Below are 72,089 nucleotides of genomic sequence, written 5' to 3' on the forward strand. Positions count from 1 at the left end.
TTTTTGTTGAGAATAGGATTATTTTACAGAATGATAAATTCACTTGGTTTTGGGCCTTCTTAGAACTTCTTGATAAATTTTTCTTGGTAGGATTAATTACCACTTTAGGCACAGGTAGAATGTTATCATTCTGAACAATATGTCAATTTCTGACTGCACAATTTTCCTCTCCGTTGATTTCAATACAAAGGAAGGTTGGGCGTTTCTATGATGACCATTGAAATCGCTAATTTAAAATTTAACCATCTTTCTCTTTGATTAAGAAGCAATTGTGAACAGTTCCCACAAACAAGCATTAAGTTTCTAAAGCTGATGAAGATCAATTCCGCATCCCTTTAATTGTAAAGACCAATACTCCTGTTAATTTATTTCATGTAGAAATTGATGGACAGTAATATTTCATAAAAGATATGTAGTAAGTGAAAGAAAAATAGTTTGCAAATGAAAATCATTGCATAATCTTGATAATATAACTGGCCTACTTCAGGAGGCTAGTTTCTTTTCTGTAGTGACTAATACTTTTCCTCGACTGAATTTCCATATCAGGAAGAACAAAAAGAGGATTATCAAAAAGTTATCAAATCAGGACAAATTTAAGGATAGGTGCAGCGGTCTGTCTGTGGTAGCCCAAACAAAACTGCCTTTTCAGAGCTTAGCGACTGGATCATATTTTGGTAGACAGTCATTGCATGTGAACCTTCCATCTCTGGAGGTAGATTGTAACAGCAGGTCTGATGGCAGATAGATGTGAAGAATTACTGTGCTGGATTGTTCTACAGAAGAGCCTCAGTCACAGCAGGTCATGCTTGACATGAAACCACATGGTGCGAGGTATGCCCAGATGATTATCAGCCAGCCAAGCCTGATCAGTTAATTCTGCCCAGATGCCTTTATCTGCAGGCTGGCAATGATTGTGGGGAAATGTTTTCACAGGGTTTGGATCAGCAGTGAAACAGATGCAGAACTGTGCTATCTAGCATAAGGACACCTGTTGTTAGTATGCATCATTTATTTGGCACAGCCAGTGACAGAATAGTCAACTGCAGCCTCATGACTGCACAAGGAGCTTTCTGTTGTGTCTGTCACCCTTAAACCCTCAAATTTAAGCCTAAAACCGAGGACTGGGACCCTCCCCTCAGTGTAAAAATCAGATGTGCACTTGCCTCTGATTAGATTGTTCCCCAGCTATTTTACAGTCGTCAAGCTCTGACTTGACTAGAGTTGTAATGAGTATTTGTAACAATAAACTGCAAAGTTCCTCACTAGTGTTAGGGTGGAGGTTCCACAGCTGAAAGCTGCCTGCCGCTTGATTGGTCGACAGATATACTGTCCCAGCAATGCTACTGGGGGGATTTTATATGAAGGGGAAGGACAATGAATTTTAGGAACTGAATTTCAGAGCTTACAGCTTATTAGTGGTGGAGTAATTAACAATAAACTTGCTTAAAAGGCTGAAGTTAGGGGAGTTAATGTCAAGTCATGGAAGGATTTAAAAACAAAGATGACTTTTTAAAAATTGAGACCAGGAGCCAAAGCAGATCAGCACGCAGAGGAATATTTGGCTAGGAATGTGGGAGGTCAGCTAGAACTGCGTTGGAATAGTCAAGTCGAAAGCTAACAGAGGCAAGAATAATTGTTACATTTGGTCAGAAGACTACCTAACAGTCAAAAATGAAGCTATGATCGTGAGCATTCTCGTTCAGCTCGGACTGTTCATTAGAAAAAGGATTGTGTTGGGGGTCAGGAACAAAGAGGTGATTCTTATGCAGAAGGTGAGCTCAGATAGAGCATAAAGTGAGCCAGGAGAGATAGTAGGGAAAGATGGGCCAAGGCCTCCAGTGCAGCATTGTAAACTCTTGGCATTCATTCTTTCAATGTTGTACCAATGTTGAATATTTTCCAGGTCAAAATCTTTTCTAAACTAACTTCTGTCATTAATTCCACATCGATACAATCTCCCTTACAAAAGATACAGGCTGCCTCTATGTTAAAAAGGCTAGCTTTATTTAGTGAAAGCTTCAGGCTCCTTGCTGAGGTGGACAGTCACTCAACGTGCAGTTCGTGCTAGCTACAAGTTGCAGGCTGCAATGAGGTTATATAACAGACAGCACATATGTGGAGAGATGCCTTCATTTTAAACAATGGATCTGGATTAATCTTACATCATGATCCTCCTCTTTAATATTTTTCAAGCTATTATGTTTCCAACTTGTTTTCTTGCTCAACGTATTTTCTGTTTATCATATGATGATACTATGGCTTGAAGAAGTGTACCTTGTCCTTTTTTTTAAGTGAAGAAAGGTTGAGACAGAGGTACCAAACAGTCTGCTCCAAAGCCAATAAAGTAAACAGCTTATGAGGCCTTGGGTTTTTTCAAGTTGGAACAGTAGAAACAGCCTGAATGGATGGGGGTCAAGCTCCCACAGAACCAGGATTTTTAGCTTTAGCCTTCAGTAGCAGTTGCTGGGTGTGGAAGCTCTTATTCCTCTCTGTGTTACAGCTAAAAGCTGGGGTTCTCTTCCTGTTGCATGTGAGACAATCTATTTTACTGAATTTGCCTTTGCCAAGATGTATGTTATGGAATGTTACTATATTGGAACATTTAATTTGTAGTATATATATATTATTTTGTTAAACATTTTGATAGTTGCAGTTAAGCCATTTCTTTTCTTTTTATTTTGTCTGTATTTTAAATATAGTGTATGAATAAAGTATAAAAATCAATTAGGTAAAAACAAGGACATGAATAAAGTCTGTTTGTTTCAAGCCTGGTACATTGACCAATATAATTGCATTTGGAACACAACACCTTACACTTACCTTTAAAATAAGAAAATGTTAGGATCTAGACTGCCTTCTTAATATATTTTAAGGTTTGGTCCATAATAGTTGAACTATGTCAAAGACACTGAAAATTGTATATCAAAGGTTTTTGAATTTTGGTCACATTTTTCCTTACAAATGAAATATAAACTTCTGTCTTAACCTGGATAACCTTATGATTGAAGATTATTTGTCGATTCCCATCATGACCAAGACAGATTCGAAACCCTGCAGAATTGTAATGATTTTCCTACAGGCAATCAATGCGTGCCATAGTTTGCCCAATTTGTTTGAAAGATTTAGGAGATTTCTTTATGATTTATCAAAATGAAGACCTGATGGTTTCTGTCAGTGCTCTTAGTCTATGTATCCTTAAAAGAGTCTTATTTTGTCTTAGCTGTCAGGGTCAGTAAAACCTTTTGTTATGGAAAAACTAATGGCTGTAACTTCACCTCTGGAAATGTGGAAAGCTAGTGTCCAAGCAAGGCAACACTGGAATAATCCAAATCCAATAAATCTCTCACTCTCCAAATCCAATTTTGAAACAGTTAAGGAAGATGAAAGGTCAAGGGCTGCAGCAGTAATAATTTGCCTGACCTAATATATATTTCTTTTTGATTCTACTGATGGTTTAGTTAACAAAATTTTAATTATTTTTGTCAAAAGGTGAACAACTAAAAATAGCTTGGATTTCTTAAAATCAACTGGTATCTCTTAAATAGGAGATGCATTCCAGCAGCAACATAGATTGGAACTAATTGCATGAGAAGGTATAAACAAGGAAAACATTGAATTGTGGCACAACATGGCATAGGGCAAATTCTAAGGCTTTTTTGGTGCTGCATGTACTGAAGCTTATTTTGTTCATCTTACAGAAGAGGTGAAATGGGATCTTGGCACAGGGGGCCAAGAGACTTGTCTAATGCAATGTGACCAAATAACTGTGGTGACTAATGTCACAATTCTAGCCCTGAGGACTGGATACACTGTTGCATTAGTTCAATTACCTTATATAATTGAGCAAGTTCAGTAAAGGACTCTTCAAATGCCATATCCTATTAACTGAACTGTTAGCCTCACAAAATGTCAATGTAACATACACCCATCACTTTGCAACCAACAATCTATTAACACAGCTATCTATCAATCAGAACACAAACTTAGCATTCATATGGCTCACCTCATTTTCACACATACCACTGGTGCTAGTCTCACTTCCACATCTCACAGTTGCACGCACTGTCAGCTATACAATATGACAACCACATCATTCAAATATATTGTAACATATTCCTTCTCACGTCCATCTCTCTGGCAGGAAAAGGTTGAATGAGAAGTGTAGAAGTGCTTGCTAGGAGTAGCCCCAGGCACATCTAATAGCAGGGTACCGGCCTGCTGATATTATAACACAGGACTACATGCATACCTGAACAAAAACAGAAAGTGCTAGAGAAACTCAGCAGGTCTGGCAGCATCTATGGAGAAAATGCAGAGTTAATATTTTTCAAGTCCAGTTGATCCTAGGCCATATGCCTCAACTTCTCCAGCAACTTTAGTTTTTATTTCAGATTTCCAGCATCCGCAGTTCTTTGTTTTATTTTACTGTTCAACTCATTGTTACGTTTCTTTGACGTATACCTCACTTGAAGAATTTCTGCTCGTCTCTCTGACGGGATTTCAATTCTAATATTTTTTCTTGTTCACCATCATTGCCTTCATTGTTGCACCTACCGTTTGACATAGTATTTGCCAAAACTTGCTTCCACAGCTGCTTCACATACCTCAGGCTGCCTCCAGCTCAGATACATCCCATATGCATTGCAGCTGAAGGAATGCAAGCTTCAACAACTGTGAGGGTCTCACACCCTGCTGGAACCCTCCTCCCTCCCCATCTCTGTGTCTCCATCCCTTCCCCCAACCCCACCTGCTGTCGTGTATTTACTATGCTGTCTGACCTTCTGCTCTCTCATGCTGAACATTCTGAACTCAGCAAAGATCTCAGTTTTATCCCTCTGCACCCCACCTCATTCGGACATGACATGATATTGAACTCTTCTTCTGTCACCTTGGCCTCTGTGCCCATGCCTTTGAACAGAGTCCTGTTCCTGATCTGCAGATCCTATTCTCCTGCCTCCAACACTCTCCCTCCACCTGGACCCTTCCCTCTAACCTTTACCTGTTCTTGACCTGTTCACCAAGAACTGTCATTGTGACATCGATTGCCCTAACCTCTCTGACCCCCTTACACATTCGAACCGATCTCCCAGTGAACCAGGCTGTCAGTTCCAATGCTGACTTTGTCATCAAGCCTGCCGACAAGGGTGGTGCTGTTGTTGTCTGGCATACTGACCTCTACATTGAGGATCATTCAGACACCTCCTCCTATCTCCTTCAGGACCATGACCACACCATTGACCATCAGGCTACTAATTTTATGATTGTCTGACTCTCCTCTTATCTTCCTGCTGCAGCTTTTATTCTCATAATCCCCCAACCCCATACCACCTGCTTCTATCTTCTGGGAGGGTCAGTGGACTTAAAACGTTAACTCTGCTTTGTCTCCACTGATGTTGTCAAACCTGCTGAGTTTCTCCAGCAATTCTGTCTATGTTACATCATACTTAGCAGGGAACTAGCATGCAATAGACAGGACTGAGCAATCCCATTACTAACAGACCAGATCAAACCTTTGCAGCCCTGCCACAGTCAGCTGTGAATGATACAAGTATGCAAACAAGTAAGCAACTAACAGGAGAAAGAGGCTGCACATATATCCCTATTTTCCATGATGAGGGACCCTAGCACATCAGTGCAAAAGATAAGGCTATAATGTTTGTAACGATTTTCAGCAAGAAGTGCTGAGTGGATGATTCATCTAAGCCTCCTCCTGTGGTCCCTAGCATCACAGGTGCCTGTTTTCAGCACAGACAATTCAATTCCAGTGAGATCAAGAACTGACCAAACATACAGATAAATCAATGACTGTATATCCCTATTAACCATTGACAACACAGGCAGTAGCACTGAAGACTTGTGCTTCAGAATTGCTACACCTCTATCCAAACTCTTCCAGTACAGCTTTTATAGCATGTGTCCAACAACGTAGAACATTTCTCAGGTCCATAAAAAGCAGAACAAATCCAGTTCAGTCAGCAATGCTTCTTTTAATCAACTCCCAATCATCAGCAAAGTGTCATTTATGCAGTAATAACTTGCTCACTTACACTCAGTGAGGGTTTTGCCAGGGTTAATCATTCTCTCCGTAGTCCAAACATGAGCAAAAATACTGAACTTGAGGTAATGGTAACCGTAAATTTCCTTAATATCAAAGCAGCCCTTTGAAGGAGTGTAGCATTAAGTAGTACTATCAAAATTGAAGACAATAGGAATCGGTGGAAAAAAATCTTCATTAGTTGGAGTTACATCCAGCACAAAGATATTGGGGTTGGGGGAAGGGATGGAGACACAGAGATGGGGAGGGAGGAGGGTTCCAGCAGGGTGTGAGACCCTCACAGTTGTTGAAGCTTGCATTCCTTCAGCTGGTTGGTGGAGGTCAATTATCTCAGCCATTTCTCTGAACATTATTGTAAGAATTCTCAGGATTACATTTGAGATCAGCCATCTTCAGTTGCTTCATTAATGGCTTTGCCTCTACCTTAACTTCAGATTTGTGTATATTGACTGATGATTGCAATTTTTATGACTCCTCAGATACTGAAGCAATCCTTGTCCATATGCAGCAAGATCTGGATAACAAATAGGTTTGGACTCGTAAGTGGCAAGCAATGTTCATGCCAGGCAATGTTCACTTCCAACGAAAACAAAATCCAACCAACTCTCCTTGAAATTCAGCATCAGTATCATTACAAGTTCACACTGGGCTTGTCATGTAAATACTATGGCAACCAAGAATAGATCAAAGGTCTATTGGCACCAATGAAGGGTGTTTTGGAATACTCTCCACTTGCTTGGATGAGTGCAGCTTCAACAAAATTCAAGAAGCTCTACCTCATGTTAGACAAAACAGCCTATTTTTTCAGCAATATCAGTGTCTGCCTAGCCTTAAATTTAGTAAATGGTGTAATATTTTGAGATTTTTGAAGTTGTGAATATTAGTTATTTTGTATAAAAACTTGAAGAGAAGTGGCCACAGGTAAGATTAAGTCCTAAGTCATAAATATTTTGAGACTTTTAGCTCTGTTTCCTATTTGCACCATGTCGTTCTAATTTAGCTGATGTAAGCCAAATTAAAATATATTGGGAGCAGGATGACATAAAATGGCATAATTCAACAGTCAAAAATCCTCTAACCTATTTGCCTTTCAAGTTTCAAGAATAACAAAAACAAATGACTTATATGTTAATTTTACCATAGGAAAAAAGATCCAAAGGAACTTCACAGGAGAGTTATCAAACATAAATTGACACCAAACCACATAAGACTTCATAAGATTTCTGAAAAGAGGAATGAGAGGTGGAGAGGCAAAAATGTTTAGGAACAGTATTCCACAGGTTAGGACCCAGGCAGCTGAATGCATTGCGATCAATGGTACGGACATTCTTAAAGATGTCTATTTTTACCCAACTCCGAAATCTTCAAAATTCCTGATTTTAGAGATCATTAAGAATTGTAGAGCTGGTGTAGGTTATAAAGATAGGGAGGGGCAAAACCTTAGTATGATTTGAAACAAAGGTAAGAATTCTTAAATTAAGAGCCATTGAAGGCCATTGGGCTAGGGCAATTATGAGTTAGGATATAGGCATATTTGGGGGTGGCATAGTGATCAGCATTGCTGCCTCACAGTGCCAGAGACGTGGTTCAATTCCACCTTGGGTGACTGCGTGGAGTTTTCACATTCTCCCCGTGTCTGTGTGGATTTCCTCCGCGTACTCTGGTTTCCTCCTACAGTCCAACAATGTGCAAATTAGGTGGATTGGCCTTGCTAAATTGCCCATAGTCCAGGGATGTGCAGACTAGGTGGATTAGCCATGATAAATGCAGAGTAACAGGGATGGGACAGGGTGTGGGATATTCTTCAGAGGGTCAGTGTGGACTTAATGGTCCGAATGGTTTGCGTCCACACTGTAGGGACTCTGTGATGCTGTGGAATCATGACCAGGGCCCAGTGTGTTGGATGAGTTCAAGCTTAGGAAGGTTGAAAGGTGGGAAACTAGTCAGGAGTACATTGGAACAGTTTCGTGGCTGGGGGTTTCAGCAACAGATGAGCTTGTTACATGACTGAAAGTCAGTTATTAATAGGCATGTAGCACCAAATTGGTGATAGTGATCCAGCCATCATTTTTCACTCCATGTCATTTTCTTTTCCATTGAAGTAAGTGCAAATGAGAGTATAATGGAGTATACAAACGACTACAACTTCATTTTGTACTGCAATTAATTCAAAGTCAAATTTTCACATGGAAAATACAAAACTAGAAAAGTAGAAAATAGGAGTGGATGTAGGCCATTCTGCCTTTTGAGCCTACTCTACCATTCAAAATGATCACAGTCAATCGTCCAAATCAATACCATGTTCCCACTTTCTCCCCATACCCTTTCATCCCTTTAGCCATCAGAATTATATCGAACTCCTTTTTGAAACCGTTCAATGTTTTAGCCCGCACCACATTTTGTAGCAAAGAATTCTGCAGGCTCATCACTTTTTGAGTGAAGAAATTCCTCCTCATCTCCATCCTAAAGGACATAATCTATATCCTTAGACTGTGACCCTGGGTTCTGGGCTCCTGGTCATAGGGAACATCTTTTCTATATTATCTTATCTCGTCCCTTTAGAAATTTATGTGTTTTTATGAGAACCCTATCATCCTTCTAAATCCAGTGAAAAAATCCTAAACAATCCAGTCTCTCTTCATATGTCAGTCCTGCCATCCCAAGATCAGTCTGGTATATTTTCATTGCACCACCTCCATAGTCAGAACATCTTTCCTCATAAGGAGACCAAAACTGCACATAATACTCCAGGTGTGGTCTCTCCAAGGCCCTGAACAATTATGCCAAGACATTCCTGCTCTTGTACTCAAATCCTGTCAATATAAAAGCCATTAAGACTCTCACCAACTTTTACAGATGCACCATAGAAAGCATTCTAGCCAGATGCATCGTGGCCTGGTACAGCAACTGCTCTGCCCACGACTGTAAGAAACAGAGAGTTATGGACACAATCCCAGTCCATCACACAAGCCAACCTTCCATGCATTGACTCCATCCACACTTCATGCTGCCTCAGAAAGGCAGCCAACATCATCAAAGACCCCTCCAACCCCAGTTATAATCTCTTCCAACCTCTTCCATCAGGCAGAAGATACAAAAGCTTAAAAATATATACCAACAGGTTCAAGGACAGCTGTTATTAGAATTCTGAATGGACCTCCCAAATTTCAAATCTAATTTTGCTCTTGTTTTTTGTGCACCTTCATTGCAGCCGTAACTTGGTATTCCTCACTCTGTTCAACCATATTTATGTGTTATGATCTGCCTGTACTGCATGCAGATCAAAACCCTTCACTATACCTAGATAAATGTGACAATAATAAATCAAATCAAATAATTTACCTTCTTCACTGCCTGCTGTACCTGCAAGCTTACTTTCAGCATCGGGTGTACAAGGATACAGGTGTCTTTGCACCTCCCCCTTTCCAAATTTATTATCATTCAGAGAATTGACCTGCCTTCCAGTTTTGATACCAAAGTAGATAACCTCACATTCACCCACATGATACTTTGTCCACCTTGCATTTGCCACTCACTCAACCTGTCCAAATCACACTGAATCATCTCTGCACCCTCCTCACAGTTCACCCTTCCAACTAGAGTGGTATCACCTGCACCTTTGGAGATATTATGGCTGTTTCTCATCTAATTAATATATATTGTGTATAGCTGGGGTTCAAGCACTTATTCCTGTGGTACCTGACTAGTCACTGTCTGCCACTTGGAAAAAAGATCTGTTTATTCCAACTCTTTGTTTCCTGTCAGCCAACCAGTTCTCTCTCCATGTCAGTACACTACCCCAATCACATGTGCTTTCAATTTACATGATAATTTTACACGTGGTCCTTATCGAAAGCCTTCTAAAGGTTCAAGTAAACAAACCAAATGACTTTCCCTTATCAACTCTATTGGCTAATATTTAAAGATTTCCAGCAGATTTGTCAAGCATCACTTCCCTTTCACAAATCCATGCTGACTGTACAATCCTGTCACTGTTTTCCAAGTGCTGTGCTATTAAATCTTTTATAATGCACAACCCCATTATAATTTCTCCTGTTTTCACTTCTGCTCCATTGCAGCTCTTCCTGTGACAGAAGTAGGATTTGTTACAATCTCTTTTATTCAGCTCAATCACATTTAGCAAAGCGACACCATCAAATCGCAAAGCATGAACATTGAAAATGATTTTGGATCAAGTTAAGTTTTAAACAGTACTGTTTTGATTTCTGTAAGATAAGTGCTCAAACTGTGACCTCTAACTTTCAAATGCACAAAATGTGATTAAAAGCACCAGTAAGCTGCCAAAATGTCAGGTTTAATAATACCTGTGTGCTTGACACAAGGCAGAAACCAAGGTCTATTGTCTCTAGAAAGCAACGACTAATCACAAAACAGTCTGAAAAACAGTACAAACAGTTCAAATAAATCAGACAATGTAGGAGATGCTATGGGTGGAATTTATATATATATTTGAAAATGATCAGCAGGAAAAGCATGAAATAGTGGGATGAGTGGTCCTGTTTGTTACAATGAGGCAGAATTTTTATGCGTTTTCCGTGTACTCAGAAATGACCTAATATCATAAAATTAATATTATGCAGGGTCGTAAAAATCAATGGTAATAGTATAAATGTAATTATTTATATGCAGTTAAAGTTTATGAAATATAGGCTATGTCCTATTTGAAGTTATTAGGATTGATTACAGGTTTACATAATTTCAGCTTTTAGTTCTTGTTGGCTAGATGGTAGCTCTAACTTAATTAATTCTTGATGTAAGGATCAGATATTTCCAGTCCAGCCAGCTCTTACAAAATTGCACAGAGAAATCTGGGCAGTCTGTTTACAGATTCATCACAAGCTTCCATAATGCTCACCATCTGGCTCTTTCAAACGTCCCTATACACTAAAATTCTTGCAGATATTTGCTCATATTTAAGGCCACGCTGAACACAATAATTTACAATATTTTGTCATCATGATCCTGATTGTGTTTTTTTTATATTTAAGTGCAATTATCCATCATCTGTTTGTTGTTGTGGTACATCTTCACCAACAGAACAAAATGTACCAGGATACTGCAGCTGACTAGCTGCTATTTTGACATGTACTTCATGGTGTGGGTCTATCTGGAGGAAGTTGTCGCATTCCATTACTCCTTCAGAAAACTAAAAATTGACTGTAATCAGTGTAAAAATAAAATTAAAAAGAAGTTGTACAATGTTCTCAGGCTCCTAAACAGAATCAGTATTCTAATAGAATAAGTGAGTGTCCTGTTGAATCTCTTTTATCACTGGAAGTCTATCTAGAGTTCAGATAGTTTTCTGCCAAATGACTTTCTTTTGTTCCTGTTTATAAAACACATCGTTTTGTATCTGAGGACTGGTTCAATCCTGTTGTGTTTTCAACCAATATACCTGGTGAGCTATTAAACTCCACCAGTTACACATCCGGAATGATAATTCAATCATGCCCCCAGGGGCGGTATGTGCACCTGTAATGCAATGAGCTGACCTCATGTTTCATTGTGGGGTCAGTTAATTTTGCAGAAACATGGGACTGCCAGCACATATTGCGTGACATGCTGAGAATGCACTGGGGTCACAAGTTAGATCTAGTAGGCCTAAAAACTAGGTTATTTTTGAGGAGGGAGGGAAATGATTGTACCATATGGATACAGCAGATGATTTTAATGAAACTTTTGGAGACACTATTGGTCAAAATCCTGCAAAGGATAACAGTCCACTTAAGGCCACCCTCCAGTTTGACTCTGGGTTGCAGCACAGGAAGGTATGGACGTAAGGATAACACTTTTTATGTGTTTTTCCAAAGTTACAGGAATGTAATGTTTTAGAAGAGCACTGTGTATTGTTGCCATTTTAAAATGTACATATCCAGTGGTCGACTATATGTAACAAGCAATAAATGTATAACATGCTGCAAACAAAAGATCTCTACATGCTGCTTGCATAAAGCACCTAGCTAGCAAATAGGTGGTGCCATGGCTTAGGTGGTTAAAGTACCTGCCTAGTAAACAGGAGATCCTGGGTTTAAGTCCCAGTAGTGCCTGCCTGCTGTATCCAAAATTTGCTGATTCCTCATGAAAGGCTTTTGCCTCAAACGTTGATTTTCCTGCTCCTCGGATGCTGCCTGACCTGCTGTGCTTTTCCAACACCACTCTGATCTAAACTAAGGTTGGTGTTGGCTTGAGCATTTGGGTGGTATATAACATTTTTCAGATTCTAGTTTGCAAACTGTGTTCCTTTTCAGCCTCTTTGCAGGGCTTGAGTTAGGATATGACTGCCCAGAATTTGATTCTAGAAAACATTGGGGTTAATGGCTGTCTTATGTACATAAGTCTACTAGCAGACGATGCCCCGTGAATTGCAAATTGCTGTAATTTGCTAGATGATTTGTGCTGTTTTGTCTTTAGCCTCATAAATGCAACAACTCACCTTCTATCACAGCATGACCTTCATGAGCTTTATGCAGGAGGGGAACAATTGAAACTGTGAATTTCATTCCTACAGGTGGGGAATGATGGCACAGAGCAGTGTTACATTAGTGGACTAATGCTCTGGAGATATAAGTTCAAAATACACCATGGAGGTCAGATGAAGCAAATTTAATCAATAGATTAATAGTCTATTAACTGGAATAAAATGCAAATCTCCTTAATAATGGCCACGAAATTACTGGATTGTCATAAAAACTCATCAGGTTCAGAAATGACCTTCAGGAGAGAAAATCTGGCATTCTGACATGCTGTGGTCTGCAAGTGACTCCAGGGACATAGCAATGTAGGTGACTCTTAACATCCCTCTGAAATGGTCTAGCAAGTCACTGACTGTGTCTGACTACCATCTGCTCAAGGGCAATTAGTGATGGGCAATGAATGATAGTCTTGTCAGTGATGTTCATATCCCAAGACCACTTCAAACAATGGAAATAGTAAGTACCATAGAAGCAAAATCTAATAGTGTGTACGATAGCTGACATGTTTAGAATACATGTGAGGACCAGATTCAATACAAAAAGTTCAAACAGGAAATGAGAAAGGAAATAAAAGAAGTAAAGGAAGGCTATGAGATGATACTGGTAGCTAACATAAAAATAATCCAAAAGTCTCCTATTGGCATATACATAGTAAAAAGCAAGAGGACGAATGAAATTGGTTGCACTGAAAAAGGGATTTATGCATGGAGGCTGAAGACATGGTTATGGACAAAGAGTCATACGCCTTGGAAACAAACCCTTTGGTTCAGCTTGTTCACCCCAAACTAACATCCCAATCTAACCTAGTCCAATTTACCAGAATTTGGCCCATATCACTGTAAACACTTCCTATTCATATATCCATCTACATTCCTTTTAAATATTGTAAATTTATCAGTCTCCACCACCTCCTCTGGCAGCTTGTTTGATACATGTAACACACTCTGTGTGAAAAACGTTCCACTTAGGTCCTTTTTAAATCTGCCCCCTCTTCTTGTAAAACTTTGCCCTCTAGTTGTGGAACTTGCACCCCCTGGTCTCCACCACCACCACCACCCAGGAAAGAGATCTTGGCTATTCACCCTATATATGGCCCCCATGATTTTATAATCCTCTATAAGGCCACCCTTCAGCCTCTGATGCCCTAGGCAATGAAGTCCCAAATTACTTAATCTCTCCCTCGACAGCTCAAGCCCTCTATTCCCAACAACATCCTTGTAAATCTTTTCTGCACCCTCTTAAGTTTAACAATGTCTTTCCTATGGAAGGATAGCCAGAATTGTACACAGTATTCTAAATGAATACTTTGTATCTCTCTATTAAGAAAAAGATGTTGCCATGATGAAATATGTAACTGTGGAGATACTGGATCCAGTACATATTGATAAGGATGCAATATTAGAAATTTTGGATATGCTTAAAGTTGCAAAGTCACCAGGAAGTCAGTCTTATGATACAGTGATAACATTCCTGTCTCTGAGCCAAAAGTTCCAGACTCAAGTCCCATGCTAGGACTCAATGGCCAAGAATGTGATTTCATGGGTCAGTCAAACAAATTGTGGGTTGACAAATGAAGATAGGTCAACATGGGTGACAACAGCAGGAGAGTTTCTTGTGATGGAAAGAAAATTGCACTATTCATAACTGCAGACTACAGCTATCTAATTGCACAAAAGAATATTCCACTCCTGGACCAATAGTTGTCTCTTAACAAGTCAACATTTCATCATTTATTTTGCAGTTGTTTGTGATGGTATTCTATCCACAAATTGGCTGTTACTTCAAAATTATTGAATTGTCTATAAAATATTTTAGGATGTCCTGAGATCATGAAAATCATCGCGTAAAACTAAGCCTTGATCTTCTTTTTCACTTGTGCGAGTTGGAAGTGAAATGACTCTCTGCTTCCTCCCTGTGAAGGTTTGCTGGTCCATCTGGAAGATCTCCATCAGGTATTAGGAATGTTGTAGCGACGGATATTCGAACCTTCTGATTCTTCAGGAGCGGTGCAGCTATGTAGCACAGCTGATGAGTTATCCTGTGAGGTAACTTCCTCATTCCTGCTGGTTCCTGTGATGCTGTTGCTGGAGGTGTGCTTCAATCCCTCTTTGTGAAGGACCAAGTGAAAATATTACAAAGTCCTGGCTCAAGGTGCAATCCAATCTGGAAAATGCAGTTGAAATGGATTCAGAGTGTGATTTTTAAAGCATCAGTTTTTGTGCTTCTGCCAAAGCCTAACTACTAGTATGAATAGAGGATTGGTTAACCAATAGAAAGCAGAGAGTTGGGATAAATGGATGTTTCTCTGGTTGGGGTGTCACAGTGGTCAGTGTTGGGCCTGCCGCTGTTCATGATATATATGAGACCGAATGTAATATATCCAAGTTCGCTGACTACACTAAATTGAGTGGAAAGGCAAACTGTGCAGAGGATGTGGATTGGTTGCCGAGAGATTTAGATAGGTTAAGAGAGTGGGCAGAGTCTGGCAGATGGAGTACAATGTTGGTAAATGTGAGGTTATCCACTTTGCAATTAAAAATAGTAGGTCAGAGTATTATTTAATAGTGATAGATTGCAGCATGCTGTTGGGCAGAGGGACTTGTACATGAATCGCTAAAAGTTGATTTGCAGGTGCAACGGTAATCAGGAAGGCAATTGGAATATAGGCTTTCATTGCTAGAGAGATTGAATTTAAGAGCAGTGAGGGTCTGATCTAATTGTTGATGAGGCTGTACCTGGAGAATTGTGTACAGTTCTGCTCTCCTTACTTTAGGAAGGATATACTGGCTTTGGTGTCAGTGCTGAGGAGGTTCACCAGGTTGGTTCTGGAGATGAAGGGTTTACTCAATGAGGAGAGGCTGAGCTGCCTGGGATTGTACTCGATAGAATTTCGAAGAATGAGAGGGGATCTCATAGAAACATATAAAATTATTAAAAGGATAGAAAAGGTGGAGGCAGGCAAGTTGTTTCCGCTGGTGAGGGAGACTAGGACTGGGGGACTCAGATTAGGGGGAATAGATTTAGGACAGAGATGAGGAGGAACTGCTTTCCCAGAGAGTAGTGAATCTATGGAGTTATCTGCCCAAAGAAGCAGTAGAGGCAGATTCATTAAATATATTCAAGACACAATCAGATGGGTTTTTGCAGGGTAGGGGAATTAAGGACTATGGGGATAGTGCAGGAAGGAGGAGATGAGATGATGGATAGATCAGCCATGATCTTGATGAATGCCTGAGCAGGCTAGGTGGGCCAAATGACCTACACCTGCTTCTATTACTTTCTATTATTATGATAAGAACTAGGTAGAGGACTGAGGTTAAGACATGAGAATCAAAACCAATGCTCCTGCCACCCTCTCCAAGAAGGATTGCAGTTCACCAGTAATGGTTTTCAGACTTTAAAGAAAAGTTGAATTTAGAGCAGTGAGAAAGAAGCTTCAACTTTTGATAGGTCCAGCTAAAACCAGTCCCAGAAGTTAGCAAAAACAGAAATTGCTGGAGAAACTCAACAGATCTGGTAGGTCTGTGGACAGAAAGCAGAATCTAGTGACCCTTCCTCTGACTGGAAGATAGCATTTGGTAATAGCTTAGGTCCTCTAGAGGTACAGCAGTAGTGACCCTCTCTCTGAGCCGGGTAGACCTGTGTTCAAGTCCCACCTGCTTCAGAGATGGGCTGATGAGAGAATATCTGGCAGGGGCTTGTAATCCAGCTTGCAGTCTTCTTCCTCCTGCTTCACTGCTGCCAACTTGATTTGTTTCACCTCACTCAAGCTGTCCTCATTCTCTCCTCCCAAATTTGAAATCCAGGGATAAATATTTCTGATGCTGACGTCTGCAACAGGTGAAATATGTATCAAAGTGAGGTACAAGTTGGATGGATCTTCTGCCTCCATGATCATATTTCACATATTTCATATTGTACAAATTCAATAGCAAAAGCCATGTCTTGCAAGATGATTCCTGGAACATGTTTCAGACAATCACAGATTTGATTCAATGCTGCCAGCTCAATTCTCCAATGACAGAATATGTGAATAAAGGACTAATAGCTGAAGGGAATCGAAATATGGATGAATGAACACTCACTTGTGGGTTCGGGTTTAGAACATGCAAGAACCTTTCCATCGGGAATGTCTGCGTCCATGGCAGTACTTCCAGGCATATCAGTCAACTAAGCTACAGGGGATACACGGTGGCTTAGTGGTTAGCACTACTGCCTTGCAGCACCAGGGTCCCAGGCTCGATTCTAGCCTCAGGTGACTGTCTGTGTGGAGTTTGCACACTCTCCCCATGGCTGCGTGGGTTTCTGCTGGGTGCTCTGGTTTCTTCCCACAGTCCAAAGATCTACAGGTCAGGTGAATTGGCCATGCTAAATTATCCTTAGTGTTTAGCTGCATTAGTTAGAGGGAAATGGGTCTGGGTGGGTTACTCTTCAGAGGGTCAGTGTGGACTTGATGGGCTGAAGGGTCTGTTTCTACGCTGTAGGAAATCTAATTAACAAAGCTATAGGGGATGTTTATACAGTTTTCAGCCTCCCCTTTTTCAATGTGGTCTTCCACTTCCTGTATTCCTGAAGAAATGAATAAAATGCTGACTGTTACCAGTGATCTGCAAGAAACAGCAGATGTGCATCAGCAGGACTTCAGAAACATGCAGCTAAATACAGCATGCTAAAAGTTTGTGAGGAGGGACAGACAGTCGATCGGGCAAAGTTGTAGTCAATGTGATGGTTTGAAGTATGTCTATTTTAACACAAGAAGTATAAGGAATAAGGGTGATGAACTTAAGAGCGTGGAACTATGATGTTGTGACCATTACGGAGACTTGGATATCACAGGGACAGGAATGTTTGTTAAATGTTCCAGGGTTTAGATGTGTAGGGGAAGAAGTAAAAGAGATGGGCGAATGACATTGGTTATCAGCTGCAGAAAGGGAGATCATCAAGGAGGGTTCGTCGACTGGGTCAGTACAGCTGGAAGTTAGAAACAGGAAAGGAGCAGTCACTTTATTGGAAGCTTTCTACAGACTACCCAATAACAACAGAGATATGGAGGAACAGATTGAGAGGCAGATTTTGGAAAGGTGCAGGAGAAACAGGGTTGTTATCACGCGTGACTTTAACTTCCCTAATATTGATTGGAACCTCCTTAGTTCAAATAGCTTGGCTGGATCAGTTTTTGTCAGGTGTATTCAGGAAGGATTCCTGACTCAATATGTAGATAGGCTGACTAGAGAGGAGGCCATAGTTGATTTGGTGCTTGGCAACGAACCATGCCAGCTGTCAGATCTCTCAGTGGGAGAGCATTTTGGTGATAGTGATCACAACTACCTAACCTTTATTGTACTCATGGAAAGGGATAGAAGCAGACGGTATAGGAATATATTGAATTGGGGGAGGGGAATTACAATGCACGACAGAAATGTGGAGGTTGTTTAGGGAGCACTTACTGATAGTGCTGGATAGGTTTATCGCACTGAGGTAAGGAAGGGAAGGTAAGTTGAAAAAACCTTGGGTGACAAGGGATGTGGAAATCTAGTCAAGAGGAAGAAAGAAGCTTACTTAAGGTTGAGGAGACAAGGATCAGAGAGGCCTCTAGCCAGGAAGGAACTGAATAATGGACTTAGGTGAGCAAGAAGGGGACATGAAAAAGCTTTAGCATGTAAGATTAAGGAAAACCCTAAGGCATTCTACACATATGTGAGGGACAAGAGGATGGCCAGAGTGAGGGTATGGCTGATCAGGAATAGTGAAGGGGACTTGTGCTTGGAGACAGAGGGGGTAGGGGAGGTCTGTAATGAATACTTTGCTTCAGTATTCACTAGTGAGAGGGACTTTGTTATTTGTGAGAACAGCATGAAACAGGCTGATATGCTTGAACAGGTTAATGTTAAGAAAGAGGATGTGCTGAAAATTTTGAAAAACATAAGAATAGATAAGTCCCCTGGGCTAGACAGGATATACCCAAGGTTACTACGGGAAGTGAGGGAAGAGATAGCTGCGCCTTTGGTGATGATCTTTGCAGCCTCATTGCCTATTGGAGTAGTGCCAGATGATTGGAGGATGGCAAATGTTATTCCCTCATTCAAGAAAGGAAAGAGGGATAATCATGGGAATTACAAACCAGTCAGTCTTAAGTCTGGGGTGGGCAAATTATTAAAAAGTATTCTGGGAGACAGGATTTAAGATTACTTGGAAAAGCATAGTTTGATTAGAAATAGTCAGCATGGCTTTGTGAGGGGCAGCTCATACCTCACAAGCCTTATTGAATTCTTTGAGGATGTGACAAAACATGTTGATGAAGGTAGAGTAATGGATGTGGTGTACATGGATTTTAGCAAAGTGTTTGATAGGGTTTCCCATGGTAGTCTCATTGAGAAAGTATGGAGGCAGGGGATACAGAGAAATTTGGCTGTCTGGATCCACAATTGGCTGGTAGTACATGGGAAGTATTCAGCCTGGAGCTCATGACCAGTGGTGTTCCACAGGAATCTGTTCTGGGACCTCTGCTCTTTGTGATTTTTATAAATGACTTTGATGAGGAATTGGAAGGGTGGGTTAGTAAGTTTGCTAATGACATAAAGGTTGGTGGAATTGTGGATAGTTGTGGAAGGCTGTTGTAAATGGCAATGGGACATTGACAGGATGAAGAACTGGGCTGAGTTCAATCTGGAAAAGTGTGAAGTGTTTCATTTTGGAAGATTGAATTTGAATGCAGAATACAGGGTTAAAGGTATGATTCTTGAAGTGTGGAGGAACAGAGGGGTCCATGTCCATAGATCCCTCAAAATTGCCACCCAAGTTGATAAGATTGTTAAGAAGGTGTATGGTTGTTGGTTTTCGTTAGCAGGGGGATTGAGTTTAAGAGCTGCAAGGTTATGTTGCAGCTCTATAGAGCCCTAGTTAGACCACACTTGGAAAATTGTATTCAGTTCTGGTCGCTTCATTATTGGAAAGATGTGGAAGCTTTAGAGAAGGTGCACAGGAGATTTACCAGGATGCTGCCTGGACTGGAGGTGTTGTCTTAGGAAGAAAGATTGAGGGAGGTAAGGCTTTTCTCATTGGAGCGAAGAAGGGTGAGAGGTGACTTGATAGAGGTGTACAAGATGGTGAGAGGCATAGGTAGCATGGATAGCCAGAGACTTTTTCCCAGGGCGGAAATGGCTATCAAAAGGGGGCATAATTTTAAGGTGATTGGAGGAAGGTTTAGCGGAGAGGTCAGAGGTAGGTTCTTTACACAGAGTGGTGGGTGTGTGGAATGCACTGCCAGCGATGGTAGTAGAGTCAGATACATTAGGGACATTTAAGCGATTCTTGGATAGGCACATGAATGATAGTAAAATGAAGGGTATGTAGGTTAGTTTGATCTTAGAATAGGATAAAAGGTCAGCACAACATCAAGCGCCGAAGGGCCTGTACCTTGCTGTACCGTTCTATGTTCTATGTTCTATGTTCTAAACAAATAGTCTCGGTTGCAGTCTCCTCCTCTGTCAAGTGAGTAGTGAGAAGTTTACAGGGAAAACCATGTTGACTTTGGGTTATATTGTGCTAGTGTTGGAAGAATTAAGGATGAGGAGGCAACTCAGTTGTGTTTATGATTAGTTAAGGGACATGCTGTACTTTTGGTGTAGACATGTCGTTGTAGCACGCTGATGAAGATAGCAATGCCATACGTTCCATTTAATCCCAGCAAGGTTCCCAAGTTTCTCACAGTTCTGAATGGGTGATGAAGTCCCTGTCTATGTGCATATCCAGTACGCCATAAGGGTGCTGTGGCCTGGATCTCCATGGCAGCCACTAAGCTGTCTATGGAGCCAGACAGGCACTGGCCTGCCAAGGCAGCATGGTACAAACTGCATTGGTGGATTGCTGCAATGTTTGAATCAGTTTGTCCAGTGTCTCTGACAAACATAAACTTGTTAAATGCTGCCACTGTCAGGTGATCTGCAATCTGCGGCTGAGCCGGTGCCTAGTCTCTGGCTGTCCTCTGACTGTCCGTCACCTAGGGCTGTTTGTCCTGGACTATCTTAGAGATGTGGTAGTGTTCACCAGCGTGTGCTCCTAATACTAATCTAGCTACCCAGCTGTCAAGATCTGAGGTGGCTGAGGGGTGACCATAAGACGTAGGAGCAGACGTAGGCCATTCAGCCTATCAAGTCTGCTCCACCATTCAATGAGGTCATGGCTGATTGGATAATTCTTAATTCCACTTTTCTGTCTTTTCCCCGTAACTCTTGATTCCCATTCTGATGAAAAATCTGTCCATCTCAGCCTTGAATATACTTATTGATCCAGACTAAACAGCCTTTTACGGTAAAGAGTATTGCAGTATTGCAGCTGCGTTTGACTAGTGCCTTGTATAGTGTTAGCAAAACCTCACAACTCTTCTACCCCATTCCCTTTGAAATAAAGGCCAACATTCCATTTCCCCATTACCTGGTGAACTTGGATGCTAGCTTTTTGTGATTCATGGGCAAAAACAAATCCCACTGTTCTGTAGCTTACTACAGTCTTTTCCTATTTAAATAATATTCAATTCTTCTCTTCTTCCTGCCAAAGTGCACGGTGGCTCGGTGGTTAGCATTGCTGCCTCACAGTGCCAGGGACCCAGGTCCAATTCCAGCATTGGACGACTGTCTGTGTGGAGTTTGCACGTTCTCCCTACGTCTGCCTGGGTTTCCTCCGGGTGCTCCATTTTCTTCCCACAATCCAAAGATGTGCAGGTCAGGTGAATTGGCCGTGCTAAATTGCCCATAGTGTTAGGTGCATTAGTTAGGGGGGATGGGTCTGGGTGGGTTACTCTTTGGAGGGTCGGTGTGGACTTGTTGGTCCGAAGGGCCTGTTACCATACTGTAGGGGATCTAATCTAATCGTAATCACATTTACCACATTTTATTCCAAGATGGCGCCAGAGTAGGACTCCTTAGCTAGAGCCCATCCACTCCATCCATTTCTTTTCTTTCTCCTTTCTTTCTCTTTTGTGTTTTCTTCTTCCTTCTTTCTTTTCTGTGATGTCGTCAACTTCCAGCCTCAGTGTGGACTCGGCCTGACATGGCAATTTCTCAACTTGGAGTGGCAGCCTCCTGGCCCATCATGGTGGTCTCTCAGTGGATCGTACAGTGATCTGTTGGCGGTCCAGTGTGGTAGTTTCTCAGCCCATTGTGGCTGTCTCCCGGCCCATCATGGTGGTCTCTCAACAGCTCACGCAGTGCTCTGTCGGTGATCCGGTGTGGTGATGTCTCAGGCTATTACAGTTGTCTTCCAGCCTGTCATGGCTGTCTCTCAATGGCCCGATGTGGTGGTTTCTCAGCCCGGCGTGGCCTCTGCATGGACTTCCAGCTTTGAGATAACTCCAAAGGAGTGTCCTGGTCTCGAGAGTCTCAAAGTGAAGTGTGGGGTCGATTGGAATCAAGGCCAAGAGCGGACTATAAGGCTAGGAGCCGCCTTGGACTAAGTTGGATGGACTGTTATTTTGAACTACTTATGTCTTTAATTTTTTAATTTATTCTTATGATCTGTAATGTTGGACTTCTTATTTCCTTACTTTTCTAATTTACCTAAGAAAGTTTACTTAAGAATCTGTACCTAGGTACCTTTGTACCTAAGATGGCACCGTAAGTGGTGACTTGTAAACTTTTCATTGTACTCATTTGAGTATGGGACAAAAAAGTTAATTCAAATTCAAATTCATTATATTTCACCTACCAAGTCTTTGTTCATTTGCTTAACTTGTCTGTATCCCTCTGCAAACTCCTTGCTTCATCCTCACTACCCGCCTTCCCATCTATTTTTGAGTCATTCTCAAACCTGGTGATAGTACCTTCACTTTCCTCATCCAAGTTATTGCAGGATACTAGAGGTGCTTCCTTTGAGGGATTTGTGGCTTCTTCCTCTGAGGTGGACGAGGAGATGTTTTGTGGCACTCCCTTTTTGATGGCAGAGACTGTTCGGTTTCCATTGGTGCCTGCTGGACACAAAAGAGAGAATGCGTTAGAAGATAGGGGTTGAAATTCCCATTTCTTGAGAGTACATTCACAGTGTAAGTAATGGGAAAGGAACAAAGCAATAGTCTACTAATGAGAAAGGAACAGAGCAATTATTCTACTTGGCTGCTGGAGAATGGAAGTCTTGGCATCACCATAGGAATGGTTGCTATGGCATCAATCTTCTTCTCATGAAGGCTGAGGTGATGGATATCAGGCACTCCACAATCCATCTTGGCTCATTTAGCTTTGTTATAGGCTGCTGGCATGAGACAAAGGGAGGGATGGAGTTATATGGGAGTGTCTGCCAAAGCTGTTAGTGTTGGGGGAAAGATGTTGAGGTGCCTGAGTGAGTGAAGAGATAGTGTAGAGTCCATGCAGGGTTGGTAGTGATGGGGGTTGATGTGGGAGAGATTGAGAAATGAAGGGTGTGCATGAAATAGTGAGTGGTAGACCATAAGCCTCGTTGGGAAGTGGTCACATTAGCAGAGTTGGAGTGAGTGTGATATAGTAGAGAGAAGATGACATCTTACTCTTGCAGAATGCAGAAGATCATTGACATTGTTGTGTGTTCCTCTCGACTGTGGAAACAGCATTGACCTGGGTGGCAACCTTGAGCCGGTCTGGCGGTGTATGGTGGTGCGGTGTCCTCTCCAGGTCTCCGCAGAAGAGGACTGCGCTGTCCAATACAAATCCATCCACTAGGGTCTCCAGCTTCCTGTTGGAAATGCAGGTGCGCATCGCCTCTGTCCACCACCTATGTCCATCATGATCTGCTGTAAATAACTGGATAGACTGTTTTCATGTTAGCACTGAACAATATGCTGGGAAGAATGGGCTCATTAGAGAAGAACCAGGAAGTCACTGAGTTGAGCCTTGTGATTGAACAGGAAGAGTGAAACAGGATAGTATGGTTTTCAAAGAACTCTGGAAGATTTATCCTGCTGCTGCATGGGGGCATGGAATGCGCTGCCCGTGGGAGTGGTAGAGTCAGAATCATTGGCGACCTTTAAGCGGCATTTGGATAGGTACATGGATGGGTGCTTAATCTAGGTTAGAAGTTCGGCACAACATCGTGGGCCGAAGGGCCTGTTCTGTGCTGTATTGTTCTATGTTCTATGTTCTACGCAGGGAGAAATGAACTTGCTAGAAAGCTGGGAGTAGCCTGGAACTTTATTTTACATTGTACTCCTGTGAGTTAGGTAGCATTTTTTAATTTTACATTGCTACCTATCTCAGAGAAGTACATGTAAAAGAATGAGAGTTGAAAGAAGAATCTTGATTCAGTTAAGTAGTTAATAGGGTGATACCTTTTATTTTATTTGGTGTATTAGTTACCTGTCAGCAATGTTTGATCTATGTTGGTTTTATTTTTCTTATTCTAATAAAAAATGTAAAAATGTGAAATATTTCTCTTCAGTTTTTTTAATGTCAGCCACTGAGAAATTACTTATTTTTATATAAGTTATCATTCTCATTGGGGGTCATCATTACAATGAGGAGATCTAAGACACTTAGAGAGCTCTTTGCCAGAAACGTGAACCACACTGAAATAGCTATGCCAGCTCTGTTGTGTCCTAGTGGAATTTTAGCCTCCAGTTGGAGAACAGAAGGGCTGAACAGGAAAGCTGGCCTGCAAACCCTGTCTAGGATTGGATAATTTCAGTCAGGCTTCTTGCTCCTGGTCAGTGCCCAAAGCACTCATCTTTAAATGTACACATTTAGGTCTTATGTGAAGATCAGTTCAACTTTGGGTTATAATGTTACTTTTGGACGATTATTTCATAGAAACTTAGTCATTTATTGTGCAATAATAAAAAAGGTCTGAAAAATCATAGCACAATATAACTCAAGATAACGCGGTGAGATACAAGCATCAGTTACTTTAAGAAGTTGTTTAGTTTCTTAAAATGGTGGATGTGGGTGAATGGCAACAGAACTGAAATATCAAGGAATTGAGACTAGAATTTCAATAAGGCATGATACATTCCACAGTAGCAAAGCATGGCTTACTTTATTCATTTTATGAATTTTGATGTTCTTATGTCATGTTATTCCTGGATTGGACATGTATACATTTCCAGAACTACCATGCAAACTAAACATAAAGGCCCCACTTTTAGAATGAAATAAATGTGTTGAGTCCTTTTAAAACTGCCAGCTGAATTAGCTGCAGTTATTTTGTTAAGAAACATGCATCTTAAAATTTTGCACATTCACAAAACAAGCCAAGATAGGTTTTACACCTTATACCTGGAAGTAAAGCAAATAAACCGAGTATACCATTTTTTAGATGAACAGACTTAAACTAATAATCACTTGCTGAATGCAGGTTGTGGATGTTAGAAAACACAATGTGTGTTTTGTTTGATAGGTTAGCACAGAATCGGTGATTAATGTCTCCTCAAAACTTCTGATGTTCATTTTCTATATAAAACCCAGGAGTAGTTGCACTTTTGATAATGCACTTATCATCAATGTATCCAAATTTTAAAAATATATTTCTACATTTTTAAGGCTTTAGTTTTATTAGAAAAATCTTTTATCCCTCTCTAGTTTTCATCCTGTTTGTAAGATGAACTGATTTTTCTTGCAGTCCTGCTATTAAGCTGATGTAACTTTCTTCTGCGGAAACAGGCATTCCAATGCACTCATGACTAAGTTATTGAGGCTCTGTGGCAAATAGTTCAAGGGAATATGATATCATGAAATATTTAGTTATTTAACTTCACACAAAATTCTTATACATTAGTCTGCTACCACATCTGGCACGGGCTAAGCATTCTAATTTTCCTGAAGTGGGCTGTTTAGATGGGGAGGTTCTGGCTTAAGTAAAGCTATAGCTAACAGTTTATGTAGCCAATGGCTCTCAGTAGTTTATATTGTACAAACGCTAGTTACAGACAAAAAGACAGCAGATGCTGGATTCCAGGGTAGAGAAGCAGGAGGCTGGAAGAACACACAGGCCAGGCAGCATCAGGAGGTGGAGAAGTCAATGTTTTGGATGTAACCCTTCTTTAGTTCTGAAAGATTACACCTGAAACATTGACTTCTCCACTTCTGATGCTGCCAAGCTTGTTGTGTTCTTCTGGCTGTCAAATCAAAGGCCTCTGACTGAGCCTTCAGCTTTGAGACTCTTAAGTTCTGCCCTCTTATCATTCAATAGAAACTTTTGGAAAATCAGAATGATGGGCATCTGACCCCAATTTGAGCCTGCTTCTGGGGATCAAAGGCTGAAGGGAAAATCTACCCTCTCACATTAGGAACAGCATTTCATTTTCAGGCCCAGCATTGCTGGGACATAGGGAAGGGCTTAAACTTTAAAGCCCCAAAGCAATTAATTGCACAATCTAAATTGTCATATTTAAAAATAAACTAAACAAAAATCCATCTTTTTTTCTCCTAACTTTTTTCTTCAACCAGCTCATAGCAGTATTCCGCACCAAGTGCTACTGCAATTCCCCTGGCAGCCCAGGGCAGGCCAGTCACTCAAACTTCACTGAGATTTCCACCACATTAAAAATACAGGGCTATACCTTATCCTGCTGCTAAACTGGAGCTGAATGTAACCTGGTCTATTGCCTAACACAATCAAATTTAATTGCTTCAATTGACTACATCCTCAGGTCAATTTGAGGTTAATTTTGCTTTTAGGCATGTTTTAAGGTCAGTTTGAAGCTATATACCAGAAAAGCTTCCCTGTGGACTGGCAATAAATTCAGAAGGGCAAAGCAAAAAGGATCCATTACATTTCTTTTATAATGTTGTGAAACGGAAATCTGAATCTGTAGCAGATTTTAATGTCTAAAAGTTGATGTAATGAACTTTTGTGTGTGTATGTATGTATATGCACCTCAAACATCTCCAGCCCTCTTGCACTTCTGAAAGTTTTGCAATTGAATCCATCCTAGAATCTATGATCATGGAGAACTCTCCCTTTTACGTCAAACAAGGCAGATTCAGGTGTCACCTTGGGCACATGTTGGGAAGCTGCCTGACCTGGGTATAGAGTTTAAATTGGGGTTTTGGCAGCCCACTCACAATTACCCTGCTAGCCTTGCACCACAGGACCTGTTGGGAGTTGGTCTGTTGCATGAATGTTTAGGTTTTCTTCAGAGTCTGGGCGACTATCCAGACCAAGCTGATATGCTTATTTTCTTTGAATATGCCAACTAAGCAATGAAATCCAAGATAGGGTTTTGGAAATGCCTGGCCTGGAAAATTGTCTCAGTCTCTAACCATTGCCTTTTGTGGATTGTGTCACCTTGATCTCAATTTTCATTAAACTAAGATTGAAAGTTTCTTTACCCACTTTAGATAAACAACATTCTCATCATCTTCCATTTTCATACTTACCAGTGTTCGATGCTTGTAAAAGTTCTTCTGATCACCTTACTATTTCCTCTCAAATGCATGAGAGCTGAACCTTATGTCGGTAAGTGTTAGTGATGAATAATGCTTTTGAGATCAGGATGTACCATTATACTTTGATCCAGAATTGTCCAAATATTTCTTCCTTTGAGGCATCGCATCTTAGGTGAAACATGGAAATCTTGTTTACTTCTTCAAAACTGTGACATTCCCATTTAAAAACATTGTGGTTAGGCATTGAAGTCATGAAGCTGTCGCTCTCTCTGACGAGCTTTCCCTGATTTTATTAATCTTTGCTTAGCATCTTGTCTCAGCCTCCCCTGTCCAACTGCTTGATTTCCATATTTCCTATTTATGAGGTTTCTCAGTTACAGTGCTCTTCCCTTGGTGACATTGCACTGGCACTTGTTGTTTGTCATGCATCCTTTTGGAGAAATAGAAGGTAATGTTAAAGGCCTGTAAATGGCACAGATCTTCCCCATAGGTGCGCGTGGATCCCACAATGCAACATGCAGATACATAGTTCTTTAAATGAAGTGTAACTGAAGTCAGCCAGGTAGTCCTCTTGGTGAGCGATATCAATTAACAGAATAGAATTGAGTTAAGAATTTTGAATATTTGCAGAGGCTTTCATTTGCATATCTGCATTTCCCCGCTGCCTCAGTGCAGACAGATAAATTAAATGTTGAGTAAGGAAATAAGTTGAATTTCTTTTAGATGGTGTGAATTACTACAAGAGTTTTAACTTCGCTTTGCCACACTTGAGACAACATCAAACCAGTTTCAGTAAGGGAGGGGGGGGGGGGGGGCAAAGTGGAGGTAACACTGACTGCCCTGTTCTTTTGAGTATTTCTGCACTCAGTGCTCAATAATGACTCCTTCTGACTCTGATCTCAGCAGGTAGCACCTCTCAGAATGTACCCGAGAACCTGAGAATCCCTTTGTGCTGCTGGCTCCCTCATGCCCACTCACAAAATTGCTGTTCCCGTTCATTCCTCAACGTGTCCTTCCTGTTGCTCTCAGCTCACTTGTCCCTCTTGAATTGCTGCGGCTTTTTAAAGATTAAATTACCACTCGCTTCTCTGCCTCCCATTAGTGATGGTCCCAACATACTGAGGCCTCAGTGTTGCATGAATTCTGGAGCTGAATGTAGTTTTTTCAAGATGTCTGAAAATGGAGTAACCCGATCTCTATCTATGGTTGGTGATTTGTTCCCTCATCAGTGCAATCTTTAAGCTTTAAGCCCATCTATTTTTATAATTAATTTCATTGTATGCACCCTCGGGCATCCTTGGTTCTTTTTAGTTCAGGTATTACAAGACAGACCATCTTGTTCTCTTACACAGTTCCCACATTATTGCCTAGAATTTACCAAGTATCTGTATCCAGTGGTTTGCAGTCATCTGAGACTCTGCTGTCTCTTCCTGTTTACTTTTCCTTTAGTGAAACATGACTCTACTGAAATGGAATGCACTTGAGAACTTTTCCCTGCACAGAGCTGAATCATTACTTTGTAAAATATAGACGTGGGAGTTGACATTAACAATTTTCATATTTCCAGCAGTCATGCTTCACCTGTCCTAGGTTGAGAATCTTTCGTTCAAATTTCAGTTCAGAAAAGCTCATTGTAAAACCACTTTCAGGAAGAGTCAAAGCTTTTACTCCACATTACTCATGAGGACAATCCCATGAGGAACCTGATGCCAAGAGTTTACACTGTGTTACAGTAACTTCATAGGCAGCAGGGTCTTTATTCACGATTCAGTAAATCTCATGCATGCCAATCTTTTACAGTTCACAAATAGTAGCATTGATCTTCATATTCTAAAAGTGGGCCATAAATAGAGTCTTAAAAAGTGCTGGAAATGAAAAATTAATATATTTGGTCAGTGGGTGTACATTTTCAGGAATTTAGTTTATACTTAATGTGGACAAAGTGAGAGTTCTTTCCTAATTTCTCCAGCAGATTTCTAGGAACATTCAACTTTAAACACGGTACTTTGATGGTGTTCATGATTCCCATAAATGTTCATGAGAGAGATAGTGTGGAATTTGACATTATGGTGTTACAGAAATTGTGAAGGCTGACAATGATTGAAGTGATAGGAAAGGAGGATTTAATGCAGAACGGCATTTAAGTAACAATGTTTTAGATGATTTGAAGCTTGAGAGATTGGGAGAGTTCAGAAATCAGGTCAGGAAGAATCAATAAATACGTCATTAATTTTACTGAATAATGGAGTAAAAGGGTAGGTGGGTGTGTACAGATGATATTTTGAAACTTAGACTAAGTTAGAAAATCAGTTCTAAATTAAACAGGCACCATGGTTTCATACCTAACAATCTGACCTCAGTTAACAATTGAGGAAAGAGGTGGAATTAGCCCTGAGCACAGAAAGTCTTTGGCAAGGTTTAATATAATGTCTTTGGTTTTTCCAATGAATAATAAGTACAAATTCAGCCTCGTTCTTGGTTTGATAGCTGGTAGACAGTCAGCAGCGTAGATTGATGCTCATGGAGTCAGGAGAGCATGGTAAAGTGCAATTGAGTGTCTTCAGCAAGGAGTTGAGAAGTGATTTTTGACGGTTCCATAGAAATATGGATGTGAGCATAAAGTAAAACCTGGGTGTACATTAATGTGAAGTACAAAATCACAAGCTATTGTCAGAGGGGCACTGATGACATCAAGACAGACAGAACTGGATCCAAAATTTGTGGCTGGGATGATGGAGGAGAACAGCTCAGTTGTTTATATCAAATGACACAGGGAAAACAAGGAAAGATAATGTCCCACAATTTGAGTCAGACAAAACATTATTCCTGACCTTTACTTGGATAGTCTTATGAACATACACTTTAGGAACAGGAATTAGCCATTGGTCCCTTAATGCTGCTCCTCCATTTGATAAAAGTATTAGAGTCAAAAAAACTGCAGATGCTGGAAATCAAAGTAGACAGTCTGGAGGCTGGAAGAACACAGAAAGCCAGGCAGCATCAGGAGGTGGAGAAGTTGATGTTTTGGGTGCGACCCTCCTTCAGGACTGAGGGTGGGTGTAGGGGGAGCTGCAGATAAAGGGGTTGGTGGGGGAGGGGTGGTGAAGTGGGGATAGGTGAAGATAGGTCGAGGGTACGAGCTGGTTGGTCAAAGGGAGGAATGAATCTGGTTGGGAGCAATGAAAGAGATGGGGAGGGGCTCGGAAGGGAGTCAGGGAATGGGGAGGGAGGTTATTTGAAAATAGAGAACTCAATGATAAGTTTTCCAGGCTGTAGGCTGCCCAGGTTAAATATGAGGTCTTCTTCCTCCAATTTGCGCTGTGGTTCATTGTGGCAATGGAGGAGGCCAAGGTTGGTCATGTCGGAAAAGGAGTGGTTAGGGGAATTGAAATGGGCGGTGACTGGGAGATCCAATCAGCCCCTGTGGGAAAGGCTGCAATGAACTGTTCCCTAAGTTTACGTTCGGTCTCCTACATCAGGAGCACCTGATGCAGTTAACTAGTTTGGAAGAGAGGCAGGAGCAACCATCCAAATCATTGATGTAAATTTAAGTATTTGAGTCCCTAGTGCTGATTCCTGTGGCACTCTACAAATTACAACTTGCCAACTTAACAATCACACTCTTTTCCCGACTGTCCAGTTCCTGTTAGAGAACCAATCCCCATTCATTAAGATTTCACAAAGTAGAGATCGTGATTCCACATTGGGTTGTGAACTGATCTTTTGGAAGTCACAAGCTATAAAGCAGCAATGATCGACACCCTCACTCCTTTCTCTCATAAATCCATCACTTCTGACCAAAAGGTCATGATGACATTCAAGCCTCCAAATGAGGTCTCAGTGGGAAAATGTTTGGGAAACATGGCCGTACATCATGAGCTTTTATTTTGCCTAATAACCTTTGATGCAGCAATTTACCAAATGTCCTTCAGAAATCTAAGTACACCACAACTATAGGTTTCCCTTTATTCAGGTTGTTTGTTATTTCCTCAAAGAACTGTGATAAACTTGTAAAACACAACTTCCCTTTCACAAAATCATGCTAAATCTGCCTGCTTGCATTTAGATTTTCTAAATGTCCTGCTATAATGTCCTTAATATTAGATTCTAACATTTTCCCTTTGAGAGGTAACTAGTCTGGAGTTTCCTGCTTTGTGTCTCCCTCCTTTCTTGAATAAAAGAGTTCCATTTACTAATCCCATTGGTTGCAATATTGTAGACAAAATAGAAAACAGCTATTCAAACAGTTGGTGAAGGAATGAGAAGGGATTTAGGATAAGTATGTTCATGAACCTTGAAATGTACAGAAAGAGTGAGAGTGGAATTTTTGAGGAATGGCTGATGATATCAATGCTGAAGAACAGAGTAATGGAAGAAGGGACCATTTATATTGTCACTCAGCAAAGTCAAGGAAAAGTTATTGAGCCTATTTGTCTCATATTCAGTCTATTAAATTTCTTTTAACCATTCTACAAATGTCTAATTCTTTGGCTACCAACTTATTTAGTTTGGATTATGGGAAGTGGAAATGTCCAGAGATAGATACTAATCTAAAAGCTATATAGTAATGCAGATGCATCATTGTGTCCATTATGGAAATAATGTGTGCATTCACAAATGGGACCTCAACCACAGTTGCTTAAAGTGTTTCCTCCATAACAATTAGAATAATGTTCAAAATGTTAATACAGAATGAAACCTGATATTGTTGCACAGGAGTATTTTCAGACTACAGTTAGAATCTTTTGTGCAATAAAGAAACCAAAACCCAAGACCTCTATTGGATTGTTATCACTAAAATGTTGCAAATACAAATGTTGCATACAATTGTGAAAGATAATGGACAATTAAACAACTCACTGGAGCAGGATGTTACCCAAATATCCCTATCCTCAATGATGGGGAAATCTAGCACTTACAAGCATCTTCAGTCAGAAGTGCCAAGTGAGTGATCCATCTCAGCTTCCTCCTGAGTTGCCCTCCAACACAAATATCAAGTTTCAGCCAATTTGATTCATTCCATATGATATCGAGAAATGGATGAAAGTATTGGATACTAGAAAAGGCTATAGGCCCTGACAACATTCTGCCAATAGAACTAAAGATTTGTGCTCCAGAACTTGCTGTGTCCCTGACCAAGCAATTCCCAAATACCTGCGACACTGGCATATGCACCCAACAATGCGGACAATTGGTTAGGTACACCCTGCCCACTAGGGCCTGATTATAGCATGCTGAGGCACTAACCTATGTCAAGTTTAAGAGGCTCGCAGTATTGCTAAAAAAGAAAAAAATCTAATGAAAACATACTTTTTGTAATAACCCTATTGCATTATGAAATACTTTCAGATGAAAATACAATCAGGTTTTTAAATTAGCGTATATAAAATATTTTAATCTACAACACCCTAAAAGCAATTACACAGATCATCGCTTAGAAGTGAGATACAGTAAGCATTAAATAGGCAAGCAGCATGTTACTATAAGAGGATGTAGGCTGAGGAGTAAAGATGTTTTACTGCAGTCATATATAGTCAAACTTTGCTCCATATACTTTAAAGAACAAAGAACAAAGAAAATTTACAGCCCAGGAGCAGGCCCTTTGGCCCTCCAAGCCTGTGCCGATCCAAATCCACTATTTAAACCTATCATCCCATTCCTAAGGATCTGTATCTCCCTGTTCCCCACCTACTCATGCATCTGTCCAGACACAACTTAACTTAATCTACCTGGCCTGCCTCTACTACCTCTGCTGGCAATGTGTTCCAGGCATCTACCAGCCTCTGTGTAAAGTACTTTCAGCGTGTATCCCCCTTCAACTTTTTTCCCTCTCGCCTTGAATGCATGACTGCTCGTTATTGAATCTCTCACCCTGGAAAAAAGCTTATCTCTATCCACCCTGTCTATACTCTTCATGATTTTGTAGATCTCAATCAAGTCCCCCTCAATCTCCTTTTTTTCTAATGAAAATACTCCTAACCTACTCAACCTTTCTTCATAGCTAGCACCTTTCATACCAGGCAACATCCTCGTAAACCTTCCCTGCACCCTCTCCAAAGCATCCACATCCTTTTGGTAACGTGGCGACCAGAATTGTACACAGTATTCTAAATGCGGCTGAACCAAACTCTTGTACAATTTTAACATGGCCTGCGAGTTCTTATACTCAATACCCCGTCCGATGAAGGCAAGCATACCTTGTGTCTTCTTGACCACTCTATCCACCTGTGTAGCCACCTTCAGAGTACAATGGGCCTGAACTCCCATATCTCTCTCCTCATCAACTTTTCCCAAGGCTCTTCCGTTTACCGTATAGTTCGCTCTGGAAGTAAACCTTCCAAAATGCATCACTTCACATTTGCCTGGATTGAACTCCATCTGCCACTTCTCCCTCCAACTCTCCAGTGTTTCTATATTCTCATGTATTTAAGTCCCCATACTTTCTGCTACTCCACCAATCTTCGTGTCATCTTCAAACTTACTGATCAGACCACCAATGCCCTCTTCCAGATCATTTATGTATATCACAAACAACAGTGCCCCCAATACTAATCCCTTTGGAACACCACTGGTCACCTTTCTCCATTTCGAGAAACTCCCTTCAATGATTACTCTCTGTCTCCTGTTGCTCAAACAGTTCTTTAACGACCTAGCTAGAACACCCTGCACACCATGTGACTTCACTTTCTCCATTTGTTTACCATGGGGAGCCTTATCAAACGCTTTACTAAAGTCCATCTATATGACATCTACAGCCCTTCCTTCATCTATCAACTTGGTCACTTCTTCAAAGAACTCTACTAAGTTGGTAAGGCACGATCTCATCCGCACAAAACCATGTGGCCTATCACTGATAAGCCCGTTCTCTTCCAAATATAAATAGATCCTATCCCTCAGTACCTTCTCCAGCAACCTTTCCACCATTGTTGTCAGGCTCACTGGTCTGTAGTTACCTGGAATATCCCTACTATCGTTCTTGAACAGGGGGACAATGTTAGCAACTCTCCAGTCCTCTGGCACTTCATATATCTGGGGTGTCTTCAGTTTTGACTGCCTAAGGAAATATGTACGTGCCATAGAAGGATAGAAACAAAGATTCACTAAACTAATTCCTGGAATGGAGGGATTGTCTTGTGAGGAAACATAAAATAGTTTGGGCATATATCTTATGGGATCAACAGCGAGATGCAGGAAGGATGTTTCCCTGGTTATGGGTACATGCTCTCAGAACTAAACAGGCCATTCAGGACTGAGATGAAGAGGAATTTCTTTACTCTGAGAGTAGAGAATGTTTGAAATCCTCAAGGAGGTTGTAGAAGTTTCTTCACTGATTAATGTTCAAACTAAGATCCAATATATTTCCACATACCAAAAACATCAAGGGATATGGGGATATCACAGACAAATGTTGTTGCAGTAGAGTTTTTTAAACCCTGTTTCTCTTACTACTTTGTACCAAAGTTTTTTGTACCAATGATGGTGCCATGTGTGGCAACACTATAATGTACCCCTGTACTTGAGTACATGTGACAATAAAAATTAAATCTAAATCTAAATCTAAATCTGATGAATTGGAAGTAGCAAAGTAACATACACACAATTTAAAACATTGTCTTTTGTGATGTTTGGATGCTGGTGATGCATTTAAATGATAACCTATGAAGTTTATCACTTTCTGTGCACATAATGTTAAGTACAGACAATTTTACTTGCAGCATTGATGTCTGCAGCTAATTCTTTTTGCCTTTCAGCTATGAAATGATTTACTTTCTGAGCACTTCTTCACCACTAGACTCAAAGGTAGAGTTGCAATTATGCTCCTACATTACAGAAAGCCAACTGAATCTTATTTTGGGTCACGATTTGACACAGGTCCTGATGGCATACATGTTGTCTATCTGAGTAACTTTCTTTGATACGATGTTAGAAGTGTTTTACATCTATAATGTGGTTAACATAAACATCATCAGGATTGTCTTTCGTCAGAATCTTCACATCTTCACAGAGCTATTTTTCGGAGACATTTAACTCGACCAAAAATAAAAAAAATGTTTGCAACTTTCCTGTGTCTGCTTGCTGTGCTTGCATTCATTATATCAATAATCAGTTTCACTTGAAAGCTGTTTCTTGGAGAATGCATTTCATTATCATCAGGTGCATCAGCAACATTAACTTGTTTTTCCTTATTTTTTATTTTATTCACACACTTCTACTCTACATCAAACAAGTTTTTATTTGTTTTGAGTTCAATTTCATCAAACTTTTTCAGATTTCTTTCAAGAAGCGAGAGAGTGGCATGGAAAGCTTTGTACTTGTACTAAAAGCTACCTGTGCATCCTGTAGGATTTTTGCGAAATTTATCAAACAAACGATTCTAAAGTTTTAACATGAACACAAATTTACATTCCTTCATTTTCTCCCACAGAACATCAGCTTCTCTTTTTAATCATCGCTTTTCCTGTGATCAGTATGAAGATGAAGAAGTGCATCACTAATTGAATGGTATTTCTCATCTATAGCTGAATTATCCGCTGCATGTGCTTTCCACCAAGTTTGCGAGATATATTTTGGTACAGTGGGATCAGGATCCAGAAGTAATTTGTCTCTGATACAGTATTTCGTAGCAGCAGGGAAGAATGCATAAATTAACTTCATTGAGGCAGCAATGAACTGCACATTGCCAATAAGTTTCAGTGAACGCCCAGCCATGTTATTTTTCTCTGGATGTTTTTGCTGCATTCCATTATACCTTCCTGCTATGTTAGCTGCATGATCATATGAATATCCAATGAACTGACTGTAGAGAACATTGCAATCATTGCCCAGATAATTCAGCACTGTGTTACCCATACTCTCATCCCTGTGCTTCCTAATTCAAGGTAAGTTAGAATGTGTTCAACAGGAAAACTGTCATTATACAACACAGATCTTAAAATAACAGTTAGCTGATTAACACATGAAAGATCTGGTGTAGAGTTAGTAGACAAACCATATCCTGCCTTTGTTAAAGTTATCCAAAATAGATCCTCCTAGCATTTTGGCCATTGGCTGAATAAGTTTGTTACATATTGTTTTATATGTGAATGTGGACTCCCCAGAGCCATTGCTTCCATCATGGTTTATATAGTTGACAAGAAATGGAGCAATGTGTTGACCAAGCCAAGAAAATTAATATTAAACCAAAACTTTAATTACCTCCTCTAAAAGTTATCCCCCATTCTGCTAATGTGCATAACATTATAACATGTTCAAGTAGATACCTCCTGTACTCCTTCCCCATTTTGTATATTTTCTTCCAGACGTGAATCCAAGTCACAGTGCCTCATCAATATGTAAGCTAAGCTTTTCTGTGATCTTGAGTTCACATGATTTCAAGTGCAACCATGGTTTCACCAGTCAATAAACCTATCACTAACCAATGCTATTGATAATGTTGAGAAGAGTTTGCAGGCAAAATGTTAAACACAACCAGTTATTGGAAACTACACTAGCCACTTCCAATTGTGCTTTTCACCATTAACTTTCATTGAGTCAAATAGACCTTTTGAACAATATCTGATTTATTTATTGAATGACCGTTTTGATTTCTCAAAGCTTCCAATGCCAACACTCAGAGGGATCTCTCCATATCCAGATGGAAATATCATTCTTAGTTAAGACACCCTGGAGACTAAGGTCATGAAACTTTGTGTACCTGTATACATCAGCTGGCTCTGTAACACACTCAGGTAGAGTAGTCACATTCCTATCTATATCATCTAGTCTAGTCAATGAGTTGTAGGCTTGTTGTTATTGCGGGCTTGGCTGACTCCCTTCTGACTGCATTATATAATAATGGCATATAACAATTTTGTTGATGTATAAATATAGTTTATCATATCAGAATAAGAATGTCCATCTTGGAGAGTTTTTTTTCTCTGTTTGTTTTATTTTTCAACCAATTAAATAAAACTTGAAATTTAATCTTTTCATTGCATATTGAGATGCTCCTGATAATGTGAGAGTCTAAATTATAGCTAACTTACCTTAAGCACTCCTTCACATCAAAAGCAGGACAAATTTAATCTGGCTAATTGCCAGCCAACTCTCAAGTGATGGAAGTTGCCACCAACAATGCTATGACACTTACACAACACTAACATATTCTCTAATATACAGTTTGTCTTCCTCCAAGCCTACTCAATTTCTGACCTCATTACAGTCTTGGTTGATTTGAACCCCACCTAACATCAGTAACATCCGCTCTCTCCACTATTGATGCTCAGTGACTGCAGTGTGTGCCATCCACAAGATACATTGCTGCATTCCATTATACCTTCCTGCTATGTTAACTGCATGATCATATGAATATCCAATGAACTGACTGTAGAGAACATTGCAATCATTGCCCAGATAATTCAGCACTGTGTTGCCCATACCCACAATTCAAACCCACAACCTCAACCATCCAGTAAGACAATGGCACAGATAGATGGGAATGCATCCACCTGCACATTCCTTACTTGATCCTGACTTGGAAATATGACATCATTTCTTTACTGTTGCTGGGTCAGAATCTTGGAATTACCTACCACATAACATTGTAGGTATGAATATGCCACATGGGCCACCATCACCTTCTCAAGGGCAATTAGAGATAGGCAACATAATATTGGCCCAGCCAGCGACACATAAATCCTGTGAACTAATAAAAAAAAGAGTTAATTTGTGCCTGGCCATTATGAATTTTAGTATTCCAATTCCGAAGAAGCATTTCTGGTTATAATTTCACAGGATGAAGTTTTGCTGTCCTCCAGAGAATTCCTTTGTTTTTCAGTTTGGGAAACTTTATACATTCTCAAAATTTATTACAAACTTGGCGGGTACGTCATGGCTTCAATGTCATGATTGGGAACCTCAGCTTATTCACTAGGCTTCGGTGCAGGTTAAAAGTTGCTTTATTTTTTGAAAATATCACAAAATAATTTCTATTAAATATGTGGAAAAGACAAATAATATTTATGAAATGTAAAATATTTAACGTTATGATTATTGTGAGGGAGTTGTTTGCTCGTATTATTGATGGATAATGAAGCAATGATATATTAGTATTTTAGCATAAACTCATAAAACAAGGTAATGATTTGAAGCTATTTGCATAATTCAATATAGTTTCTTCTAAGCATTCACTGACAAGTGATATGCTCTTGTACTCATCATATTGGACATGTAAATACACAGCGTTGTTGCATAAAATCTAATATCAAACAATTCCAATGTATGAGAAATGGACTGTTTTCTTCCCTTCGGGAGTGGGGAATAGAGGTCATAGCTGATTCTGTATCCTGAACATTCCCTGTGAAAGCAGTCATATACTGGAATTTTCAGGGGTGCCACATTAATTAATCTGAAGCCAGGTTTACTATCCCATTTAGAACAGTGGAATCCTCCTTCGAATCCTCCCACTTCCTCCAGACCAAAGGGGTAGCCATGGGAACCCGTATAGGCCCCAGCTATGCCTGTCTCTTCGTTGCCTATGTAGAACAGTTGATCTTCCGTAATTACACCAGCACTACTCCCCACCTCTTCCTCCGCTACATTGATGACTGCATTGGCGCCACCTCATGCTCCCGCGAGAAGGTTGAGCAATTCATCAACTTCACCAACACATTCCACCCCGACTTTAAATTCACCTGGACCATCTCTGATACCTCCCTCCCCTTCCTGGACCTCTCCATCTCCATTAATGACGACTGACTTGACACTGACATTTTTTACAAACCCACCTACTCCCACAGCTACCTAGATTACATCTCTTCCCACCCTGCCTCCTTCAAAAATGCCATCCCATATTCCCAATTCCTCAGCCTCTGCCGTATCTGCTCCCAGGAGGACCAGTTCCACCACAGAACACACCAGATGGCCTCCTTCTTTAGAGACCGCAATTTCCCTTCCTACGTAGTTAAAGATGCCCTCCAACACATCTCGTCCACATCCTACACCTCTGCCCTCAAACCCCATCCCTCCAACCATAATAAGGACAGAACCCCTCTGGTGCTCACCTTCCACCCTACCAACCTTTGCATAAACCACATTATCCGAAGACATTTCTGTTACCTCCAAACGGACCCCACCACCAGGGATATATTTCCCTCCCCACCCCTTTCCACCTTCCGCAAAGACCATTCCCTCCGTGACTACCTGGTCATGTCTGCAACCCCCCAACAACCCACCCTCCCATCCTGCACCTTTCCCTGCCACCGCAGGAATTGCAAAACCTGCACCCACACCTCCTCCCTCACCTCTATCCAAGGCCCCAAAGGAGCCTTCCACATCCATCAAAGTTTTACCTGCACATCTACCAATATCATTTATTGTATCCGTTGCTCCCGATGTGGTCTCCTCTGCATTGGGGAGACTGGATGCCTCCTAGCAGAGTGCTTTAGGGAACATCTCTGGGACACCTGCACCAATCAACCCCACTGCCCTGTGGCCCAATATTTCAAATCCCCCTCCCGCTCTGCCGAGGACATGGAGGTCCTGGGCCTCCTCCACCGCTGCTCCCTCACCACCCGACGCCTGGAGGAAGAACGCCTCATCTTTCCCCTCGGGACACTTCAACCCCAGGGCATCAATGTGGATTTCACCAGTTTCCTCATTTCCCCTCCCCCCCACTTCACCCCAACTCCAACCTTCCAGCTCAGCACTGTCCTCATGACCTGTCCTACCTGCCTAGCTTCCTTTCCACCTATCCACTCCACCCTCCTCTCTGACCTATCACCTTCATCCCTACCCCCATTCACCCATGGTACTCTATGCTACCTCCCCCTACCCTCCTCTCTGACCTATCACCTCCATCCCCACCCCCATTCACCTATTGTACTTGATGCTACTTTCTCTCCATCCCCACCCCCCTCTCATTTATCTCTCCACTCTGCAGGTTTCCTGCCTCTATTCCTGATGAAGGGCTTTTGCCCGAAACATCAATTTTCCTGCTCCTCGGATGCTGCCTGACCTGCTGTGCTTTTCCAGCACCACTCTAATCTAGACTCTGGTTTCCAGCATCTGCAGTCCTTGATTTTACCCAAATAAAACAGTGGGCAAGCATTGGAGCAAAGGACCAACCAGAGACTTTCTAGATTGAAAGCAGTATGAAGCTGTAAAAGAAAGTAAAGTGCACTTCAAGGTGGAAGGCTCCTCTCTACAAGTCTTACAAATTTTTAATTAAAGAAATGCATTTTGGAGGAGGAGCAGGGATTGTGATGTGAATTCCCTCAATAGGACATAGGCCGCCAGGAGGTCACATGCAATCCACCTTAACTGGTTCCTGTCACTGCAGGATGCTGGAGACCAACTGGAAGTCACCAGTCAGCCTCCCTAAACTGGTTTTGGTTGGACCCTCAATGAGCCTGATCAGCTCTGTGCGTAAAATGGCTCAGAGGTAGATGGAACTGGTACACTGGCCAGCAGGCTGTTTTGATCATGCCTGCCTCCCAACCTGAGCTTCAATGGAGGCCAAAAACTCAGCCTAGTACTGAATGCATTATGTTCAATTTACAACAATTTCGGTAGATTTTTTTACTCTCTAATCTAAGAAATGTCATGATTTGGAGGTGCCGGTGTTGGACAGGGGTGTACAAAGTTAAAAATCACACAACACCTTACACATACACAGGATCTGTTAGGATGAGAAGGAACGTTTTTCTCTTTTTATAGGACTATAACCGGGTGTTATGTGATTTTTAACTTAAGAAATGTCCTATTTATAAACTAGATTAGGAAGCAGAGAAACACAAATTTTCATTTACTTCCACTTTGAGATTATATGACAGAGCCATGCCCCACTGAACTACAATCTAGACAGACTCCTTCCAATTACTTAGAAGTAAATTGCCCCCCACCATAAATTAACAGATTAGAATTGATGGTTGAACACATAATGTTGCCATCAAGTTATATTGCAAGTCCATGCTTAATCCTGAGTAACTAGGATCCATGTCTAAAGAATATCACATCTTTGATAAATGATGCAAATGATTTCATTTATATATTCAAAAAATGTCACAGTTTAAATGCTTAATTTTAGCAGGGAAGCAAGTGCTGGTTTGCTGTAATGGTGGCAGAATTTAGTACCTGCTCCTTTTTCAATTGCTGATTAGAGGCGGGGGACATTTAATTGGGTGAGAGAGTGTAAGATGGGACAAATGATCTACACAAGAGAGTCAAATCTTTAAAGTTACCCAATTCATCTCAGCTCAGACTTTTACTGAATATGAGTCTACAGCACAAAATGGACCCTAAGTTGGTCATATCTGGTATGTCACTGGCAATCTCACTTAGGACGGTCAGTGTGAGGGACCTGACATATGCCACTCTAATACAGTTGGAAAGTTAGACAGTACTTCATTTTGGATTGGAGAGAGCTATACTTTGCATCTATTAACTGGAAAATATCTGAGCTGGGGTTGCAGAATACGGACAATGAATCAATGGGAAATGGTGCACTTTCCAGTATGAACAAACCTCTTACTGAACAAAGAAATTTATGCAAAAACATCAAAATGTAACAGTCTGTTGTTGTTTGAGAATCAGTAATTACGACCTGACATTTCTCCAGCGTAATCAAAACATCAAGTATTACTTTGACACTGGTATGCTTCACAGACCGACAGTTCTACACAGGATCAGTAATAAAATAACATTTCTAAAATGACACCCTATTGATTTATATCTTTAAGAAGTCTGTATTAATCTCAGTAATGATGAACTTGTATGAAACTTTTGCAGAAAGTGCTGTTTAAATCATTTTCTGTTAGTACGCTTCATTACAAACAAATATATTCCAGTTAGTTACTGGTGCAGTTGATCCATTTACTTACAATATATGAAAGTGGAAAACTGAAGCTTTCCTGGATTGACAGGAATCAAAATTTATTCCATAAATAAGACTGCATCTGAAGCTCGCAAATAGTGAGAATGAGTGGATTGTGGTCAGTCTCACTAATACAAAAACATTCATATTCTACAGCTACCCAAAAACATATTTTATTCATGTCACTTGAAGTTATTGTTTAGTTTTAAGTTTTAAGAACATTCATGACATCAAAGTATGCTTCATATTCTTCTCCACTTATGGTGAGTTGTCTCTCACATCTCTTCAAAATAACAAAATTCTCAAACAGTGATTAAGTATTATGTTCAAAGGACAATCTCTCAAAAACAGGACAATTTACTTATTAAGTCATGGAGCCAGAATGTTTTTTGTTCTGTGCTACAACAGAAATATATCTAAGAACAGTTAGCTGAATTGTATCTCAATTATCAGTGCAGAATAAAATCTGAACAGTTGTCTGAATTTCATATGGCAGATATTAAGTGTCAGATTAAATAGATTTCCAGAAATATTACTCACAATCCCATAGTCAACAGTTTAGATTACTTACAGTGTGGAAACAGGCCCTTCGGCCCAACAAGTCCACACCGACCTGCCGAAGTGCACCCACCCACACCCATTTCCCTACATTTACCCTGCACCTAAAACTATGGGCAATTTAGCATAGCCAATTCACCTAACCTGCACATTTTTGGACTGTGGGAGGAAACCAGAGCACCCGGAGGAAACCCATGCAGACACAGGGAGAATGTGCAAACTCCACACAGTCAGTCGCCTGAGGTGGGAATTGAACCCGAGTCTCTGGCACTGTGAGGTAGCAGTGCTAACCACTGTGCCACCGTGTCCCCCACTGCCAAAACATCCTGTAAGACCCCTGCCAGAAACTGTGAATTTACCTTGTGATGCAATTTCTCATCCCCTCCCACAATTGTTAACTTCTGCTGGGTGTGATTGTGGACCATCCTGTTCTGCTTTCGTCTTAAGTGAAGGTTAGTGCTGTTTTCCTTCCCAGGAATGGGTTTCATCATGGCCACTCCCTAGTGTTCTGACACACACTCTATCCTAAACAATAACCTTCAATATAGGGCTTTCCCTATTTCTTCTCCCATATCTTTCAGAATCCTTGGGCACATCTTTATTAACTTCGCTAACTTCTCTGATACTTATTTTCTTATCGTACATTACTGTATTTATAGTCCCTTGTTAGTACTAAAATAAGATGTATTATCAAAGCCTTTCATTTTTTTACTCAGGACAGTCACAAGAATACCACATTTCAAAGGAAGCAAGAATTTGTACTGCATCAGGAAAGTGTACAATTGGTTGGCAATTTGACTCTGATTGGTTCAGCAATCCATCACTACAGCAACCCCTTCAACACATAGATCATCAGGTCGACAGAATTTACTGAATTCCAGTCCCATTAATTTCTCCCGTACCATTAATAATTTTTTTTCTCAGTTTCCCATTTCCACTGGTCTTCTGGTTCTTCACTATTTCTGTTTTTTCTTGTATTCTCCAGCAGAAGTCACAAACAAAGTAGCTTCTCTGCCATTTCATTATTCCCCATTATAGATTCTCCTCGCTCACACTTAATTTTGCTGCTTGTTTATCCTTTTTACTTTCAATACAACCTTTTCTATTTTTAAGAATGTTTTTCACTAGTTTACTTTCATACTCAGTTTACTCATTCATTATCAATTTCTTTTCTCTCCTTTGCTGAATTCTAAAATGCTCCTAATCCATGACTTGCTACTTTATGTCCATTTAATGAGCTTCCTGCTTTAACCTAATACATTCTTTAACTTCTTTTATTGTTAACCATGTACATTCAAAACAAAAATTGCTAGCCATACCTAACCTGCCCAGTAATTTGTTTAGATTTTAAGACCCCAATTTTGGATTGAACTACATCACTTTCAGAGCTAATGTAAAATTCTACCACATTATGGACAATCTTCCCTCGAGGCTTCTTTGCTACAAAGTGCTAATGTATACTTCCTCATTGCACAATATAAGATTTAAAATATCCAAGTGTTATCCATGCATCTGTAATTCCCACTCTCACTTCCTTCAGTATTGTTGGATACATTTCATTCAGTTACAGTGCCTTATCAACTTTTGTACCAACAGTCTATCCAATACCTCCTCCTTATCAATTTTAGATCCCTTCAGTGACTGAGTCTCCTCCTCTATCATTATGATCTGAGCAACATCTGCTTTATAGACAAAGACAGATGCAAAGTATCCATTGAACACTGTTGCCATGCCTCTTGCTTTATGTGTAAATCCCTTTTTCAGTTCATAATTAGCCCCACCCATATCAACTTGATTTTTGCCCAGATCGTGTTGTATTTGGGCATAGACTGCTTCATTATCAGAGTAGCATGAATGGTGCTGAATATTGTTCAATCATCAGCAAACCTCTCCATCTCTGACCTTGTTGATAAAGCAACTGACAACAATGATAGAGGGCAGTGTGAGATGCAACTTGTAAAACTACATGTATTTCAATTTCTGGACGGGGTATTCCTTGATTCCTGCAGCCATCCCCATGTGGCTCAAGGACCTTGGAAAGAGGCAGAAGCCTGTGAGTTCTGTAGTATATAAGAGTCAAGGCAGCTTCCAGAATGTCTTTTGCAGACCAATGATGGTCATGTATAATTTGAACATTGATAGAGTGGGGACCAACTTTTCTGTTGACATACTCTGTCAGTTGGTGTTATGATGGTCTCATAAAATTAGGAGAAACCAGTAATGGTGGAGAATCCCAGTGGACAAGGTGCTTGACTGACATTGTCATTGACTGGATATAACGAGGTTTGCACAGGAGAAAATGGCATCAATAACTTCCTTGATGTATTGATAAGTTGAAAATTGGGAGATGTCACACAGGCCCCAGCTGCTTCCAGAAATAATCTGCTAATATAAAAACTCAGAGCATCTGTGATTATGATGGCCACTTGAATGGGATGGTGTAGTGACTGTAGCAAGGTCAGCCAAGTGGACCTCATAGAACAGGAGTTCCCTGGTTGGGGTTGTTAATCTGGTCCAAACAGGGAGCCCTGTTCACTCTGAGAGCTGGCTCTGAGGGAGTTGGATCAGTATCAAGGACTCTGTACATAGAAATAAAGGGAGAGTTGGTGATGGGGATATCAGCCTCTGTGGAGTTATTTCAGATCACCACTCAGTCCTTTGGAACACAGGTCTTCCTCTAGCATAGGTGCAGCTTGGAAATGGTGATGATACATTCTTAATTGGCATCTTCACTGTCTTTTCACCAATTGAAGAAAATGATAGAGAGGTCAGTATGATCTTAACGTTCACCTGAGCTACTTTGGCAGATCCTGTCCTTCTGCTTCTCCCTCTGGAGGCTGTGCAGCAGTTGCTGGAGGTTACTATTCTTTCTGGACTTGCTGAAAATGTTGTTATTGCTGTCTCCTTCAGTGTTGTCTTTGCTGAATCAGCAAGGCCACAATGACTCCAGTGATGATGCTCTCTGTATGAGCTCCGTGAGCAGTAATCGGTGGTGAATGTCAGACAGTTAATGCAATGATATTGAATGAATTCCTGAGCCCTGTAATCCATCACGATGAAGCCCAATGTAATGCTTTCCAAAGGAGGTCATTATCATGCCTCCATCAGGAGCTCTGAGGCACGTGACTTATCCATCCATATGTTGGACAAACAAAGATATTATGCTACATTGGGAGTAATGTTTTTTCCAGAGAGCCACAATGAAAGCTGCCCCCTTCCAGTCCCCACCTCTCTGTCCCCAAAGAAGAGCTTCCTTCTACATCCCAGCCCATGTCCTCGCAGATCAATGTGAGAATGTAACAGCTATCAAGCCTCATTTTCTAAAACTTGGTATGGAATGTGCTTAAAAATGTGTTGCTGGAAAAGCGCAGCAGGTCAGGCAGCATCAAAGGAGCAGGAGAATCGACGTTGCGGGCATAAGCCCTTCTTCAGGAATGTGCTTGGCAATTAGGAACTTCAGGTTCCATATTTAAGTTTCTTGTTCTCATAATTCTCATAATTCTGGTTTAACAAGACAATAAGACTACAAGATCACAGGAATAGAAGTAGTCCATTCATCCCATTAGTCTGCTCTGCCATTCAATGAGATCTTAGCTCATCTGATAATTGTTAATTCCACTTTCCTGCCTTTTCCCCATTCATCTTGATTTCCTTCCTGATTCAAAATCTGTCTATCTCAACCTTAGTGACCCAACCTCGATAACCCTCTGAGATAAAGAGTTTCGTAGGTTAACTACCCTCTGAGGGTAGAGAAATCCTCATTTTTGTTTTAAATGTGTGACTCCTTTATTCTGAAATGATTCCCTATAGTCACAGACTCCCCCACAACAGGAAATTATGTGAGATGGCTGCAACCTGTGTGCTCATGTGGTCCTCATGATTGCATCAGACCATCATTTTAATCTGCATTCTTGAACAATGACTGTCCTGTCAATGGTGTGCAAACTGAAGGTATATTCTATCCCTCTGACAGTGGAAGAGAACATTTCATTTTCCTTCTTTACAACCTTAGCTACCCATTCTGCTACTTTAGGGAGCTGTGCCAAGATCACTCACTTCATCTAACATCCCCCGCTCCCCCGTCCTCGCCTCAGTATATTCCCATTTATTATGTATTCCCTTTTACTGTTTGACCTCCCTAAATGCATTACCTCACACTTATCAGAGTTGAACATTCTTGCCACATACCTGCCCACTCCACCAACCCATATGTAATCTTGGGTCAGAACAATCTCTCCACTGAGCCCACATGATCAGATGAAATTACTACAAACTTTATCCAAATGGTTTGAATGTTTTTCAATTCAAGCTAAAGGAGGTCGGGAAGAATATGGTAAGGATGTTATGCACACAGCCTCTGTCTATATTCTCAGGGCAGGGTGTGAGAAGCTCAGCAGAATGACCTGATCCTTCAGATCTTTTCCTGCATAGCACGGATATGGCCCTCCCTCCTTCCTTTGCTGCTTCCTTTCCTTCCTCCAAGTCTTCCTCAACTGTTGACGAATTTTGCTGTTGCTTATCCCTCCTCCAGATGCAGACTCCTCTGAAATCTGATGTTGTGTATTGTACAAAAGACCACGAAGATGTGTGGAACTCTATTAGAGGAATCCTATCAAGTAGTCTCTCGGGATTCTGGTTGAGCTCTGTCTTTGATTGTAGCTTGAGCTGTTTGTGCTTACTGAGATTGCACAGGGTTGTCATCAGTGAGGTCTGCAAAGGATATCCCTTGTATTCTGGCTGCCATCCTGTTGAGTATTCACAGGCTGAAACAGCTGGGGGATGGTAGACTCTTTTGAGTGTATAAACTTTGCAGCAAATCCCTGGGCACAAATCTACATGGTGTTGTTCCTGCAATTGACCACAAACTGTCAATTGAGAGAGTAGAATCCTTCTCTGAGCTACGTCCAGCTTGTCCTGACAGATCTTACTTGTTCATGTCTGGTGTCCTTGAGTGCACATATGTGTGATTAATCATCTCCTGTATTGAAGGGAAGCTTGCCTAAGCTGCAAAACTGTGAGTTCTGTCCTGTTGCCTGCTGAGTATAGGGTGGAAGGTTTGGTTCTGCCTAAATCAGTCACCTTTTTAACATAATGGAAAACGGCAGAGATAGAGCTGATGTGTCTTAGAACAATTTTAAAGATATTTTTCTGAGGAGGCCGGTATTACAACCAAGGTTGGTGGAGTATACTTAGTCTCTCTAATCCCACAAATCCATTTATTACAGCATAAAATTAATCCAATTAATTCAGACTTAATCGCCGCCTCCCAACCGCCACCCACCCACCACTCTATGCCTTCTCTCTCCAGATTTCATTGAAGAGGAATAGGAAGATGGTAGGATCTGTACCCTGCATCCTCCTGACCAATCACATAGCACACCCTACCTTCAAACTCTCCTGAGTGTGAGGAGCTTACATTCACGTAACAAGTGGGATACGAGACTGATAGTCACAATGGTCTGGATAGATGGCTTCTCCCCTTTGTGACAAAGAAAGAGAGGTCAGAGCTGGATATCAGATTTCAATTGCTTCTTTTCCAGATGAAATCTTGATTGCCTCTGACACCTATATGAGCCACTTGGCCAGCTACTCTCCTGAGCTATTTCCCAGTAATCTCCAGACCAAGGTGTGATATGATGTACAACACTGGACTGCCTGGTCCATGCTTACGTCCGTGTGATTCTGGCCTTCAATTCAGATGGAGGTCCACAGCTGCCATGTGCAAGTGGCATTTGCCTGCTGTTGAATGACCGAAGCACTGGCTGACACTGCTACCCACAGATGTGCCAGCAGCAGGCATAGATTGCACCATCTGTTCTTCCACTACAGTCTTTATCTACAATCAAACACAACAATTGCTCTGATGGATGGGGAGACACCAATAATCAGATCCGGCAAAGCCTCGGTCAGAGGCTGGAATGGCGTGAAATAGCGCATACCCATTTGTTTTGTATCTTAAGCCTCGAGAATAAAACATTAAGCTTCTGCCAAGTTGGAAATTCTGATTCATCCCTCACCATGCCTTCTGTCATGGTGGGGAGGTGGGGGCTGGTATCTGCTGCATGTCCCAGTGAAATCAATGGGAAACAGCATGGAAATGCAAGAGGCAGCAATAAGAGTATTGAGACTAAAGTCAATAAAATGCCAAACCCATATGTTGTCAGTGTGTAACAACCCATTGAGAAAATCCAAGCAATTAGAATGCTTTAATTGACCTCGGTATCCTGGCCTATACCAGCCAAAACAAGTTTAGCCCCGCTTTCCATTTTAGTCAGCTATTCATGAACTCCTGCTGGAAAGTATGATGTGTGGATACTGGGTAGGGACAAAAGTGGGGTTGGCTTTGAAATTAATACACAGTATTAATTGGCTGCCGATACTCTGTTCAAGCCTAATAATGAACAATGGCTGGTTGGATAGTGTGCTTACTGTAAGACCCTTTCCCAGTAATTCAGAAATAATGATCCTTCACAGTGTGATCTTCATCATAACCTGTCAGATTAGGAGTGTAAACAAGAGAAACTTTTGTCTCATGTATGTACACAATTGTGAAGTTGTCTCATTCACTATGCTCGCAATTGAGAAAGCTGCAGCATGAATGTGTTATTGAAGTCAAGAACATTGCATATAGTGTCTGGGTGGTGAACATTTTTGTGGCCCACCTTTTGCCCCTGTTATTTTTTATGGGAAGCTGCCAGAACAGTATGATGTTAATACTTGACAGAAATAGGCAGAACATACTGAAAAGACTTGCCATCTGTGGGACTTTGCAATTTTAAATCATTCTTAAGCTTTAAAAAACAGGCTGCAGCTCAATAAGAAAACTTAACTTGTATAGAAGTCCTTTTTGAAGGAAATAGATAACTTTAATCAAATTGGCACTTCAGCATCATTCAGTTAAGTCTAAATAATGAGAAAGCCTATACTTTTGGATCATATTAATTGGCTATGCTTTTACAAACATTTTAAACATTAGCCAAAACTTCAGACTGATTGGGTAACAGTACGCTGCTGGATGCACAGTTTAAAATACTAAAATGTCCTTGGCACAGTGACAAACACTGAACTTCTTTAATATGCTACAGAAGAATTGGATTAAATAGATCAGCTATATATGATGCAATGCTCAAATCCACAAAATTCAGAGTCCAACAGATCTAGAGTAGAAAAATTTCAGCCGTAAGATTGAGCTCCATCACGTCAGTACCACTGAAATGCTCAAATAAGAAAAGGTTGGTGTGAAAGCTTGTGGTCATTCTTGGCATGGAGTGAGTGGTGCATATTGACTGTCAACACCACCGTGTGTGTGCTGAGCATGCATGAGCATCATGCAGAGTGGACAGATTGTAATGTCAAACAGCTTCTCATATTAATTCAGTGCATGCTCTGCCATTTTAAGCAACGCTGGCCCAGTGAACAGCCCACACATGTCAGACATTCAGTTTTCACCCTCAAAAATTCTAATCCTCCCTTGTTTTCATACATTTTACTTACTTTGGTGTGTATAGGGTATAATTTTAGAGTTCAAGGAAGTTAGGAGCTTTAGTCCTTTATTTTTAGGCAACTTTTCCTCAAAGTGAGGTATGACTACTTTGCAGACTTAAACTTGTATTTACTTTGGCTGTCAGATTAGCCACACGTTCTTCTAAATACAGTCAGGTATTGATCATAAATAATGAAAAAGACTGTTCTTCTCTGTAACAGGCTGCCATTTAAATCACACAAATATATTCCAAAATTACTAAATGTTCTATTCTTCACACTCCCATTTGAAAATACCTTTGGTTCTTGTTTATTAGTAGATATTTTAAAGCATCCTACTTGATAGGCTTTGTTTGTAATTAATTATTGTTAATATCTACAAAGTATGTTTTTGGCTCCACAGTAATAACATCAAGATAAAATTGTGGAGAATATCATATTTGACACTTTTCTGTTAGTTCAAATTGCTGTATCGAATATTAGGCTTGGAAAAGGCTCATGCAGAGGAGAGTAATAAATACCATTTAATACGATGATGTTATATGGACTTGGATGGAAGAATGGCTCTGGAGCTTGAAGGAGAGACTTTCTGTCTATCATACCAGCAAAACTTGTATCAGATTGCCTTCATTCTATAAACAATGTCTTATTTAAGACAAGGACCTTTTTCACTCGACCATCTTGAGGTTTTCCCCTGTCACATCACAGCATGCTGTCCCAGTAAAAGAAGGATTGTGGCAGAAAATTACCTTGTGATGACCATACATCCAGCTAGTTCATACAACATAATGAACAGTTGATGTCAGTCTTCAAGAATTTTAATGGTAAATTCTTGACCTAGATTGGGTCTTGCTAATTCTGAATGTATGACAACAACTAAGAATTACAGCCACTCTATAGAATTGGCTACATAATCTGAGCTGATACTTCACTGTGGTACAGAGGAAGAACTATACTGTCAGAAGTGACATCTTTCAGATGAGATATTAGAACTAGGTCCCACCTCCCTGTCATGTTTAATGATAATTGATCTGTAATTAGTTAAGCTGGTTTGTTCATTGATCTATGTAATTGTGCTTGGTTTGTTCAGCCAATGCTTGGAGCTAAAAATGAAAATGACTGACCCCTATACACAAAAAAAATTCTAGGGAAAATTTGGGATTTTTTGCAAAACAACATGTGTGTTGAAACCTCTGTAAGGCTGTACAGGACATTGGTTAGGCCACTGTTGGAATATTGCGTGCAATTCTGGTCTCCTTCCTATCGGAAAGATGTTGTGAAACTTGAAAGGATTCAGAAAAGATTTACAAGGATGTTGCCAGGGTTGGAGGATTTGAGCTATAGGGAGAGGCTGAACAGGCTGGGGCTGTTCTCCCTGAGGGGTGACCTTATAGAGGTTTACAAAATTATGAGGGGCATGGATAGGATAAATAGGCAAAGTCTTTTCCCTGGGGTCGGGGAGTCCAGAACCAGAAGGCATAGGTTTAGGGTGAGAGGGAAAAGATATAAAAGAGACCTAAGGGGCAACTTTTTCACGCAGAGGGTGGTATGTGTATGGAATGAGCTGCCAAAGGAAGTGGTGTAGGCTGATGCAATTGCAACATTTAAGAGGCATCTGGATGGGTATATGAATAGGAAGGGTTTGGAGAGATATGGGCCGGGTGCTGGCAGGTGGGACTAGATTAGGTTGGGATATCTGGTCGGCATGGACGGGTTGGACCGAAGGGTCTGTTTTCATGCTGTACATCTCTATAACTCTATGACTCCAAGATCTAAGATGTAACTAAACTGTTTAGATTTAATGGAGATATTTCTGCATTGCTGTGGCAAAAAACAGACACATAAGATATACAGCAACCTGATGAATATACCACAAGTGGCAACAAAAACACAGAACAAGTAGTAACAAGGATCCATGACATTACACTCTCAGGTAAATGGAAAAGGAATCACAGCAGTCTTTGGAAGGTGACAAGGGAGCTTCCATGTCTGCTGGTAACCCTGCTATTCAATAAAGCAATCATAGGAAGCAAGGAGCTGTAAACCAGTTAGCCTGATAACACTAATAGAGAAAACACTAGAGTCTATTATTAGGGATATATTAACAGAGCAGGTAGAAGGTCATGTTATGATTGAGCAACCAAAAACCAATTTCTGAAAGGTAAATGGTGCCTGACTAGTCTGGTAGAGTTTTTAGAAGTTGTAACAAGCAAGGAATTTGTCTGAGGAATTTGGGTTTAAGAAAAGTGTTTGACCTGGTTGTCATACAGGAGGTTATTACAATAAATTAGGTTTTATGGTATTGTAAGTAGGGGATATATTATCATGGATTGAGGATTCAATAAGGTAAAGCAAACAAAGAAAGAATAAATGATTGACAAGTTACTGGGGTACAAGAGGATCAGTGTTCAGGCATGCTCAGCTGTTTAGAATTTATATCAATTAGTTAATGAAACTTGTGGTCTTGCAGTGGTAGTGTTCTGAACTGCGAAGCAGGAAACTTGGGATCAAGACACATGTGCTCTGAAGGTGTGTCAAAACATCCCTGAACAGATTGCATAGAAGTTATCTAAATGGTGGAACTTGAGGGTCCAATAGTTGCAGTGGTAGTGTCCCTACCACCAGCTAACAGCCCAGGTTAAAAACCTACAGTTCCAGAGATGTGTGATAATATCTTTGAACAGGTTGATTTAGAAAATATCTGCATGATGGAACTAACTGTTCTTGTGGCATTCTGGTAGTGTCCCTACCTCTGAACCAGGAGGTTCAAGTTCCATCTAGTCCTGAATATGTCTGAACAGATTAATTAAATATTCAATATTTTACTAATGGAACTGTGTGTAAACCATTTGAATTGTCTGAGGATGCAAAGTTAGATGGAGAAGTAAGAACTGAGTAAAATGCAAAGGAAAATGATGATTAAGTGAGTAGGAAAGTGCCTGGTAAATGGAATGTGGTGTGAATTTATCCAGTTTAGTTGAAAAATAAAAAAAGCAGAATTTTTGCTGATATAGAGAGACAAGGGAATAGTGGTATTCAGACAGACCTGGGTAGACTTGTACATGAATCACAGAATTATGTAGGTACAGTATAATACTTCTAATACAAATAGGCACAGCAAGCTGTTATGAAAGCAAATGTTATGTTAGCCTTTACTTCTAAGGGTTTGGAGTTTAAGAGTAAGGAAGATTTACTGTAATCACATAGGGCATTGGTGAAATTGTGCCTACAGTAAATCTCAGTTACTTGTAAAGTTTTGTTAGCTTTACCCAAGAAAAGATATACTGTTGCAGTAAAGTAAAAGGGAAGGTAAAGTTGCCAAGTCTTACCAGACTATATGTCAGCTCTGTCTCCTTCGAGAGAAACAACGTGATATACCTTAGCATTTTAAAAAAATTCACTCTGGAATGTAGGCGTCACTGGCTGGCCAGCATTTATTACTTGCCCCTAGTTGCCCATGAGAAGGTGATGGTGAGCTGCATTCTGGAACCGCTGCAGTCCACATGCTGTTGGTAGACCCACAATATCCTTTGGGGGTGAATTCCAAGATTTGACCCAGTGACAGTGAGGGAATGACAATATTTTTCCAAGCCAGGATGCTCAGTGACTTAGAGGGAAACTTGCAGGTGGTTGTGTTCCCATATAGCTGCCACCCTTGTCCTTCTAGATGGAAGTCATTATGGGTTTGGAAAGTGCTGTCTAAGGATCTCTGACGAATTTCTGCAGTGAATCTTGTAGATAACACACACTGCTACTGTTGAGCATTAGTGGTGGATGGAGTAGATGCTTGTGAATGTGTTACCAATTGAGCTGGCTGCTTTGTCCTGGATTGTGTTGGTCTTCTTGAGTGTTTTTTCAGCAGTACCCTTCTAAGCAAATGGAGAGTATTCACCTTCTGACTTGTAAAAAGATGCCCTCCAACGCATCTCGTCCACATCCCGCACCTCCGCCCTCAGACCCCACCCCTCCAACCGTAACAAGGACAGAACGCCCCTGGTGCTCACCTTCCACCCTACAAACCTTCGCATCAACCAAATCATCTGCCGACATTTCCGCCACCTCCAAAAAGACCCCACCACCAGGGATATATTTCCCTCCCCACCCCTTTCCGCCTTCCGCAAAGACCGTTCCCTCCGTGACTACCTGGTCAGGTCCACACCCCCCTACGACCCACCCTCCCATTCTGGCACTTTCCCCTGCCACCGCAGGAACTGTAAAATCTGTGCCCACACCTCCTCCCTCACCTCTATCCAAGGCCCTAAAGGAGCCTTCCACATCCATCAAAGTTTCACCTGCACATCCACTAATATCATTTATTGTATCCGTTGGTCCCGATGTGGTCTCCTCTACATTGGGGAGACTGGGCGCCTCCTAGCAGAGCGCTTTAGGGAACATCTCCGAGACACCCGCACCAATCAACCAAACCGCCCCGTGGTCCAACATTTCAACTCCCCCTCCCACTCTGCCGAGGACATGGAGGTCCTGGGCCTCCTTCACCGCCGCTCCCTCACCACCAGACGCCTGGAGGAAGAACGCCTCATCTTCCGCCTCGGAACACTTCAACCCCAGGGCATCAATGTGGACTTCAACAGCTTCCTCATTTCCCCTTCCCCCACCTCATCCTAGTTTCAAACTTCCAGCTCAGCACTGTCTCCTTGACTTGTCCGGACTTGTCCGACCAGCCTATCTTCTTTTCCACCTATCCACTCCACCCTCTCCTCCTTGACCTATCACCTTCATCTCCTCCCCCACTCACCCATTGTACTCTATGCTACTCTCTCCCCACCCCCACCCTCCTCTAGCTTAGCTCTCCATGCTTCAGGCTCACTGCCTTTATTCCTGATGAAGGGCTTTTGCCCGAAACGTCGATTTCGCTGCTCGTTGGATGCTGCCTGAACTGCTGTGCTCTTCCAGCACCACTAATCCAGTATTTGGTTTTCAGCATCTGCAGTCATTGTTTTTACCTTCTGACTTGTGCCTTTTTGATGATAACCTGGCTTTGGGGAGTCAGGAGTTGAGTTATTCACTGCTGTATTAATAGCCCGTGACCTGCTCTTGTATTATATGGCAAATCCAGTTGAGTTTCTGGCCAATGGTAACCCCCAGGATGTTGATAGTGGGGAAATTTAGTGATGGTAACACCATTGAATGTCAAGTGCTAGTAGTTAGATTGTCTCTTATTGGTGATGGTCCTTGCCTGGCATTTTTGTGGTGTGAATATTACTTGCCACTTGTCACTCCAAGCTTGAATATTGTCCAGACTTTGTTGCATTGTAACATGAATTCTTTGTATTTGAGGGGATGTGAATGGTACTGAATATTGTGCAATCATTGGTGAACATCCTCAAATCTGACCTTGTTATAGAGGGAAGGTCATTCATGAAGCAGTTGAAGATGGTTGGGCCGAGGACACTATCCTGAGGAACTCCTGCACAGATATCCTGGAGATGAGGTAACTGTCGTCCAACAACCATAACCAAATTCCAACATGCTAGGTATGATTCCAAGTAGGGGAGGTTTTGCCCCATGATTCCCACTGATTCCAGTTTTGCAACAGTTCCTTGATGCCACACTCAGTCAAATATGGGCATGATGTCAACAGCTGTCGCTTTCACCTCATCTCTGGAAATTTGTCTGTACTTGAACCCAGACTGTAATGAGGACAGGAGCTGAGTGGTCCTGGTGGAACCCAAACTGGGCATCACTGAGCACGTTGTTGCTGAGAAGGTGCTGCTTGATAGCATTGTTGATGACACCTTCCATCACTTTACTGATGATTGAGAGGAAACTGATGGGGTAGTAATTGACTGAGTTGGATTCGTCCTGCTTTTTGTGTATAGGACATATGTGGGCAGTTTTCCACACTGATGAGCAGATGTCAGTGTTGTAACTGTACTGAAACAGTTTGACTCGGGGAATGGCAAATTCTGGAGCACAAGTTTTCAGTACTATTGCTGGAATGTTGTCAAGGCCCATAGCCTTTGCAGTATCCATTGCTCTCCAATTGTTTCTTGATATCACGTGGAGTGAATTGAATTGGCTGAAGACTGGTATCTGTGATGCTGAGATGGATCATTCACTTGGCATTTCTGGTTGAAGGTTGATGCAAATGCTTCAGCCTTCTTTTTTGCATTGATGTATTATTGAGGATGGGGAGATTTGTGAAGCCTCCTCTTCCAGTAAGTTGTTTAAATATCCATCACCATTCATGACTGGATATGGCAGAACTGCAGAGCTTAGATCTGATCCGTTGGTTACAGGCTTGCTTAACTCTGACAATCTTTTGCTGTTTATGCCATTTGCCAAGCAAGTAGTCCTGTTTGTTGGCTTCACCAGGTCGACACCTTATTTTCAGGTGCCCTCCTAGCATGCCCTCCTGCATTCGCCATTGAACCAGGGTTGATCCTCTGGCTTGATGGCAATGTTTGAGTGCGGGAATATGCTGGACCATGAGGTGACAGATTGTGCTGGAGTACAATTCGGCTACTGTTGATGTCCACAGTGCCTCATAGATGCCCAATCTTACATTGCTAAATCTGTTCAAAGTCTGTACCCTGTAGCCCAGTGGTAGTGCCACAAAACATGATGGAGGGTATTCTCAAACTGAAGGCAGGAGTTTGTTTCGACCAGGACTGGCTGATTCAGCCAGGCCAAATGCATGCAGGTTTGGGTTTGCCCATCTGCTACTTATCTAATTTTGTCAAGTGTGCACTTCGGAGTTGACATATGAACATAGGAACACGGATTGTGACTAGGCCATTCAGACCTTAGAGCCTTCTCTGCCATTCTGTAGCATCTGCAGAGTTTCCCACCATATTCCTGCTGCTGTTTAACATGCGGCTGTATAGTGGGAGCTGAGAAAGGCTGCAGGCAGAGACAAAACCCACAAATTAGGAATGAATAGTTCAGCAACTCAGGGTGCCAGTGATAATAGAGGAGCGCGACATGCATTACAGGTTGATTGGCAGCTCCAACTTCTCAAAAACCCATTCACGTTTACAGACAGAGAGCTGTCTGCTTACAGGCCTACATGAGCCCAGTTGATGTATGTATATTTATAGTTCTACTTAATTTGTTTTCTGAGCAATAAGAGTATCTCATGGACACGACTTGGCAGTTTCATGGAGTGCAGGTATATTTCTTTAAAACTGCATCTTACTCTTCCAAGTTTTAAAAGTTTGGAAAGTTTTCCATCACTAAATTTTTCATCTTGAAAGTTACAGGCAGAGTAGCAAGAGTTGGGCATTGTGATCCATACCATACATTTTCAGGTGTCTCAGAATGACAGTCTAATATTTACAATATACATATGGAAGCATAAAGCATGAGGAAACAATTTTCCGACAGGAGCATTAAAGACTGAGTTTGATGCAAATGCTGCTGCTATGTGGTACAGGTCTGATGATGCTCACTGTTGAATGTAAAGATAGTAGGTGCCCTCGGCTGAGAACTACTACTCAGTACAGCCAGCTGCCTGGCTGTGTGACAGCATCAATTGCCAGTGGAAGGCACAGAAGGGCAAGGCATGCCAGTAGGGACCAGCTGAATGAACATTGCCTCGTGGGCATCATTGCCCACACCATGGACTGGGTGTCTTTCCATATGCAGGCACTGTACCTGATGCAACCATTTATAACTAGTTGCTAGTGTGCCCTGCTTCACATGTTTGGGATTACAGGGCACAATGGCAGGGCATTGCATTTCTGGCAGGATGATGGTGATGGCTGCCTGAAAGGTGGGTGCCAGTGCCCATGGTGAAAGAATGCATGTGGCTGGTGCTCATGGGTTGCACCCTGCTGTGGGTAATATTGAGGTTGTTTAGAACAAGCAACACTGCCAGGTACTGGTTCTGATTTTCCCATGCCACATTATCCTGTTGGTGCATTTGGCAAGATTGCATATGATATTGGTCTGATAACAAAAATATTTAACAATTAGGGGTAGTCAACATAGTTTTGTGTGTGGAAAATCATGACTCACTAACTTGAATGAGTTTTTTGCAGAAGTAACAAAGAGGATTGATGAGGGCAGAGCTTTGGACATGATCTATATGGACTTCAGTAAGGTGTTCGACAATGTTCCTCATGGTAGTTGGTTAACAAGGTTAGATCACACGAAATACAGGGAGAACTCGCTATTTGGATACAGAACTGGCTTGCAGGTAGAAGACAGAGGATGGTTGCTTTTCAGACTGGAGGCCTGTGACCAGTGGTATGCCACGATGATCGTTGAGGGGTCCACTGCTTTTTGTCATTTATATAAATGATTTGGTTGTGAACATAGGAGGTATAGTTAGTCAGTTTGCAGATTAAACCAAAATTGGTGGTGTAGTGGACAGCAAAGAAGGTTACCTAAGAGTACAATGGGATCTTGATCAGGTGGGACAATGGGTTGATGAGTGGCACCTGGAATTTAACGCAGATAAATGTGAGATGCTACGTTTTGGAAAGGCCAATCAGGGCAGGACTTAAACACTTAATAGAAGGTCCTGGGGAATGTTGCTGAACAAAGAGACCTTGGAGTGCAGGTTCAAAGTTACTTGGAAGTAGAGTCACAGGTAGATAGGATAGTGAAGAAGGCATTTGGTATGCTTTCCTTTATTGGTCAGAGCATTGAGTATAGGAGTTGGGAGGTCATGTTATGGCTGTACAGGACATTGGTTAGGCCACTTTTGGAATATTGTGCGCAATCCTGGTCTCCCTCTCCTATTGGAAGGATGTTGTGAAACTTGAAAGGATTCAGAAAAGTTTGATAAGGATGTTGCCAGTGTTGGAAGTTTTGAGCTACAGAGAGAGCCTGAATAGGCTGGGGATGTTTTCCCTAGAGCATTGGAAGCTGATGGGTGATCTTATAGAGGTTTATAAAATCATGAGGGGCATGGATGGGGTAATAGACAAGGTCTTTTCTCTGGGGTGGGGGAGTCCAGAACTAGAGGGCATAGGTTTAGGGTGAGAGGGGAAAAATTTAAAAGGGACTTAAGGGGCAACGTTTTCACAGAGGGTGGTGCGGTTTGGAATGATATGCCAGGGGAAGTGGTGGGTGGCTGGTACAATTAAACATCTAAAAGGTATCTGGATGGGTATATAAACAGGATGGGTTCAGAGGTATATGGGCCAAATGCTGGCAAATGGGACTAGATTAATTTAGGATATCTGGTCAGCATGGATGAGTTGGACCAAAGGGTCTGTTTTTGTACTGTACATCTCTATGACTCTATGGCTCTAAGCAATGGAGAGTGTCAAATGGGAGCTTGCATTCCTGAGCAAGGACTTTTCCTTGCTGCTTGTGCTAAGTGGAAAGTTGGGGTAGGATGATCTTGAAGATGAGTCAAAAATCTCATCTGATTCTAATAAACATTGAACCATGGTCCATGGCATTCACTTTTTCATAGGATTCCACCAAATGTGTCAATAAAGAAATGGAGGTCACCTTAATACAATCTGGTGAGGCAGTAGTCCATCAGTTGGTAGTTCTATCTCTAGTATCCTAATGAGATGTTATGAGTGGCTCACTTCAATAAGAAACTCATTAATGTGAACTATGCAGTCAGTGCACTGTACAAAAATCAAAATCCATGAATGTGCCATGTTAATCTGTTAAAAGTATACCATGATAGGTAGGATAGTCAGGTGAGAAGTGTGGCTACAGGGGTTAAAGGATTAGAGAGTCCTGTAAAAATATCTGAACAATTCAAGAATGAAACAGAAATGGAAAGGTTATCCTTCCAGTCAACAAATTAGACAATACAAATTGATCACAGTTGGATGGCATATCTCCTGGAAAGTAATCAAGGTGACTTGTAAAAGCTATTTCAAATTCATAAATAGATTAATGTTAATAGACTAGAGTAAGTCCTTTGGCCAGACATCATGTTGATATAGGGACTGGGTCAGTCATAAAGCAACATTCTGAGAGACTAAACCCAGAGAAGTTAGTTCATGTGATTGCACATAATATTGTGATGGAAGAGATCAAATTCTTGATCAACAAAGATATTGTTGAACTGAGTCACTGTGGCTGGAGCTCACCAATTATAGTAGTACTGAAACCAGATGGATCACACTGATTGTGTCCAGATTATCATATAGTTAATGCAGTATTTCAATTCTGGAATTGGAGGATTGTAGTGAAGGGATTCGACAAGCATTGATCATTACAAGAACATTGATTTATGAATAGGAAATTGAGAGTCGATAAAGTTTAGAACTGGAAAATGCACAACAGGTCAAGCAACATCTGAGGAGCAGGACAGTCGATGTTTCAGGTCAGAACTTTTTGTCAGGACTGGATTTGAAATGAGTTTATGAGTTTGAAATAGCTTTTACAAGTCACCTTGAATATTATCAAGGAGATACTCCATCCAACTGTGATCTATTTGCATTATCTAATTTGATGACTGGAGGGTTGACTTTCCATTGAGTCCTGATGAAAGGTTCTGACCTGGAACATCGATTCCCCTGCTCCTCTGATGCTGCTTGACCTGCTATGCTTTTTCCAGCTCCAGACTTTATCGACTCTGACTTTCCAGTATCTGCAGTCGTCACTAACTCTAAGTCTACAAATGGGATATTGACAAGTTCCATTGATTGATATGGCTAAAAGAATATCAGCTTTCCTAAATGGAGATGGACCTTATTAATGTAAAGCCTCACCATTCATAATAAAGAAAGCAACTTTTCAATGTTTAAACAATAATCAATGAATTATGTAACAGTTTTGTGTAAGTCAATGACTTACACTGATTGTGTTCAGCCAGACCTGAGAATATTTCCAATATTTGAACAAATTATTTGATCAGTTACAAAAGCCAGTTTGGACATAAACTTGGTGAAAGGTGAACTTACCATAGTGAAAATAGTTTATTTGGTACAAACTGGGAGATAAAGCCAAGTAGCTCCTGGAGAGACAAAAATAAAGGTTATCTTAGATTTTCAAGTTCCTCAGACAAAGTAAGAGGAGATTCTAGCGGATGCTTGTTCTAAGTTTCATCACTATAGTGGCTCTGATGCTGTTTGTCAAAGAAAGGCAAGAATGTTGAATGGACAGAGAAATTTCAGAGTGTTTTGACAGCTTCAGAGCTGCTCTGACTTGCGTACTGATTTTAGCAGCACTGAATTATGCTAATCCATTAAACTGGCTTTCGATGCTAACATTGCTACTGTCGTTTTATTAGAGGAAGGTGAGGTGGGGATTGAACAACCAGTTAGATACTTTGCATAAAACCTGAAACATGCCAGTAGAAATATTCAATTGTTGCAAAAGAGACTTTGAGTTTGGTATGGGCTCTACAACATTTTTAAGTCTACATATCCAAAGCTCAGCTGAACTCTTACTTACATCAACCATAACACTAATTTTTCTAGCAAGGTTTCAGTTGAGTTAATACTGCAACCATGCAATTTGAAAATCATTTATATAGCAGGAATATAATATCTTAATGGACACTTTAAATATGGAGGAAAATGAATGCTGTGCTCAAAATGGACTTTTATAGAATATGGTTGTAATGAAAAGTATTTGTGCATATAATATAAACATATTATTACGGTCAAAGTGAAATCCATATTGATAAAATGGAAATAGTGACAAATAAATTATAATAGAAAATGTCAAATTTTTCTTGAAGATATTCATTCATTCTTTTCTACAGCAAGGTTCATAACATTATTATCATTGTAAGAATTTGAGTTCTGAATTGGAGGAGAAATGAATTTTAATGTTAGAGCTTTGTGAAGTTCTAATCTTTTCTTAAAGTTCAGAAAATATATTTGGAGGTAGGACACAGAATTTATAGTAAAAGATCAAAGTGTCATGCAACTGATGTGATGTATTGAACAAACGTAGGTTGCTGTTAAGTCTTTAATCACTTAGAATAGAATTGCAGGTTTTGGTTGATTAATATGTAAATCCCAGAACTCCTTTCACGGTTTTATTAAAAAAAGGTTACATCTCAGCTCAGGCAATGCATTAAAGGTGTGAGGTTAAAGTCTGTCTGTGTCTCAAACTTGAGTCAGACTGGTTTGATTTCCAAAGCAAAAATTTATAAAATGTCACATGGACTGAATGCCTACAGATTGTGTGCTTTTTGAACAAAATACAACGTATCTGCAAGTGCAGACTCACCCCATAGACGTGTGTGTGTGTGTGTGTGTGTGTGTGTGTGTGTGTGTGTGTGTGTGTGTGTGTAGTATAGTGGGGTCACCTCTAGTGTGACATGAACTCAAGATCCCAATTGAGGCCATCCTCATGGGTATCGAACTTGGCTATTAGCCTTTGCTCGGCAACTCTTAGATTAGATAACGTACAGTGTAGAAACAGGCCCTTCAGCCCAACAAGTCCACACCGATCTGCCGAAGTGCACCTACCCAGACCCATTCCCCTATATTTACCCCTACCTGACACTACGGGCAATTTAGCATGGCCAATTCACCTGACCTGCACACTTTTTTTGGACTGTTGGAGGAAACTGGAGCACCCGGAGGAAACCCATGCAGACACGGGGAGAAAGTGCAAACTCCACACAGTCAGTCGCCTGAGGTGGGAATTGAACCTTGGTCTCTGGCGCTGTGAGGCAGCAGTGCTAACCACTGTATCACCCTCTGTGCAGTTACGTATGCCAGAGTTGCGACGCCACAGATTTCTTACAGAAACTCAGCACCTGTGGACCAGTCGAAGCAGGAACATTCCTCCTCATAATGGATGTTTCGACACTCTACACTAGCATCCCCTAAAATGACGGCATCGCTGCAACAGCCTCAGTAGTCAATATCAACAGCTGCCAATCTCCAGGCACCATCCTGCAACTCATCCACTTCACCCTCGACCACAATGTCTTCACCTTTGACAATCAGTTCTCTATCGAGGCACACAAAACAGCCTTGGGGACCAAATTTGCACTCCTATATGCCAATACTTTCATGCACAAGTTCGAGCAAGACTTCTTTGCTGCACAGGACATTCCACTAACATTATATAGAACATAGAACAATACAGCGCAGAACAGGCCCTTCGGCCCTCGATGTTGCGCCGACCTGTGAATATTGTCAGCCCGGCCCTACACTATCCCATCATCATCCATGTGCTTATCCAAGGATTGTTTAAATCTCCCTAATGTGGCTGAGTTGACTATGTTGGCAGGTAGGGCATTCCACACCCTTACCACTCTCTGAGTAAAGAACCTGCATCTGACATTTGTCTTAAATCTATCACCCCTCAATTTGTAGTTATGCACCCTCATTCAAGCTGTCATCATCATCCTAGGAAAAAGACTTTCACTGTCTACCCTATCTAATCCTCTGATCATCTTGTATGTCTCTGTCAAATCCCCTCTGAGCCTTCTTCTTTCCAATGAGAGCAGACTCAAATCTCAGCCTTTCCTCATGAGACCTTCCCTCCAGACCAGGCAACATCCTGATAAACCTCCTCTGCATCTTTTCCAATGTTTCCACATCCTTCCTGAAATATGGTAACCAGAACTGTACACAATATTTCAAGTGTGGCCGCACCAGCGTTTTGTATAGTTGCAGCATGATATTGCGGCTCTGGAACTCGATCCCTCTATGAATGAAACCTAACATAACTGTATGCCTTCTTAACAGCAGTATCAACCTGGGTGGCAACTTTCAGGGATCTGTGTACATGGACTCCAAAATCCCTCTGCACATCCACACTACCAAGAATCTTTCCATTGACCCAGTACTCTGCCTTCCTGTTATTCTTTCCAAAGTGCACCATCTCACATTTAGCTGCATTGAACTCCATTTGCCATCTCTCAGCCCAATTCTACAGTTTATCCAAGTGCCCCTGCAACCTATAACATTCTTCCAAACTGTCCACTACCCCACTGACTTTACTGTCATCTGCAAATTTACTAATCCTTCCACCTATGCCTGCATCTAAGTCATTTATAAAAATGACAAACAGCAGTGGTCCCAAAATAGATCCTTGTGGCACACCACTAGTAACCGGACTCCAGGCTGAATATTTTCCATCAACCACCACGTATATACCACATACATTGACAATATTTTCTTCCTGTGGACCCATGGCTTGGGGTCACTGAAACTGCTACACAGTGATATCAACAAGTTTCATCCCACCATCAGACTTATCATGGACTACTCTTTAGAATCAGTCTCATTCTTGAACACATGCATCTCCATCAAGGATGGGCACTTCAGCACCTCACTCTACCAAAGGTCTACGGATAACCTCAGGGTGCTACATTTCTCTAGCTTTCACCCTTAACATATTAAAACAGCCATCCTATACAGAAAACCCTACGCATACACAGGATCTGTTCAGATGAGGAGGAATGCGACAGACACCTGAAGGTGCTGAAGGACACCCTCATAAGAATGGGTGATGATGCTCAACTCATTGTTTGCCAGTTTCAATATGCCACTGTGAAAAACTCTAATAACCTCCCCAGGAGACAGACATGTTATACAATCAATAGGGTACCCTTTGTTGTCCAGTACTTCCTGGGAGTGGAGAAACTACACTATGCTCTTCACAAAATGTAATTTAATTACATTTTACTTTGCTCAAAAACTGCATGAATCCATGTAAGATTCTGTAAATCCATTTTCTCGATTAGAATCAGTCTGACCATTGTGGCACAGACAGCCTCACACAGGGCACCTCACACCTTCAATGAATTATCTGCGCCGACATGGCACCTATTGTTAAATTTCACTTGAGAATGTAACTTATAAAAAAGTTTTGCGATTTGCATATGAAAGAACTGAAACCAACATGGTCATTCTAAAAAATGAGAGACTTAACAAACAATCCAGGTCTTTTTCAATATACAATTTCAGTTACATCACACTGTAAACTTTTGCTATAAGTTCTGTGACTTACAATCCTATACTCCACAATCACCCGATGAAGGAGCAGCGCTCTGAAAGTTAGTGCTTCCAAATAAACCTGTTGGACTATAACCTGGTGTTGTGTGATTTTTAACTTTGTACACCCCAGTCCAATGCCGGCATCTCCAAATCATGCTCTTTGCAGCCTGCAACACAGTATTGATGAAGATGAGTACCTCGCCAAGACCTGTTACATGGCCTTTAAACAATCGCCAAACGTTAAACAGACCATTGTTTGCAGCAGGACAACAGCAACCACAACACCGTACACCCCTGTCATGGCAACCCCTGCAAGACATGTCAGAGTATCGCCATGGATACTACCATTATATGTGGGGACATCCCCCACCACATGTGCGGCAGGTAGGCATATAACTCAGCCAATATTGTCTATTTCATTCACTGCAAGCAAGGATGCTCGGATGCATGGTACATTGGCAAGACCAGGTAGGCACCGCAAAATAATCACCAGACAGGGGTGTTCCCTCCCAGTCAGGGAACACTTCATCAGTCAAGGACATTTGTCCTCGGTTGTATGGGTGACCGTCCTCCAAGTGGATTTTGGGATATGCAACAAAGCAGAGTCGCTGAGCAGAAGCTGATAGCCAAGTTCGGTACCCATGAGCACAGCCTCGACCAGGATCTAGGATTCATGTCACACTACAGGTTACCCTGATATACTGTACACTGTCACTCACACACAGGCACACATACACACACACTCTTACACACTCACATACTTACATAACTATCGCTCATACAGGTGCTCTCTCTCAGACACATACATGCCCACAGTCACACTCACGCGTGCACCCTCCCACAAGCATATACTCCATCACACACACTCTCTCTCACACTCACACAAACAAACACACGCACACACAAAAGCACACACTTACACTCTCAAACTCTCTCCCTCTCTGCCATACATGCACACGCACAAACTCTCTCTCCATCACACACATATGAGCACACACTCACTTATACGTTTAGGAGTGAGTTTGCATTTGCAGATTTGTATTTGCAGATACATTCTATTTTGTTCAAAAAACTCAAAATCTGTAAGCAGTCAGTCCATGTGACATTTTATAAATTTCTACTTTGGAAATGGAACCAGTTTGACTCAAAGTTGGGATATAGACACATTCCAACTTCACCCCTTTAATACATTATTTGAGTTGAGTTGTCCTTTTTTTTATAAAACCGTAAATTTTCTTGGGACTGTGAATTGGGACAGTGGCTACAGGAATGGTGCAGGAGGGAGGGATTCCGGTTTCTGGACAACTGGGGTTCTTTCTGGGGAAGGTGAGACCTCTATAAACAGGATGGTCGACACCTGAACCTGAGGGGCACCAGTATCCTTGGGGGGAGGTTTGCTAGTGCTCTTTGGGAGGGTTTAAACTAACTCTGCAGGGGCATGGGAACCTGGAATGTAGCTTTAGGGTACAGGACCTTGAGTGTAGGGAGGTTAGGAACATGGTATCGATCTCGAAGGAGGGTGCCTGTAAACAGGAAGGTGGCTTGAAGTGTGTATACTTCAATGCCAGAAGTATAAGAAATAAGGTAGGTGAGCTTGCAGCATGGGTTGGTACCTGGGACTTCGATGTTGTGGCCATTACAGAGACGTGGGTAGAACAGGGACAGGAATGGCTGTTGCAGGTTCCAGGGTTTAAATGTTTTAGTAGGGTCAGAGATGGGGGTAAAAGAGGGGGAGGTGTGGCATTGCTTGTCAAGAATAGTATTACAGCAGTAGAAAGGGTGATGGAGGAAGACGTGCCATCTGCGGTAGTGTGGGTGGAGGTTAGAAATAGGAAAGGTGAGGTCACCCTGTTAGGAGTTTTCTACAGGCCTCCTAATAGTCCGAGAGAAGTAGAGGAAAGTATTGCGAGGATAATTCAGGAGAAGAGTGAAAGTAGTAGGGTGGTTGTTATGGGGGACTTTAACTCCCCAGATATTGACTGGGAAAGCTATAGCTCGAGTTCATTAGATGGGTCGGTGTTTGTCCAATGTGTGCAGGAGGGTTTCCTGACACAATATGTAGACAGGCCAACAAGAGGTGAGGCCATACTGGATTTGGTTCTAGGTAATGAACCAGGCCAGGTGTTAGACTTGGAGGTAGGTGAGCACTTCAGGGGCAGTGACCACAACTCGGTGACTTTTACTCTAGTGATGGAGAGGGATAAGTGTGCACTGTAGGGCAACAGTTATAGCTGGGGGCAGGGAAATTATGATGCGGTGAGGCATGACTTAGGATGTGTGGATTGGAAAAATAGGCTTCAAGGGAAGAACACAAATGAGATGTGGAGATTGTTCAAGGAACAATTCCTTGTTCAAGGAATGGGTGTCCTTGATAAGTATGTACCAGTCAGGCAGGGAGTAAAGGGTCTTATGAGGGAGCCGTGGTTTAATAAGGAATTGGAATCCCTTGTGAAAGGGAAGAGGGCGGCCTATGTAAAGATGAGGCGTGAAGGTTCAGTTGGGGCGATTGAGAGTTATAAGGTAGCCAGGAAGGATCTAAAGAGAGAGCTAAGAGCAGCGCGAAGGGGACATGAAAAGTCCTTAGTTGGTAGGATTAGGGAAAACCCAAAGGCTTTCTATAGGTATGTCAGGAATAAAAGGATGACTAGGGTAGGTATCGGTCCAATCAAGGATAGTAGTGGGAAGTTGTGTGTGGAGGCGGAGGAGATTGGTGAGACACTAAATCAATACTTTTCGTCAGTATTCACTCAGGAACAGGACACTGTTGCTGATGTGAATATTGAGTCACAAGTGATTAGAATGGATGGCCTTGAGGTACGTAGGGAAGAGGTCTGGGGAATACTGGAAAGGATGAAAATAGATAAGTCCCCTGGGCTGATGGCATTTATCCTAGGATCCTCTGGGAAGCTAGGGAGGAGATAGCGGAGCCATTGGCCTTGATTTTTAAGTCGTCGTTGTCTACAGGAATAGTGCCAGAAGACTGGAGGATAGCAAATGTGGTCCCCTTGTTCAAGAAGGGGAGCAGGGATAGCCCGAGTAACTATAGGCCAGTGAGTCTCACTTCTGTTGTGGGCAAAGTCTTAGAGAAAGTTGTAAGGGATAGGATTTATGAACATCTGGATAGGAATATTGTGATCAAGGATAGTCAGCATGGTTTTGTGAAGGGCAGGTCGTGCCTCACAAACCTTATTGAATTCTTTGAGAAGGTGACCAAGGAAGTGGACGAGGGTAAAGCAGTAGATGTGGTGTATATGGATTTTAGAAAGGCGTTCGATAAGGTACCCCATGGCAGGCTACTGCAAAAACTACGGAGGTATGGCATTGAGGGTGCATTAGAGGTTTGGATTAGGAATTGGCTGGCTGGAAGGAGACAGAGGGTAGTAGTTGATGGTACAGGTTCATCTTGGAGTGCAGTTACTAGCGGTGTTCCACAAGGATCTGTTTTGGGACCATTGCTGTTTGTCATTTTTATAAATGACCTGGAGGAGGGGCTTGAAGGCTGGGTGAGCAAGTTTGCGGATAACACGAAAGTCAGTGGAGTTGTGGACAGCGAAGAAGGATGTGGCAGGTTACAGCGCGATATAGATAAGTTGCAGAGCTGGGCAGTAAGGTGGCAAATGGAATTCAATGTAGCTAAGTGTGAAGTCATTCACTTTGGTAGGAGTAACAAGAAGATGGATTACTGGGCTAATGGTAGACTACTTGGTAGTGTGGATGAGCAGAGGGATCTTGATGTCCATGTACACAGATCTTTGAAAGTTGCCACCCAGGTAAATAGTACTGTGAAGAAGGCATATGGTGTACTGGGCTTTATTGGTAGAGGAATTGAGTTCCGGAGTCCTGAGGTCATGTTGCAGTTGTATAAGACTCTGGTGCGGCCTCATCTGGAGTATTGTGTGCAGTTTTGGTCGCCATACTATAGGAAGGATGTGGAGGCATTGGAACGAGTGCAGAGGAGGTTGACCAGGATGTTGCCTGGTATGGTAGGAAGATCGTATGAGGAAAGGCTGAGGCACTTGGGGCTTTTCTCATTGGAGAAAAGAAGGTTTAGGGGAGATTTGATTGAGGTGTACAAGATGATTAGGGGTTTAGATAGGGTTGACAGTGAGAACCTTTTTCCGCGTATGGAGTCAGCTGTTACTAGGGGACACAGCTTTAAGTTAAGGGGTGGTAGGTATAGGACAGATGTTAGGGGTAGATTTTTTACTCAGCGGGTTGTGAGTTCATGGAATGCCCTACCAGTAGCAGTGGTGGACTCTCCCTCTTTATAGTCATTTAAGTGGGCATTGGACAAGCATATGGAGGTTATTGGGCTAGTGTAGGTTAGGTAGGCTTCGGTCGGCGCAACATCAAGGGCCGAAGGGCCTGTACTGCGCTGTATTTTTCTATGTTCTATGTTCTACGTTCTATGAAAGAAGTTCTGGGTTTACATATTAAACAATTGAAACCTGCATTCCTATTCTAAGTGATTAAAGACTTAACAGCAATCTAGATTTATTCAATGCATTGCATCAGATGTAAAACACTTTTATCTTTTGCTATAAATTCTTTGTACTATGATCCTGCCCCACCAGCTACCTGATGAAGGAGCAGTGCTCTGGAAGTTTGTACTTCCAAACAAACCTATTTGACTATAACCTGCTATTGTGTGATTTTTAATTTTGTCCATACCAGTCCAACAATAGCACCTCTACATCATGGCAACCAGCAGAAGGAGTGAGAAAACAGGCCATTAGTAAGCTCACACAGGGAGAGTAGGCCCATAACAGCAAAGAGGAGTTGAAAAGTTTGGTGCTGGAAAAGCACAGCCAGTTAGGCAGCATCCGAGGAGCAGGAGAGTTGACGTTTCGAGAATGAGCTCTACAGCAGAGGGGCTGTTATTAGCAATCTCCAAGCAGTTATGACTGGGGAGAAATATTGAAGTGCTTAGATGTTAGTGAAAGTAAAAGTTCTAATGTAGATGCCTCAGGAGTATCAGTGAAGAAAATATCCTACAAAGCTGTTGAAATCATGACTTTAAGGAGCACATGCTAAGCAATAGTGAGCTGAACTAGCAGTTTGTTTTAAGGGTCTTTGGGATATACATTAACCGAAAAAAAATGCACCCAGTGAATGCATAGCAATTTATCAAAAGGAAATTGATTACAGCCATGCCAGCTGAGCAAGAAGGTTTAGCTTAGAGATAGGGGTGACATATTGCTGAGGTTTGAATGTTTGTGAGGGCATTGCTGTGATAAAAGGGATAATATTTCTTTCTGAGAATTGTGATGAGTTTACCCCAATAATCTTTGTCTAGAGTAACATACTTTTTAGTTTTCTTTTGCATAATAAACCATTTTCTCTTTTCTTAAAAATACAATGACAACTTCTTGTGAACATGTTCAGTGACTGACCTCCACAGTCAACAAAAAGGTAAACAAAACTTTTGATCTATCAAGCCAGTTTTCACTTTGGGATCTGATGTTTTTAAAGCAACACTACCATCAATTGGGACCATAACAACTTTAATACAAGCAGAATTTCAATACAGCCATTTCTTTGTATCCGCGAGGGTTCTATTCCTGAAATCTCCCGCCAATGATGAAATTTGCGAGTGCGGAGGTTGTTAACAATTAAGTTAAAAATAAGTTAAAAATCAAGGATAGGTGAGTTTTGCCTGAAGATGTTGAATTTTGTTGATACTTACTTTATGGTGCGAATAGGCAAATTTGTGATTCACAATTTCGTGGATAATGAGGATTTACTTAACATCCAAATTTGACTCATTGCAATGTTATTGTATCTGGTCATTATCACATTGCTGTTCATGGCAGTTTGCTGTGTGAAAATTAATTACTGCATTTGCTACATTACAACGGTTAGTACATTTCAATTAGCTGTAAAGCACTTTGAAATGTCTTGCGGTTATGGAAGATGCTATATAAATGCAATTCTTTCTTTGTTTCTGTTTAAACTTCTGAAGTAACTTAACAAACATGATGCTAGGAGGCTGTATTCCTTGGCTGAAAGATATATTCAAGACAGAAGTGGTTAGACTTTTGGAATATGGGGATTGTTCAAAAGGTGCAGGCAGAAGATCAGCTATGATCTAATTGAATATTGGACCAGGCTTGATGGTCTAAATGATCATTTAGATTCTTTCCTTTCATTTTTGTTCCTTTTATTTCTGTTCTTCTGTGTCCTTTTATATTCTTGTATGCCCATTTATTTCTGAATGAATAGTACTGAAACAGATTAGCTGGATTGTTTTCATTGTTATTAGTGTTCAAATCAGTTGTGCCATTTCCAAAATTAAAACAATGACTACATTTAGATTACTTACAGTGTGGAAACAGGCCCTTCAGCCCAACAAGTCCACACCAACCCTCCAAAGAGCAATCCACCCAGACCCATTCCCCTACACCGAACACTACAGGCAATTTAGCTTGGCCAATTCACCTAACCTGCACATTTTTGGACTGTGGGAGGAAACCCACGCAGACACAGGGAGAATGTGCAAACTCCACACAGACAGGAATTGAATCTGGGTCTCTGGTGCTGTGAGGCAGCAGTGCAAACCACTGTGCCACCATGCCACCCTGAAGACATTTTATTAAAATAAATTGCTTCATAAGCTGTGAGATATGCTGAAGTTATGAAAGGTTCTATACCATGTAAATGTTGCTTCCTCATGAAGTTGGTGTTAGAGACTCAGTTTAACACCTGAAAGCACTCTTACCAAGTGACAGTGGAACTAGATGCCTAATGATCTACTCATTAACAAGCTGCATTTGTACAGTGTTATTAGTAAACAAAAATATCCCAAGGTGAGCCACAGATAAATAAAAATGAATACTAAGCTAAAGTCAGGGCCCTAATGCTTGGCATATTTTAAATGGAAAATGAGGAAAAACCTTAGCAGTGTTCTGTTGTGGAAGACTTAGCTAAAGCAGATCAAAGACTAGTAATTCTGCAGAAAGTAACTCACCTATTGTTTCCCAATTGCCTGTCTACCAACTACAAGGCAAAGTCAGAAGTATGATGGAATACTCCCCACTTGCCCGAATGAGTGCAGGTAAAAACTTAATACTGTCCAGGACAAAGCAGATACTAGATTAACACCCTGTCCACCACCTTCAATGCTCACTGCCATACCATGGATGCACATTGGCAGCAGTGTGGACCATCTACAAGATGCATTGCCTTAACTCACCAAGGCTACTTTGACTGCACCTTCCAAACAGGCAGCCTTTACCAGTTTGAAGGACAAGAGCAGCAGATAAATGGGAATCCACCTCCAGAAACTCCCAAGCCACACACCATCCTGACTAGGAAATAGACTGCTATTCCTTCAGTGATGCTGAGTCAAAGTCTTGGAACCCCTTTCCTTACGGTCACACTGGCTGGCCTACAATAAATGGACCGCAACAATTCAAGAAGACCACTCTCCACTACTTTGCCCGGGACGATTAG

This window comes from Chiloscyllium punctatum, chromosome 10, assembly GCF_047496795.1.
Source record: "Chiloscyllium punctatum isolate Juve2018m chromosome 10, sChiPun1.3, whole genome shotgun sequence".
Lineage (NCBI taxonomy): Eukaryota > Metazoa > Chordata > Chondrichthyes > Orectolobiformes > Hemiscylliidae > Chiloscyllium > Chiloscyllium punctatum.